The 72,089-nt window shown below is 39.5% G+C and overlaps 2 protein-coding genes and 1 pseudogene across 7 annotated transcripts in view; all 3 read right to left on the bottom strand.

Moving 5' to 3' along the window:
• Positions 1-16,468, bottom strand: part of PRKAB2 (protein kinase AMP-activated non-catalytic subunit beta 2) — a 19,386-nt gene extending 2,918 nt beyond the window's left edge. The window contains exons 1-8 of one of the 6 annotated variants that reach the window (XM_045816637.1): positions 15,881-16,055; positions 15,417-15,597; positions 11,485-11,651; positions 10,328-10,421; positions 9,967-10,087; positions 4,586-4,719; positions 2,838-2,906; positions 956-992 (exon numbers count right to left, since the gene is read on the bottom strand). In XM_045816637.1, the coding sequence (XP_045672593.1) occupies positions 956-992; positions 2,838-2,906; positions 4,586-4,719; positions 9,967-10,087; positions 10,328-10,421; positions 11,485-11,651; positions 15,417-15,572 (778 nt within the window). In that variant the 5' untranslated portion in view covers positions 15,573-15,597; positions 15,881-16,055. The other 5 variants (XM_045816636.1, XM_045816635.1, XM_045816632.1 and 2 more) reach the window with 5 other exon arrangements.
• Positions 16,469-33,628: 17,160 nt separating this feature from the next.
• Positions 33,629-35,569, bottom strand: LOC123804575 (annotated as a pseudogene).
• Positions 35,570-39,886: 4,317 nt separating this feature from the next.
• On the bottom strand, positions 39,887-69,145 carry FMO5 (flavin containing dimethylaniline monoxygenase 5). Its single transcript, XM_045816698.1, has 9 exons — positions 69,023-69,145; positions 68,622-68,794; positions 61,528-61,716; positions 57,000-57,162; positions 56,080-56,222; positions 50,732-50,931; positions 47,437-47,789; positions 44,174-44,246; positions 39,887-41,593 (listed from the first exon to the last, which is right to left on the bottom strand). Exons 2-9 carry the CDS (start codon positions 68,754-68,756, stop codon positions 41,248-41,250), a joined length of 1,602 nt encoding a protein of 533 aa, XP_045672654.1. The 5' UTR covers positions 68,757-68,794; positions 69,023-69,145; the 3' UTR covers positions 39,887-41,247.
• Between the last annotated feature and the right edge of the window lie 2,944 nt (positions 69,146-72,089).

Below are 72,089 nucleotides of genomic sequence, written 5' to 3'. Positions count from 1 at the left end.
GAAGGAGGATGGTTTTGGCATCAAATCAACTTAAGCAGATTCTGATTCCTACTATTTGTGGCCTTGAATATCTATAAAACGTCTTTTTTCTCATGATTAAAGGATAACACCTACCATTAAGGTAGCTCTGATGATTACATCCAAATATCTGGCATAGTACCTGACAAAATATGTGCTGAAATAATATTAGTCTCCCATTTCACTCCATCCCCAATTTTAAATTTGAATATTGGGTTTAAAACTGGCAAAGCAAAAAGGAAGAAACATCCTGGCAAACACTTCTAGAAGGAAGTCTTAAATACAATGGTAACAGGGCAGTGATCCTTTTAAAAAAACCATTTCCAAGTCCTGAAGCAGGTCTGATTTCCATTTAAAACCAAGAATGAACTTAAAAAGTCTTCTCTGATCAAGAGGGGACTCAGGAATCCTCTTCTATCCTTGAATACAGTGGACCCCAAAATCTTCCTAGGAAAACAGCCTAAACAATCTGGTTCAAGGACAAGGTGAATTACAATAATCAAGATCAGCATGAAAAATATAAGGTACGATTTCCCAGGTTTGTTACAGGTCACATGTATACCATAGGAGAAGACAGCAGGCCTGTGCACATCCCTTGATAGCCAAGGAGCAGTTACAGAAGGCAAAATTAAGTGAGATGCCAAAGAACCCAAGAATATCCAGTTGAGAAACCAGTGCATCTTCCTACTTTCCCCAATATTGTTTATCCACAATGAATGCTTCCCAGATTAACGTTCTGTGATCAGAGTATAGTGATCATAGCCTAAATATGACAGAATGAAGGCAGGTAAAAAGTTAAACTCCAGGAAGGGTTTGGTAGAAATGAGAAGCAGGCAAGAGAAAGATGTACTTTGAAAGACCTGGCATAGTAATCTCTAGGAAAGAGCATGGAATAAGGACAGGAGGAATGGACTTCAGTCCTCTCTCTGGTACTTACTGGCAATCTGAACTTCTCTGAGCCTTAGTTTCTTTATCTATAAAACAGGGTTAAAATAATACTTACCACACAAGGTTATTATAAAAAATAAATTCAGTAATATATATTTTGAAAGTACTCTTAGTGATTTCCCTTATCTGATGCACACCTAAGAAATACAAGCAGCTTAAAAAGATGACTAGGGCCCATCCTAGAGGCACTTATTCAGAATCCCTGAGGATGCAGTCTCTGAATCTGTACGTTTACAAACTTTCCAGGTGATTCTGGTGATGATCAGCTTAGTCAGGTAACTGTAGAGCAATATAAAAATTTATGCCAACAGCCAAGCCACAAAGACATTACTAGATTGAACAAATACTTTCCGCCTAGATTCTGAAGCATAGGGAAACCAAGGACTCTAGGAGGGGACATGGCAAATCTGGTTATGTTTCTCCCAGATGTAGTACATATAGAAGAGATACATTCACTCAGGTATATGTGACTGAGGCACCTGTGAGCAGCTGTGTCCTCCTTTAAAAAAGTGGAAGCCTTAATATCACATTTAAGCATTCTTTGAACTGAAAGCTAAACTTGCTTTTTCTGCAAATGAAATTTTAGTGCTATGAATTCAAAATTAAGTAGATAGTAAAAAGGTTATAGCTACCCATAAAGAAACCAGGGAGCAAAAAAGTTCAATCACAGGGAAATTCAATTAGCCAGAACATAGATACAAAGACTAAGACTTTTTAAAATTAAATTTATTGGGGTGATGCTGGTTAAGATTATGTAGGTTTAAAGAGTACATTTCTATATGATCTGCACTGCATGTGTGCCCACTACCCAAAGTCAAATGATCTCCCTTCACCATATATTTGACCCCCTTTACCCTTTACTACACCCCAATCCCCTTCCCTCTGGTAACCACCATACTGTTGTCTGTGAGTTTCAGTTTTATATCCCATAAATGAGTGATATCATATGGGTTCTTAGCTTTTACTGACATTTCACTTAGCATAATATTCTCAAGGTCCATCCATGTTGTCACAAATGGCAATATTTCATCTTTTCTTATGTCCACTGTATACAGGTACCACATCTTCTTTATCCAATCATCCACTGAAGGACACTTTGGTTGTTTCCATATCTTGGCCACTGTGAATAATGCTGCAATGAACATAGGGGTGCATATATCTTTGCAAATAAATGTTTTCACATTTTGGGGGGTAGATACCCAGAAGAGGGATTGCTGGGTCATATGGTAATTCTATTCTTAATTTTTTGAAGAGCCTCCATACTGTTTTCCACAATGGCTGTATCAGTTTGCATTCCCACAAACAGTGAATAAGGGTTCCTTTTTTCCCACAGCCACTCCAATACTTGTTATTACTCATCTTGTTGGTAACAGCCATTCTAAAGGGTGTGAGATGGTATCTTTCTGTAGCTTTGATTTGCATTTCCCTAACAGCTAGTGAAGTTGAACACACTTTCATGTATCTGTTGTCCATTTGTATGTCTTCTTGGAAGAGGTATCTGTTCAGGTCCTTTGCCCATTTTCTAATTGGATTGCTTGTTTGTTTAGTGTTGAGTTGCATGAGTTCTTTACATATTTTGGATATTAACACCTTATCAGAAGCTGTTGTTGGCAAATATTTTCTCCCACTGGGTTGGTAGCCATTTTTTTTGCTGTTGGTTTCTTTTGTTGTGCAGAAGCTTTTTGAGACTAAGATTTAAAAAAAATAAATAAAAATAAAAACACCCACTAGTTAAAAAAAGCTCTCCATAATTTGACCATTACTACCAGACTCAGCTTCAGTGAAGTAGCAGAACAAGTAACCACTGGAGAACATGCTACCTTTCCCTCCCATTTAGAGGAGCTCTGTGAAGAGCCAGCCCCACCACTTACCTTAATGGACAACGCATAGAGATGGTTTAGCATAACATGATTGGGCTCAGGGAGCAAGGCTGGGTCACACTAAGAGAGAACAAAAAATCATGAATGGAGTGAATGCACAGTCTTAAACCAAGCACTTTACTCTTCTTCCAAGCCCTTTGGGATTGATGAGAAACTAAACTAGTACATATTATTTCTTTTAAATACTGAACTTACCCTTGTATATATCTATAATACATTCTCATTACAGGAAATCAGGAAAATTCTGGGGAATTTTCAGGGAAGAAACTCTAAGCCTCAGCATCTGTTCATCTTCCTTAATATAGCTAAGACAAAAATCTTTCCCATAACACACAGAAGATTCAGGTTAAGAGATAAAAGTAATCTTAATAGGAATCAAATGAACTGACTATAGACACAGATTATTTTTTTTTAAAGAAAAAACCCTTATACTTCTTTTCTATACCTTCAAATGATAAACATTCCTTATCTTGTGTTGGAATACAAATCCCCACAACCGGTTCTCATAATCCATAGCTCTGGGCCTGAATTATTTGGACCAGAAAGAAACTATGAATTTTGACATCAGTACCTGGAAAACTCACAACTCAGACTTCATAATGATCACACCACACACACACACACACACACGATCTGTCCAGAAGGTACCCAGCCATGTACTATGAAAAATGGAGACATTCATTGAAGCAGATACAAGATACAAGAAACATTGTACACAGAACAATGACGCCTCAGTCCCCTTCAAAGTAGGCACCTTGGGACCTCACACAGTTCTCCCAGTCACCATCAGCTGCCCCATCATGTTATCTCAACAACAGTCTGAAATCTTTTCCCTTTCAAAGATGATTTTAGTTTTGGGAAAAGCTAGAAGTCACAGGGTGCCAAATTTGGGCTGTAGGTAGGCTGAGTCACCTGAGTGATTGTATGTTTCACCAAAAAACTCTGCACAAGATGTGATACATGAGTGGGTATGTTGTGATGAAACAGCCAATTGCCAGTTGCCCATAGCTGTGGCCTTCTGAATTATCCAAATAGTTTCCACAGAGTTTCCAAATTTAATGCAAAATCTGATGCAGAGTCGTTGCTCTATTCAGTCATTTTGAATGCAATGGCCACATAGTATATATGCTCACTCAAGAGCATCTACTGCCCCCACTAATATAGTTGTCATTGTTCATGCATGTCCATTCCAGTCCACACTCCTTGGCTGCCAGGTTACATCCATGTTGTGCAAACCATTCTTATTATATTAATGCCTTGACTTTTTCCATATGTAAATGGTATAGATATAGGTATAGATATAGACAGTTTGTCCAGAAAAAGTCCAGCATTGTTAATGATGACTCAGCCCCCTTACAGCCCAGATTTGGTATCCTGTGACTCCTGGCTTTTCCCAAAAGTAAAATGACCTTTGAAGGGAAGAGATTTGAAACTATCACTGAGATTCAGGAAAATATGATGGGCAGCTGATGCTGACTGGGAGAACTGTGTGAGGTCCCAAGGTGCCTACTTTGAAGGGGACTGAGGTGTCACTGTTCTATGTACAGTGTTTCTTGTATCTTGTATCATCTTCAATGAATGTCTCTCTTTTTCATATTACATGGCTGGTACCTTCTGGACAGACCATATACACATATGCACACACTTGTAATAATCCAAACCTCTAGGACTACTAAACTTTTAATTCAAATGGTCCTAGTGACCCCAAGATGCCCCAGCAATGCTCTCAGGATACTCACAGAAATATTAGTGTCCTTGTTAAGAATAACTTGAAGAAGGTGAGGAGGCAAGATGGGTGGGGATTTTAATCTCTCCTCAGATCGAAATACATACATTTCTTGCCCATAAGGCCCTGGGGGTGAGCTAGAAAGATCTGGAAGACAGTTATCCAAATATAAGGGAAAGTTGGAGAACAAGTAAAAATGCATGAAAAAAAAATGTCATTACTATGGCAGCTAATAATAAATATACAAAAGTTACAAGAGTCATGGATCATAAAGTTGTGACATGTTGGGTCTACAACTGTAAGGCAACCAAAAAAAAAATGTCTGAGTCACCCTGAACATAAACCAAGAAGCTCCTCAACATGGCAACATGACATGGAGGATAGAGGAGATGAGAGGTGAAAGATGTAGCTTTGGGAAGTACTCCATTATAGCTGTGTGAGGCAGGACAAACCCTGGCACTGCAGTCAGTTTCCCCATTCATAAAATAAAAGTAATCTCTGCCCTATTTCACAATATTTTTAAAGGAATCAAATAAGAGAATAAATGTGAGCCTTGGCCAGGTGGTTCAGTTAGTTGGAGCATCATCCTGTACACCAAAAGTTTGTGGGTTCAATTCCCAGTCAGAGCATATACCTAGGCTGTGGGTTCAATCCCCAGCCAGGGTGTGTGCAGGAAACAACCAATCCATGTTTCTCTCTCTCTCCCTACCCCTAACCCCTTCCTCTCTCTCTAAATCAATTAAAAAAAAAAAAAACATATCCCCTGGTGAGGATTAAGGAAAAAAAAGATAATAGATGTGACAATGCCTGGTAAACTGTCAAACAATATGAAAAGATTAGATTTCTTCTTTTTTCTACCCAAGCAACAGACAACAAGGTTATAAACTCTAAGACTACTGATACTACCATGATTTTAACAAGGACAAAATTATTAACAATGTAGTGGTCATTAGGGAAATGCAAATAAAAATGACAATAAGATACTACTTAACATTCAGTAAGATGGCTATAATAAGAAAGACTGACAATAATAATAATTGTTGGCAAGTATGCGGAGAAACTGGAACCTTTGTGCTATTCCCATTGCTGGTGAGTATGTAAAATGGTGCAGCTGCTTTGAACAACAGTTTGGCAGTTCCTCCAAAAATTAAACATAAAGTTACAATATGACCCAGAGATTACATTTCTGGGTATATGCCCAAAAGAAATGAGAATATATGTCCACATAAAACCTTGAACACAAACATCCATAACAGCATTATTCATTACAGACAAAAAGCGGTAACAATCCAAATGTCCATCAACTAATGAATGGGGAAACAAAATAGTATATCCTTATAGCAGAATTTTATTCAGCTATAAAAAGCAATACAGTACTAGTACATGTTACATACAGGATGAACATACTAAGTGAAATAAATCAGATACAAAAGACCACAGAGTGTATAATCCCATTTACATGAAATGTCCCAAATAGGAAAAAACCATAGAGGCACAAAGTATTTACGTATGTGGTTTCCAGGGGATATGGGGGGAGGAAATGAGAAGTGACTGCTCATAGGCACAGGGTTTCTTTCTGGGGTGATAAAAATTCTCTAGAATTAAGACAGAGGTGATGGTTACATAACTCTATGAATACATGAAAATTACTGAATTGTTCACTTCAAAAGGATGAATTTTATGGTATGTGAATTATACCTTAAAAATTGAAAAATGTATACAGACAAAAAAGGAAGAAATATACAAAAATGAAAAGAACTATAACCTTTCGCTTAATAAATTTTAAGTATTTTATAATCCCTAGTAAAAAAGATTTTGATAACCAGATCAGTATAAGAACTCAGATTTCAGTTGAATATGAGAGGCAAAAGAAAAGAGTAGCAATAATACCGTTATATTAAACAACATCTTAAAAATACACAGAACTTTAAACTTTTCAAAACAGTGTTATTTTGTCATGTGATCCACAAAACACCCCTAAGAAATACCACTGAGAAATTTTTTGTTTCCTTTTCATCCAAAGAAAAGAAAATTGGTTAAGTGATTTGCCTAAAGTCACATCCACAGTTAAGATGGTTATTGAGTGAAGATTAAAACCCATTGTCTCAGATTCCTAATAAAACATATTCTAAACCTTACTTCAGTGGATCAGGAAATTGGGTGAAGATGGAAGAAAGATCAAAAGTATGCTAGTCCTCTCTCTATATTATTATGATTGTATGTCTACTATTTACTGGTTGCTTTGCCAGAATCATGTAATGCAAAAATTTAGTCGTATGTGGCCTCATGATTTAACTCAGTATTTCTGAAGCATTTTTAATCACTGCCCCACCATCCAAGAAGAATATTTAGCTTTACTTTCTGAGCTTATATAATGAAAACAATAGTTTTACAATTTTTCTAAACAAACAAAAATACTATTGATTATTCTTTTGGAAACTGCCCTGAGATTCTAATATGCCCCATTTAAGGTACTTTGTATTGTCAGCTGAGAATCACTGAGAATATAAGTCTCCAGTTTTACTCATAAGGAACTGAGAACCAAAAAAGTTAAAGGACTTGTCTGCAATGATGAAGCTAGTAAGGAGCAGAGGCAGGCTCTGAACCCAAAAGGGAGAAGCATGTTCACTAGAAACACAGTGCACACAGTTCTCACCTTTACTGTAAAGTAACAAAATAGTAACTGTGAGTGTGGTTAGCAAACCACTCTTCTGGTGTGGCAGCAAATGCAAATAGAGATGAAGGCCTTGGAAAAACTAATATTGGGAGAAACAAAAGGATACAGATCTTTTACTCTCCCAAGGAATATTTTCAAAATCAAAATACAAAATTTCAGTTAACATACACACAAAAGACTTGTGGGATTTTTATTACCCCCCTTTCCCGAAAGACTACCACAGCTGTGGGGTCCTATAGCACTGCAGAACTGCCAACTGAGCTAGCATCTGGCAGGGTGAAGCTGACGCAGCTAAACAGGGCAAACCAGACAATACCCAGCCTCTGCTGGATGATACCACCATCAAGGTCAATGAAAACTTTGAAATATTCGAAATAGCTTTCTAAACTGTAGGACATAAGCCATTAGTAACCTAAACAAAGAAGGATAAAATAGAAAATAGAGTGCATCACATGTAATCAAGGCAAACACTGTTCTATAAGACTTGTGTTACAACTGTGTGTGTGTGTGTGTGTGTGTGTGTGTGTGTGTGTGCTGGGTTGCAATGTAAAACAAAAATCTTCCCGTATATCCTGGTTAAAAAATTTGAAATCAAATACTCTAAACTGAGATTTTTTTTGTCTCAGAGAAAGAGACCTAAGTGTTTACTGAATTATACAGTATGAGGCAAAAAGCAAGTTTACAAGTGTTTGTACAGAAAACAATACAATAATTAATTAATAATAATACAAGAATAGACTTCCGGCAAGATGGAGGAATAGGTGGACGCACCATACCTCCTCACACAACCAAGATTAGAACAACAATAAATTACGGTCAGCATAACACACAGAACTGATAGAGGATTTATCTGAATGGAAGTCGGACAGCCAAGAAGTTGAAGTAGACCCGTACATCCAGACTGGTAGGAGACGACAAGCCGAGCGGGCACTGGGCTGCCGCGGGTCGGCGGCGTGCGGAGGTCAGGGAAAGTTTGGCATGGAATCGGCGTGACAGCCATCCGGGGCGCAAGAACGCAGCGGTGATCCCTGAGTACGCAAGCTGCGGCTGCCGGATCCAGTGGGGCAGCGATTGTGGACCAGGGCAGAGCTCGCAGCCCAGGAGCCCGGGAAAGGGTCTGGGCCCAGGAGAACTGAACTGCGGCCATTGATTCCCTCCCATCCCCGCTCCCTCCCCCGCCCCCACATATAACATCACAATCTAGCGACTGGGGCACCCAGCCCCCGTGAACACCTAAGGCTCCGCCCCCCACCCTAACAAGAGCAACCAGACCGGAAAAAAAAAATAGAGACAGGGAAAGACATAAGACATGTGTACAACAGAGCAGATCAGTCCCCCAGGACTCATCCTTTTGAGCGACCAAGAAATAGCCAATCTATCAGATGCACAGTTCAAAACGCTGGTGATCAGAAAGCTCACGGAATTGGTTGATTTTGGGCGCAATTTAGATGAAAGGATGCAGGTTACCATAAAAGAGATGCAGGAAGATACGCGGAGGAGAGCCAATAGAGACAGGAAGGTATCTGAGTCTCAAAACAATACAATGGACCAGAAGGAAGATAGAATCAATCAAGCAGGAAAGCATGATGAAATAAGAATTCAAAAAATCGAGGAGAGCCTTGGGAACATCCAGGACACCTTTAAATGTTCCAACATTCGAATTATAGGGGGTACCAGAAGGGGAGGAGCAACAAGTGGAAAAGTTATTTGAACAAATAATAAAGGAGAACTTCCCCAATCTGGCAAAGGGAACAGTCTTCCAAGAAATCCAAGAAGCTCAGAGATCCCCAAAGAAGTTGGACCCAAGAAGAAACATACCAAGGCACATCATCATTACATTAGCCAAGGTAAAAATGAAGGAGAGAATCCTAGAAGCAGCAAGAGATAAGGGGACAGTAACCTACAAAGGAGTTCCCATCAGACTGTCAGCTGATTTCTCCAAAGAGACCTTACAGGCAAGAAGGGGCTGGAAAGAAATATTCCAAGTCATGAAAGGCAAGGACCTACATCCCAGATTGCTTTATCCAGCAAAGCTCTCATTTAGAATGGAAGGGAAGATAAAGTGCTTTTCAGATAAGGTCAAGTTAAAGGAGTTCATCATCACCAAGCCCTTATTTTATGAAATGCTAAAGGGACTTATCTAAGAAAAGAAGATAAAGAAAAGACATGGATAGTAAAAGGACAGCAAACTCACAATTATTAACAACCACACCTAAAGCAAAACCAAAAGAAACTAAGTAAACAACTAGAACAGGAACGGAACCACAGAAATGGAGGGCTAGCAGCAGGGGGGTGGGAGGAGGGGAGGGGGGGAAAAGGTATAGAGAATAAGTAGCATAGAATGTAGGTTGAAAATAGATAGGGGGAGGGCAAGAATAGTATGGGAAAGGTAGAAGCTAAAGAACTCATAAGAATGACACATGGACGTGAACTAAAGGGGGGGAACGTGGGTGGGAGAGGGGGTACAGGGTGGAGGGGAGGGAAGGGGGAAATGGGACAAATGTAATAGCACAATCAATAAAATATATTAAAAAAAGAAAAAATAATATAAGAATAAACTCTGTTTCATGTACTCACAACTGTAAACCTACTTTTAACCTATCCTGTATATAATTTAGAAGATTCTTCAGGAGAAAATTAAAAAAACAACCACTCTTGAGAAGGAACATGCATTATTAGAGAAATACATCAAGAAAGAGCAAATACTACAAACTTACCTCGACAAGATGTCTCCGAGCTTTCCATTGAATCTAGTTTTAAAGCATCAAATACCTCAAAATCAGATTTTTTGACATGGATCAAATTGTTAATTGTGCCAAGCTGACTGGTAACAACAGGCTGAAACAGTGAATGGGAAAAATTTATGAGTCCCTGTTTCATATCCATCTCTTCCACTCAACTCTCCTCTTTTCAAATATGATCATATTCACTGCCTCTTTTATCAAGAGAAATCCTCCAGTGCAGGAGAGTTGCTGCCTATGGATGGATCCCGACAGCAATGAAGTTTGATACGAAGGGGAATAATAGCTAAGATGAGACTGTGAAGTCGGTGATTACCCTCAGAGATCTAGGCCTTACCTCTGATGGATCATGAACCCACTGTCCATCCACAAAGAACTTGTACTGGTGCTCTCCCTCAGGGAGGTCTAGGATGGCCACAAAGTCATTATGGCTACAGAAGAAAACAGAAAATTAAACAGGCCAAATTCCTATCAGAAGACAGAATGTAAATGTAGAAACCATGAGGCTATCAAAATATACCAGTTATCTCTCACATTGCTAAGCAATTGTACCCCCTGGAGTAAAAAAGTAATGTATAAGCCCAGTTTCCTTTCCTATATCACGTTCAGCATGTATTTGCCAGCCCCTCCCAATAATTTTAGTCCTTAACTAACATCTAGAAAAGAATAAAGATTTTACTCTCCCCAAATGGTTCACCTTAATACAACTATTTTGCTATCAGCAGAACAGATCCCTCACAAGTGTAAATAAGAAAGATACCAGTAGGTTCAGGATACTGAAGTGGCTCCAGGTACCCTTCCATATCTTGATGAGCATCTTCTGGAAAATTACATACTGATAGGCAGGACTTTCTGATTACCAGTTAAATAATTTATTACTGTTCTGCAGGCAACAAATAATACTATGACCTAGAACTTCATAATATGTTTTGTTTTAGTGTAGAAATCAGAGCAACTAGATTCAGCTATTTATAGAATACTTGCTACAAGGATAGAAAGGACTTGAATTAAGAGTCCTAAAAAATGTACCCACAAAGCTGTAAATGCCTCTGAGTGGTAAAATACCTCAGTGGTAAAATAACCCTCACTCACTATGAGATTAAAAAAAAAGTTGAAGATATAGTCACTGGTCACAGAAAATACTCGCGTGTTTGTTCTGGCCTGGATGGAGGTGGATCTAGCTGGCGGGTCAGACAGAGGTTATGTCTGGAATAGTCTCTATACCACAAACCATTCTTTACAAGAAGAATTAGCAAGCTATAGCTACTGAGCCAGATACTTACATAAAGTTTTATTGGAAAATAGCAGTTATTTATTTACTTAGTATCTACAGCTACTTTCATGCTACAGTGGCACAATTGGGTACTTTTAAGAAACTCTTTGGTCCATAAAGTTTAAAACATTTAGTATCTGGCCCTAGCAGATGGAGAGGAGTGGTTCAGCCACATTTCTACTCCTGGACTCTGCAGACTCAATCAAGATGCTTGCCTTCACCTCTTAATCAGTGGAATCTTGGTGCTCCAATTGTTGAAGGACCCAGAGATGAAGACCTCCTTGCCTCCTTCAGACCAGCGGATAACAGTGGGCCGGGCCTGCTGTGTGGGCTTTACGGAGTCCTCCAAATCCTGCTGCCATGACACAAACTCTTTGTCCCCAGGGAGCTGTAAGAAGGATTAGGTCATCCCTAAATTGTGACCCATGAATTCTTAAAAGGTCACTCTCCTCCTTAGGGCAGAGAGGGGTGCTAGGTTTCTGCTAAGGATCAATGAGCCCTGAAATTAGCAACTAAATAAAGTTATGAACAGACTAGAGAAAAACAACTCATCTAGAACCAAAGTGGTCAAATGGCTTATGTTCAAGGGCTGCCCAAATCACGTCCTAACTTCCAAGTCTATTTCCTGTTATCACATTCACTCACAGGCAGGCGACTATGATATGCTTCTGATTGCCTAAGAGGAAAAAATGTAAAAACAAAGTATGGCTCTATAAAACTAATTAAGTTAGCCAAATATTTTTCACATGCAGGCATGAAAAGCTCTTAATTATCATTGTAATGGAAGTTAGAGATACTGAAATTCATAACTCAATTTTAGCTAATAGGTTATAAAGGACATTAAAAATATAAAAACCAAATCATTGGTTTCTTAAATTTTCAGTAGTGATTATGAAACCTTATCTGCTCACCTATGTCAGATTTATACTAATTATTTCAAGAGTATGAATGAAATTTCTGGAGCCTAAAGGAACATCAGATCAAAAACACAACTTCCTTCAACAAAAGCAGTTCTAATATTAAGTGAGGTCTGCAGGATTCTAAAAACTGACTCCTTACATAGTTTCTTTTCATTACCATGTTGGGGTAATTTCCTGGCGCTGAGAGACTGAAGACGCCGACAATGCCATCACTACATCAAGAGTTTATTAAGGGAACTTAACATGAGGCTCATATCTTGGGCATCAGCAAGATACAGTAATGTGGATATATTCAAACCTGGTAGAGCAGACACTAAAGACTTATGCAGAACAGAGCAGAATGGACAGAGGTATTGGGGCAAGAGCTGCCCCAGATAAGGGGAAACAGCCTTAGTGCCTGCCCAGGGCAGGACAATGGCCTGTTCCAGGGACCAGCACATCTGGGGCATAGGGCAGGTGTCGATCAGAAAGCGTCTGAGGGGATTTATAGGAAGCAATCTTTGTTCTGGCCTGGATGGAGGTGGATCTAGCTGGCGGGTCAGACAGAGGTTATGTCTGGAATAGTCTCTATACCACAAACCATTCTTTACAAGAAGAATTAGCAAGCTATAGCTACTGAGCCAGATACTTACATAAAGTTTTATTGGAAAATGGCAGTTATTTATTTACTTAGTATCTACAGCTACTTTCATGCTACAGTGGCACAATTGGGTAGTTTTAAGAAACTCTTTGGTCCATAAAGTTTAAAACATTTAGTATCTGGCCCCTTACAGAAAAAGTTTGCTGATATCCACTTTGCATTGGCTTAAATGATGTTGGTAAATACATAAAAAAGACTGTACAGTATCAAGTCAAAATATTACCAAATAAAATAAACTGGGTTTAAACATAGGAATGGCTTATTCATTTGGGCTTTATTTTCAAAATGGCTGGGGTATTCTACCTTCCACACTGCCACTCACTATTCCTTGAAACTGCACTCAGACACCAGTAGCAACACAATCCGAGGTAAACACAGAAAGAGAACTGAAGGGACTTTCTCATTGTATTAGTGGCTTAAGAGAAAACCTGATCTCCATATTCTTAAAGCAATGCACTCTTGTTGGACAGGCTACATTACAGCATTACAAAAATTTCAACATATGCCTAAGAATCCTCAGATTATAATTAGATATAGGGCCTGGGAATCTCTTTAAGTTTCCCATATAATAATGCTATGACATATTAAACAAAGAAAAAACCCTCATCTTTAGAGATATACTCTAAAATATTTAGATAAAATAATATTTAGTAAGTCTAGAATTTGCTTCAAAATAATTCATGGGAGTGAATTGGGTATAAATGAAATAAATTCATTCATGAATTGATCATTGTTTAAACTGGGTGACAGGTATTCAGGAATTCATTAGACTTTTCTCGCTATACTTTGAAACATGAAAAATGTTTCAAATTTTCCATAAAGTGTTTAAACAAATCTCAGGTGATTTTAACATGCAAACAGAATTGAGAACTGAAGAAGGCAAGCACTGGAAGCAACACAGGCCTCACTACCACTGTTTCTATCAGTTACTCTTATGATATAGGATTTCCGATTTAAAATTTGAAAGCTACAAACTACTGATATGCCTAAGCTTCGGAAGGAAGCCCTTCCAGGTATGACATACACTCCTGTGTTAGCAGGAGTACAGCTAACTAGCAGAAAGACTGTTTATTCCAAGTTAAATAGTCAGCAAAGTCATCAGGAAAAGAGACAAAACAATTAGAATTACAGTTTGAAATGTTTAAGTAAAACATTGAGAGAAAAAGTAGAGACAATAGTTTGAGAACTATAAAATCTTAGATTTGGAAGAGACTTTAGGAATTACCTGAACCAATTTTATTATTTCACAAATGGCAAGACTGAGATAAAGGAAAGAATGATCCAAAATAGGCTCCATTTCAGAAAAGCAATCTGGCTTTTATTCAGGACACGGAATACGGCAGTCACGGTTTGACAACTGCACTGTACTTAAGTCCTGAGTCATCAATGTAAGAAAAGGGTAAAAATACAGTGAGGTAGATCACCTTGACAAAGTAAATTCAGATGGCTGGGTGGACAGTCCAAATGATGAGAAAGAAGTCCTGAAGTGGGAGAAGAAAGGAACAGAGAAGAAATCCCCCAAAAGGGTCATTTTATCATCCTCACTCCCCCTCTCTCTGGTTACATTCTCAGCTGGGATCCAAGAAAATAACCAAATTCCATGTGCTACCAACTTGGAAAATCATTCTCTATTTACTTTGTGAAAGACATAAGAAACATCAAACACATTCCAACCTCCTCAATCCCTCCATTTTTCTACTTCATTCCAGTTGGCCTTAATGCATTTAATTTAATGCTAACAGCTGTAAAAGTGATTAGAAATATTTGAATGGTAATCACATTGTCAGATCCTTTTAGCCTTTCTGTAGACTGAACACAAGGTGCTGTTTTCCTGAAAGTCCTTGGAACTGAGACCAAGGTCTCAGTTCTACAGCGGTCTTCTGAGCGGCTATGGGTGGTCGTTTTCAGCCATGGTAACATTATCAAGTACTACTGGGAAATGGAGAAATCCTGGAATTACTTGCTCTGCCACTGCGAAAGAAGCACAGCCTTAGCCACCACTGCTATAGAATATGAGACAAAAACTGAGCAGCGATGTCCTTTATTGATCTCTGAGGCTAAGAGAAAGTATTCAAATAAGCAAGTGGTTGTTGCTTACAGTCAAGCCAAAGGGGAAAAGGATCAGAAGTGCTGAGCTCTAAAAAGGTCAAAAAAAGATACTGACACGTGCAAGTTGTCAGGGAAAAAAACTTTCATTTGCCCACCTCAGGGCAAATGTGAGAAACTGAAGTTTTCCACCAGTGCTTACAACCTATATATCCATCAATACTCTAGAAGAGGACACTCTGCCTGTTAGGGAAACCAAGATCGGGGCGGGGCCGGGCGGGGCGAGGCGGGGGGGGGGGGGGTCCTACTGTCCTCATCCTGAAAATGTGGGTAACAGATTAGTCGGAAAAAAAAAAACCTTTTACTTCTATTTTGAGGCAGTACTGCAAGAGGAATTGCCATCCAACATCCTCGTTCCCGAAAAATCCCTTTAATTCAAGAAGCCGTAACCCCAGGTCAGTGTGATAAGAACTAAAAAAGGGAGGAGGAACCCTGACACTCAGGCTGCTGCAGAACCGCCACCAACTAGGGGCGTGAGGACGCTCACCTTGGAGTCCGGTAGGCTGAAGAGGCTGGGGTCATCTGTGCTGCCCACCATGATCTTATGCTCCCTGTCCAGGCCATGGCCGCTGGCGCCCTCAGCGCGTGCAGCCTTAGTGCCATGGCGTTCCCCTGCCACCCGGTCGCTCGCGGTGTTTCCCATGGCTGCAGCTCCAGTCGGAGACCACCTGCCGTGGGGAACAACAAGCATCAAAAAAACAACAACAACAAAAAAAAACCCCGGGGGCGGAGTCAGAGGCACCCCTGTCCCCGCCCCGTCGTCTGGAGACCCAGTTAAGGGAATCCCCGCCGCCGGGAAGCCGTGCCCCGTCTCCTCTCCCTCCTGAGCCTCCAGGAACGCCAGGAACGCGGGGAACCCCGAAACCCGTCCGCTACCCGCTGCTCAGGAAACCCGCTTTCGGGGACTCCCCTGCATGCCCATGCTCACGCCCACGCCCACGCTCAAATCACCTTCTGCAATGAGCTCCCTCCTCCCCCGGCTGCCGGTGCGTTGGGTGTTCTGATGATAAGGCCACCAATAAAGTTATTGAAATTGAAACCGCGCCCAAGGCTAGCAAGCCCGGTTTCCTCCTAAAATGGCTACACGGCCAGCCTTGCAGACCGACTCCCGCTTGTTAGGGGCGCTGCGCAGCGCTGCGCCTGCGCCTGCGCCTGCACCGTCAGCCTCCCTAGCCGCGCCCTCCCACCCCCCCCACCCCCCCCACCCCCCCACCCCCCCCACCCCCCCACCCCCCCCACCCCCCCCACCCCCCCCACCCCCCCCACCCCGTGACGGACAGCCCACCGCAGGCTCCCCGGCCTGGCTAGGGCGCTCGCCTGTAGTCAGTTACAGGCTGGACTGGAGCCACCAGCTTGCGAGACTGCTCCGGGGAATGGTTCGCTGAGTCCCCAGGCCTGCCGTGTAGAGGACACGAATGACAGCTCCGAATGACACTTGAGGCTGCCACCCTGGCTCTGGTGTTCAGTAACAGAAGGAGTGGCGCTGCTTTCTTCCTGGTCTCCTCACCAGTTTCCTTGTAGTGGGCGATCCTGAAAGGTGGGCTTCTGGAGAGAATAAGAAACCGGACTTCCCACTTAAGGCTGGATTGCTCATGGTTAACACTTGACGTGCTCTAGGGAACCTTCAGCCCAACTGCGGGCCCAGGGAAGGAGTGATCAGGAGATAAACCTTAATTTAGTAAAATGTCAGTCTAAAAAGAACGAGAAAGCTATTCCAAGCTAAGAAATAATATATGCAATGAGCAACCCTCAAAGAAACTAAATTCAAGAAGGAGAGCAACAACAAAAACAACAGAAGGAATACTAGGCAGAAAAGGGCAAAGACAGCCCTGGGTTTGATACAAATTCAGGCCTTTACTGATAATTAGTGGCATTTAATAAGTCCTACTCTGTATTATAGTTATATGAGTGTTTCATTCCCTACTTGCAACCATTGTGCTCAACATGTGTTACACAGACCATCATCACTGGCTCACTTAGGAGCTCGTTCCAAATGCAAAATTTGGGTCTCATCCTATAGAACTGAAATCTGCATTTTAACAGTATCCCTAGGGGAAAGTGTGTACACATTGAAGTGTAAGGAACACAGCTTTAACAAGTGGCAGAGAGAATATCTCAATTTGATTCCTCTTCTTATTCAGCACATGTTTTGTACAGAGTAAGCTTTAATAACAATTTTCAAACTGAAGGATATGTTTACTACTTTTCTCACAAGATAATGCCACTTGGGCTTAAACACAGCCAGTGTTGGGGAACCACAAGTCACACAAGCCCACCCTTTCTGAATGAGCTGCTCTATTAATAGAAAAGTTCATTTTTATGTTAAGTTGAAAACCCACCCTCATATGTCCAACAAATCCACTGTTCTGTGCTCTGCCCTTAAACTCAGTTGTTTTCTGGCTCTTAATCAAAGACAGTTTGCATTAAAAGGCACAATTATCCAGTAATGTTTTGCTTACCCCTCCCAAATCTTGACTGCTTACTTCCTATTTGGTTACATCTCCTCCTTTCCCCCCTTTCTTTCATCCTTTCCATAGGACTCTGAAACAGCACCCTTGAAGGGATAACACATTTAAACTATTCAGAACTCCAGGGTGGTTTCTTCATGCCAAATATTATGTCTCCGGTAGGTATTTCCTTACAGTGGTCAATCAGCATAAGAGAAGCAAGCAGTATTATATTAGCCAATGCAAAACTTATTAAGAAGATAAACTGTTTTTGTAAAGCTAAATAGAAATGATTTTGGATTATCTGATTTGGGAGTGTTAAATGAGAAACTTTCACAGCCAAAAGCTTTTCTGAAAGAGAGGGCTTATTGAGCCAAATACTAGCCAGAATAGGACCAGGTCCTGGGGTATGCCATCTGAATCACCAGCAGCAGGAATAGGTGGAAAAGACAAACATGTTTGTGATACTGGAGTTGCTGGTCTCCTTTATACTGCAAGTTTGGGGAAGAAAGATGTAAGTTGCTTTGAAAGAATTTATACTACTATAGATAAATGGGGTAGTGTGGGGTTAATGCTGGACATGGCCCATACCCCTGGCCAGAAGGAATGTATATTGTCCTGAGGAATGGAATGTAGTTCCCTCATCTTCCTTGAGGATGGGTTTCCTGCCCAGTGACTGCTTCTTGTGACCTTTCCCTCCTGCATGTACACACTGATGTACTGTGGTTATAGACCACATGCAGGTTTGTGCAACTTGGACCCATGACACCTTTGTCTAGAGCCCCTTATAATGAGCCTTAGACGGGGGTCGGGGGGTTAGGGGGTTGTCCTGCTTTGCCAATTTGTTGCCATAGGTGCTCCCTGTAATGTGGGTAATAAAGGCTATGTCTGCTCTATGAGGTCCTCCTTGTGGTTTTTCAGTTTATCCAAACAAGTGGTTGAGATCCCCAGGCTTGACCTGTATTACATTTGGTGTAGGCAGCAGGATTCGGATACTCCAAAAAATCCCCAAGTTTAGTCGACCGTGGACAACACTATGCTGATTTGGGGGTTGCTGGGGTCGGGGGGAATCCTGGGCTGGCCAGAAAATTCTGTGTAGTTTGAGGTGGCAGACCTTCTTGGAATGGGGATCACTGCAGGACTAGGGGTCACCTCTGAAACCCCCATTGGCATCCTATAGGCCTTGCAGTGTGCAGGAGTGTATTGCACCCTAGGGAAAAATTAAAACCTCTGCCATGTTACCACTGCCTTTGTTTGGCTGATGCGGCCAGTGCTGCAGAATGTGAATGAGAAGCAGATAGAGGCAGAGGCACACACTGTGCATTTAGAAGAGAGACTGGAACTAGAAAGGGCTATGTGTCTTTTACCGGCAGAGAATATGGACATCCTAGCGAGAGAGTTAGAAAAGACCATTGAGCAATTGCAGGACCTAGCATACAGCTTGCCAGGGTATGGGAGGGTGGGTGGGGGCTAACTAGCACCCACCCATATACAAGTAATTGTGGCACAGTATGATTGGAATTCCCGCAAGTGGGATCCTAACACTGAAAGTGAAAGTGACTAGATGGAGAGATCATTGTGGATGAGGACGGGAAGGATATGAAAGTAGGAGAAGGAAAGTTTGTGGCTCATCCTATTATGACCCAGAAGATTAAGACCCAACAGCCAGGAGTGCCACAGGATGTTTAAGTGCCACCTTCCCAGCAGACCTTGCTTACCACGGTGTACCCACATACCCCCACCAAAATAGTAGAGCTGGCTGCAAACTTCAGACAGGGATGTTTGAATCAATTGCATGGTGGCTAGTGTGGCTGTGGGAAACAGGGGCTGATGGCACTTTGCTTACTGGGGATGATTTGAAATATATGTCTTCTGTCACCACCCATCCCTCTTTAGGATCCATGGGGCAGGAACTCAAGATACCTTTCTCTTGTGGCCAATGGCTGACTGCAGAGCAGTGTGGCCTAATGAGGAAGCTCTACCCTCTTCTAATCCACGCTGGACCAGTTTATTGGAGCTCTAGCAGTTCATCCGGGAACTAGGCATGGGACACACCATCTATAACCCACAGTCTAATGGGCCAGATATGGAGAGGTTTACTACAGGAATGAGGGATCAGGTTTTGCAGACAACGCCTCTGAGTTACTTTGGCACCCTGATACCTATTTTGTCCACCAAGGTGGGTGATTATGTACAGGAAGTAGCACAGACAGTTGGTGACTTAAGGAAGGTAGCATTACTGAGACACAGAAAAGAATAAGACCTGTAGAAAAAAAGGACAAAGAAGGAAAAAAAGGAGAGAATTTAACTGTGAAACATAAGCAGAAAGGCCCATGTGAAGCTAATCCGCAAACAGCTATGGAATGACCTGGTAAAGGATGGGGCAGGCAGAGACAAAATAACCAAAAAGCCCAACTGTGTCCTTGTAAGCCTATCGCAGCAACTGAAACTTGAGCAACAGTTCCAGCCTATAGTGATATCTGTGCAAATGGTGGAATGGACATCGTCCAACAAGACAGTCCCATCGGCACCCCCAGAGCCAACACCCTGTTTCGTTAACTTTATGGTTGCTCCACTTGTAGAGTTGTTACTGGGTCCCTTTGTAACAACCCTTGTAGAGTTGTTACAAAGGTCCCTCCCCATGGGCCACCCAGAGGATGGCCCATGGGGAGGGACCTTTGCACAGGGGGTTCGCCTAGGGACCTGCTTACAGGGATCCAGTGGGGACTGGAGGCCACATGTACAACTTGCTATTTATTGGTCCCCAATGATTGTACAAAGAGTGTTGGCTTTAGTTGATACTGGTACAAAATGTACTCTTAGTTATGGTAATTCAGAAAGGTTTAGAGGACCCAGAATGTCACTGATGGCTGTGGAGGACAATCTATTCATGGGAACTGTGACATTAACCCTTGAGATAGAGCATTTACCACCATGCCTCTATAAGGCATATGTTTCCCCTATTCCAGAGTATGTCCTAGGAATTGACATTCTAGCCAGCATGTACTTATAGACCACCATGGGTGAGTTTCGCCTCTGAATACGGGTTGTGAAGGCTGTTTTTTAGGGAGGGGGCATGCCAAACACCGCCATGTGTCACCTCCCACTCCCCATAGAGTAGTGGCCACCAAACAATACCTCCTCCCAGATGGCCGTAAGGAAATTGGGGAGACCACAGAAGAGTTGGCTAGGGAGAATATCATTAGACTGGCACACAGCCCTTACAACTCACCTGTGTGGCCAGTCCAAAAACCAGATAGAGCATGGCATATGACTGTAGATGTAGGGAACGAAATAAGGTAATTTCCTTCTATCTTTGGAGCCATGCCTAACATAGCTAGCCTCCTAGACCAACTTATCCATGAGCTGGGCACATACCACTATGTATTAGATTTAGCCAATGCCTTCGCAATAGGCTTACATCCCAATAGCCAGGATGAGTTTGCCTTCACCTTGGAAGGCCACCAGTGGACATTTATTGTTTTGCCCCAGGATTACTTGCATAGCCCTACTGTTTGTCATGGACTTGTGGCTGCATGGACTACACCATCCTCTATGAAACTGCATCATTACACTGATGACATCATGCTAACCTCTGATTCTCTTACAGAGTTAGAACACTCTGTTCCTCTGTTGTTGGCTGAGGATGGGCAGCAGATTCCAACAAAATCCAGGGACCTGGATGGTCTGTGAAATTCTTGGGTGTTGTTTGGTAGGGTAAGACAAAGGTGATGCCTGCTGCCATTATAGATAAGATTCAACATTCCCCATTCCCCAAAAGCCAAAGCTATTACAGGAATTTTTAGGGTTGTTAGGATATCAGCAGGTTTTTATACCACACTTAGCTCAGCCAATGTGCCCTCTATATCGCCTAACCCACAAAGGAGCCACCTGGGATTGGCGGGGAGAAACTGACCAGGCCTTTAAGGCTGCTAAACAAACAGTAAAGATTGTGCAAGCACTGGGGTCATAGATCAATCTCAGGCATGTCATTTGGATATACATGTTACCTCTGAGGGCTATGCATGGGGCCTCTGGCAACAGCAGCGAAGCACCAGAGTGCTAATTGGCTTCTGGTCCCACTAGAAGGGAGCAGAGGCTCCATAGAACAAGTGAATACTGTTTGTGAAGCTCTCCTGGCTACTGAAGCCATCATGGGATCTGCTGAGGTTTGAGTACATACGACCTGCTCCATCGCTCATTGGGTACAGTATCTGGTAAGTTGACCCAAGAGCTCAGTAGCACAGACAGCCACTCTCACAAAGTAAAGTGAATGTCTCCAGCAGAGAAGCAAACTGGCGATGAGCTCTCTGATCAAAGAATTGCGGAAGCTCCTGGGCCCGGTTACTTAATAAGATGCAAACACAGAGGTCCCTGCTCCCCTTCCCATGCCTCTACCTACTATTAAGGAGGGATGAGACCCTGTACTGGAGGATGCCTGGTACACTGATGGCTCTTGCTAGGGCCAGCCACCCAGCTGGAGGAAAGTAGCCTATGAGCCCAGCATGGACCACATATGGATGGAAGATAGGTTAGGACAAAGTAGCCAGTGGGCCAAGATGAGAGCCATCTGGATAGTTATAACCCGAGAACCAGGGCCGGTAGCAATTTGCACAGACAGCTGGGCAGTGTACAGAGGACTGACTCTATGGTTGCCCTGTTGGCAACAAGATGACTGACAAGTGGTTTGGCAACTCATAGGGACAGGGCCTATGGAAGGACGTTTATGAACATAGTCTGGAAAAGGTAATAACCCTTTACCACATCAATGGACATCAACATCTCTGCAGCCCAGGCAATGCTGAGGCCAATGACCTGCCCCACATATGCTGGCTAGGAGAGGCATAGGAGACTGTTCTGTGTGGTGTGGGCCCAGCTCCCACTTGGAGATGCACAGGACCCATACCCACGGATAGGTTCTCCCAGGGGGAATCAGGCCTGCACTGTACCTAGACTGCTATGAGACTTGCTTTTGCTAAAATTCCCTCACCCTGAATTGAGGCAGCAAACATTTGTTGCAAAGTAGCTTCCTAAAGTCCATGCTAAATCTTCCAAGGACAGGTGTAACTGGTTCAACCACTTTTCCCTTTGCATTTGCAAATGTCCCTCTTCTGTGATGTGATTAGTGGCATCCTCTCCTTTGTTTTCTGTGAAAGGTACCACCTAAAGTGAATCTGTGCATAGTAAATGAGGACCTTCATGTAATGTGCCCAGAAAAGCAATGAAAGCTCATTGAGGCAAGGGCCGAGGTTTTTGCTCCTGGAGAGAGAGAAGCCGCCTGCCCTTTTTCTCCACAGGATTCGGTAGGCTGTGTGAATTTCTTTTGTTTCAGCTACAACTCTGTGGACCCCACAAGCCAGGGTCTGCAACAAGGCTCCAGCAGAAGACATGGCTGAATGGATCTACAGAAAGATGCATCATGCAGAGCAAAAGACTTTGTGGGAAGTGGTAAAGGCTTGGGGCCTTTATCGCTTCATTACTGCAATGTAGTCACTGCCTGTCAGCAATGCACCATCTGTGCAGAGAAGCACCTTCACCAGCTACCCTAAGGTACTGGCAGGCAACTACATTGGCCCCCTAACACTATTCAAAGGCTCATGCTATGCCCTGACATGTGTGGACATGACTACTAGCTTGCTGCAGCACACCCGTGCAAGTGGGCCACACAGCAAGCCACCATTGACACCTAAAACAGCTATATGCTGCCTATGGGACCATGGACATCATTGAAAGCAACCAAAGCACCCATTTTATGGGATATCAAGTACAAGAATGAGCAGTTGCCCTCAATTCAGATTGGAGATTCCATCTGCCATACAAACCTACCGGAGCTGGCCTCATGGAGAGATATAATGGCTCTTGAAAGATGCTCTGAAGACTGACTCTGGCTCTTTCCAGGAGTGGATAACCCATCTTTCCAACTGCCTACGAGCTTTAAACAAACAGCTTGGCATAGAACAACCATCTCCTGTCAACCTCAGTAGACCTTGGGTGGCACCTATCTGCCTACAATTAAGCACCCAGGAGGCTCTGCTGTGCCCTGGCCTGGGCAACAAAATAACATGCTCCTGCTAGTGCCCCAAGACATACCCACTGGAAAAAGTACCATCACTTGGCCTTGGCAGGCACAGGTAGAGTCCCATTGGTGTTCCTTGATGGCTCCTTGGGGAGAGGGACTTTAATGGGGTTATGACTAGCACCCATGGTAACAGCCTCATGGCCCCTTTCCCTTGTTTGTTATAACCCACAGCAGACCTCACTTCCTAAAGGAACTTACATAGCCTCAGTGTGTCAGGTACACACACCTTCCTTGGCCCTTGGAATACATGAGGCCCTTAGTCTAGGTCCATATAGGGCATGGTACCAAGGGCCAGGGTGGCATCCACTGGTTAGTGTAATGATATTAACCAAAGACCAGATTATTGCTTGTGTGCTACCAGACCACCAAGATCTGCTTCCACTAGTTCCTATTAAACATCTCTCTTATCACCCCTACATTCCGCTCTGAAAACTCCTTTCTACAGTGGGCTGATATGCTAGCAGCCATCAGCCAATTGCTCCAATTGTTGAGTCTGCACTGAATTTTCCACTGCTGCCTCAGCCAACCTACCATGGTGGATGAACCCTGTGAACCAAACACACTGGTACTGGCTGCAAGGCTGGAAGGCACCCAACCCCCTCTTCAAGCAGATGTGCAACAAGGTATTTTCCCTTGTGAGAGAACAGGCTAAATGCACCAAGCCGTGGCTCATGTACACAATTTGAGATGGTATGGGATGGCTGTAAGCTTTATAGGGAGAAGTATGACAGCCCATACCCATATGTATTGAACACAAAAATATGATGGCAAATTAAACTGTTCAGCTCATGGGGTGGATGCTGGCAGCCCTATGCAAGGATATTACAATACTGACTGCTACAGACTTCTGGGGACAGTTTACTAATGGGACACAGGCCCATCCCATCCCATGGTGAGCCCTGTGGGCCTCTGGCCAATATGGTTGACCTTATCTGCCATTTAATTGGACTGGATGTTGCACCTTGGGAGAACCATATATCCCAGGACAGGTATTGAATACTCATCCAGGTGTCCCTCAGAATTGGGACTTATTTCAGGCACACTATTGAGTAAAGCATTCTGACTGATGGTTCTACACACTAGCCCTTTTTGTGCCCCCTGTAGACATTATTTTTACCCTGAAGACATTAAGTTCCTAACAAATCCCACTGCAATAGCCCTTATTCATACCAAGCATGCTATAGCCCTTATTTCTGATGAAATAACTTAAATGAGGAAAGTTGTGCTGTAGAATAGAATGGCATTAGACTTACTGCTGCCCAGGTGTGTACCTGTGCCATTCTGCACACAGTGTTGTGTATATATTCCTGATAACATCTACAATGTGTCCCAAGCATTAACTGCCTTAGGAGCTGAAATCAATCACATAGGCCATAGCTTCTGATCCCTTTATGATCCCTTTTATGACTTGGTAGAATTCTTTAGGTTCTTGGTGGTGTACCCTCCTCCTAAGTCTCTGGTTTCTATCTTGGGGTATACCCTTTACTGTATCTGTGGTATATGGGTGCAGTCAACATGCTCACCACACAAGTCCCTGTTCAGAAGAATTAGAGCAAAGAATGTGAAGTGGAAGAGCAGTGTTGGGGTGGAATGTGGAGTTAATGCTGGATATGGCCCTTCCACCACCTGTGACAGAAAGCTGGCCAGAGGACTCTGGTCAGAAGGAATGTGTATTGTGCTGTGGAACAGAATGTTGTTCCCTCTTTATCTCCCCTGGGGATCAGTTTCTTGCCTAATGACTGCTTCTTGCCCTTTCCTTCCTGTACACACACATCAACATAGTGTGGCTCTAGGCTACACACAGCTTTGTGCAACTTGGACCCATGCCACTTTTCTCCAGAGCCCCTTATAATGAGCCTCAGACTGGGCGAGGTGTGGACCTGCTTTGCCAATCTGCCACCATCAATGCTCTCTGTAATGTGTGTAATAAGGGTTATGTCTGCTCCATCAGGCCCTCCTTGTGGTTTTTTTTAGTTTATCTGAATGAATGGTTGAGATCTCCAGGCTCAATCTCCTGCATTACAGGTGGGAAAAGGTGAAGGGGGCTAGTTCTGAGATAGGTGTATAGTCTGTAAGAAAGAAGTGTTTGCTTTTTAGGTATGGTCATGGGCAACAGTCCAGAAAGATTATGCATAGAAAGATGTGGAGATGTAGGTGGTCAGTTATACTAGATGTTCATCTACTGGCCATTCTCTTTAAATAATTGTGGAAATAGCCACTTAGAAGTTAATTCAAAGTTTCAACATTCATTCAGGAACATAGACAGTTTTTTAATGTTTTTTTTTCCCTGCAATTGCTAACTAGTTAACCTCTCTTGTCTCTTCTTTCCACCCTCCAGCATGTTATAATTTAATTTGGGTATCTCAGAATTTTTTTTCTTATGATGGAGTTGTCCATGACACTGTTCTACTCTAATAGCACTTGTCAGTCAGTCCACAGTTAATAACAAAAGTCAACTCTGCATTTTGCATGTTTTGGGCATAGAACAAAAATACTTTGTCACTGTGGGGAGGATTAATCATTTCTCCCTAGTCTCAAGTTGTTTTTGTCCTTAGACACAGAAATTACTATGTATGGAAGCAATATCTCTTAACCAATACCAGTATAATGGTTTTCTTTGCTATGTAAAAGCTTTTCATTGTAATTTGATGTAGTCCCACTGGTTTATTTTTGCTTTTGTTGCCTTTGCTTTTGATGTCAAATATAAAAAATCATCACCAAGACCAATGTCAAGGACTTTATCCTCCGTGTTTTTTTCTATGAGTTTTATGGTTTTGGGTCTTATGTTCAAGTCTTTAATCCATCTTGAGTTAGTTTTTGTGAGTGGTATAAGATAGGCGTTCAGTTTCATTTTTTGCAGATGGATATTCATTTTTCCAATACCACTTATTGAAGACATTCTCCTTTCCCCATTTTGTGTTCTTGGCACCCTTGTCAAAGATTAGTTGACTGTGTATATCTGGGTTTATTTCTGAGCTCTCTGCTCTCTTCCATTGGCCCATGCATCTGTTTTTATGGTGGCACCATACTCTTTTGATTCCTATAGCTTTGTCCTATAGCTTGAGAACAGGATGTTTAATTGTCTCAGCTTTTTTGTCCTTTCTCTTGATTTATTTATTTGGCTCTTTGAGGTCTTTTGTGGTTTCTTATTTTTAATTTTAAATAGCTTTTATATATGCTGAGAAATGATAGTGAAGTTCTTATAACCTGCCTACCCAAAGGAAGAGGGACTGAATTCAGCATTCAGAATTTTCCCCACATGTTATCATAATTCTGTTTTTCAGATTCCAAAGGATTTGCTTATAAGTTGAATTATGCAATCTCTAAAACTGGTCTGTAGGGATAGACAGATGATCATATCTCATTTTATAAATGAGTTTCAGGTTAAATATTTAGCCAGGATTTTTGAAATAACATGTATAGTTCATTTATATTAACAAACTTTGATGGAAGGCCTAGTACTTGCTGGGCCTATGCTAAGTAGCCTCTGCTACGGAGTTGTTCACAATCTGGAAATCTCCAAGGACCCTACTGTGACTCCAATTAGGTATGCCCTCAAACCAGATAATTATAGACACATAAATATTTATAGGTGACTAAACATGAATTGTAAATTTCCTCCAAAATTACACACTTACATTATTGGAAGAATTAGTATATCAATTAGCACCTCAATTAATATGTATTAATTGAGCACATAGTATGTATACATCATCATCACATTAGTATTGATTTTGTGCAAATAGGCAGATATCTATACATTGTATGCCTTAGGGCAAATATCTTTATCTTTCTAGCTATAAATTTTCTCGTATATAAAATGGGGATTATGAATGTGATCAGTAAATCCAGGATTAAAATTGAAGACATCAGTATGAATTCATGTTTAATTTAATGTAGATACAGATGGATAAGTGAGAATAATTATAAAGGTACATATTTATGGGTTAGTATAGACATGTACATTTATAAGATCTGTCCTTTGAAGTGCATAGGAGCAATGACAACTCAGTAGCATTAAGCACACTTAGCACCTACTTTTTAGTTTCCCATCCTATTATGTAATCAAAGGAACCAGGAGAAATGGGAGAAATGGCTGCTTCTAGGACTGGACAGGGAATATACAAGATAGTCAGGAGGATCTGATAGTGCCAAGAAAGTAAAGAAATATTTTAAAACAAACAAGCAAAAAATCCAATGGGGGTATGTCAAAAGGACACAGGAGTCAATGAAACAGTTTCTAATGGCTAAAGCTAGAATAATTTGATAAATAAAGTAATTCAATATTGGATTATAACCCAAGTTATAAAATAAATATCTGTGAGTCCATACTATTATAAATATATGATTAAGTAAGTGAATGGGGGAGAATTCTTCCCATACAGAAGAATTATAAAAACTTTATGTAGATCCCTTGGCTGAGCATAGTAACTTCCCTCCAAAGAGTACAGTACGGAAATGGGGAAAGAAGAATGACTGTGTCATGGAGAAACCTGACAAGCACTACTTTAAGGATATCAAGGTTAACATCATTAGTGATAAATATAATAGTAGGTACCCTTGATGTGAGGGAAATAGCACTTTGCCTCTGAGGTCTTTCTCCCCAAAAAACCATAATCCCAGCTTACTCAGACAATCACAAGTATCAGAGGAAATTATCAGACAATCACAAATTAAGGGGTATTCAACAAAACATGTAACCAGTTCTTTTCAAAATCATAAGTGTCATCAAAAACAAGGGAAGTCTGACACACTGTCACAGTCTACAGGAACCTAATGATGAGAAGTAATGTAGTATCCTGAATGAGATCTTGTGACAGAAAAAGAACATTAGGTATAAACTAAATAAGTCAGGATAAAGTATGGAGTTTAGTTCTTTTAAAAAGTGTCAAGGTCCTGAAATACAACTAAAGACTCTTCAAAAGTTAGAGGAGATTAAGGATACAACAACTAAATGTGGTATGGGATCCTGGAGTTGATCCTAGAGGAAATTAGTGGGAAAAGCAGTGAAATTTGAATAAGGTCTGTGGTTTAGTTAGTTAATAGTATTGTATCAGTGTTAATTTCCTTATTTTGATAATTGTGGTAATGTGAAATGTTATCTCTAGGGATCATGGATACAGGGTATAAGGAAACCTTCTGTACTATTTTTGCAACTTTTCTGAAAGACTGAAATCAGACTAAAATAAAGTGCTTTTAAACATTACTAAAGTAATAAAAATAATAAAGTACATGAGGAAGTCCAGTGGTATGATTTACAGTCAGAAGATGCTTCAAATGAGAGAATTTTTACCCAAGGAATGGAGGGGAAAAAAGAGCTTTAAAATAAGTTTATTTAAAATCCTCAAGGAAGGGAAAACACTAGTGTGAGTATCCTAGCTTCAGCCCACTTCTCACCCCAACCCAATTTTCCTGTCTGGCAGAGAGTGGAGCACAATAAAGACCTCAGATCGGGTTAAGAACTGACAAAGAAAAACAGGATAGGTCTTTCTCACTTTTTGGTTAGTCAATGGTTCTCAATCTTTACCATGCACCAGAATTACCTGGAGGGTTTATTTAAACACGGATGTCTAGGTCACACGCCCAGATCTTCTGATTCAGTATGTCTGGGGTGGGAGTCTGAGAATGTTTATCATGTTCCAGATGGTGCTAATGGTTCTGGTTCAAGGACCACAATTTGAGAAATGCTGGGCTAAAGAATCTGGAGATGTGTTGGAGACCCATGATAAAAGGCAGTGTTCAGAAAAGAGTTAGCTAACTCTGGCATGGTTCATTTGGTTGGAGCATTGTCCCATATACCAAAAGGTTGCAAGTTTGATACCTGATCTGGGCTCATACCTAGGTTGAGGGTTCAGTCCCTGGTCTGGGCATATATGGGAGGCAATCAATGTTTGTCACATTGGTATCTCTCTCTCTGTCTCTCTCCTTCTTTCTCCCCCTTCCTCTCTTCCTCTCTCTATAAATATCAATGAACATGTCCTCAAATGAGAATTTAAAAATAAATAAATAAAGTGTGTTTTTTTAAAAAAAGAGCTAGCTAACTTTGAGAACCATAATAGTGCTTTCCATATCCTGAAAATAAAATAAGGAATCAAAACCAATGAAGATGTAGGGGAACAAATCTCCTATACAGAAGAATTCCAAATAACTTATTTAGATACTATCCCCTCAAGGAAGTAGAGCAAAACTCTAGGCCTGAGACAGTTTATCCTTAGGAAGGCCAGCTTCCAAGTTTGGCCTATGGCTGGTGTCTAGGAACTTGGATTTTGGGAGGATTGTTACCATCCTAACTAATAGAGAGGCTCACTGTGCCTAATCTGTTCATATACAACCATATGGTTTATGCTCAACACCTGCTTTCCTTCTGATATGTGCAAGTTAGAGGGCGCCTAAGTGACTAGCCCCCATTAAAAACCTTGGACACTGAGTGGAAAGAGGTGAAAATCTTTTGATTGCTTTTGTTTTCTTAGATGAAAAAAGAAGCAAGATGATTAGCTGAGTATGAGAGGGGACAGGTTTAGGGTTTAAGCAGGTAGAATTTGCGGAATAATCAACTAGAAGAGTAGAAGAGAGAACTGAGTAGAAAAATGAAGTGGGATTGGCAAATAGCACTGAAGGTTCATTTTGGTGGTGATGAATTTAAGGTAAGTCATTATAGTGGTATTCTTTTGTTGCCATATTTAGCTGTTTTAGTGCAGGCACATTAACTAAAGGTAATGTTTAGCCAAGCAGGTTTGGGGAAGAGGGGCAAGGAACTGACAGTACATGGTAGGGTATGATTATGTTAGACTATGGATTTTAAACCTGGTTGACTGGGAAGTGAACAGGCACATTGACGGAGGACCCAGTGGAGTCTAAGAACTATTGGGGTTGGAATAAGAGAGGTTTTGAAGAGTGGGATGCTGGAAATTGAGATTTTGGTAGTGTTAGAGTTATTGCTAATGACAATGTCTTAAATATGACCATGGGTGTAGGTAGCTAAGGCGAGGTAGATTATGAAGTCATTGGAGTGAGAAGGTCACTAAATTGAGAGGCCAGGTGGCAGAGTGTTAGAGGTCTGCTTCACATTCAGACTCATTCTCTCTTCCTCTTTAATAACACGACCTTGAATTTTACCTGGACACACTGCCTCTCTTTAAAAAGGCATATTTGTTAGCCTCCCTTGTAGCTAGGTGTATGTAACTAAGTTCTAATGAGATTTAAGTAGAAATGTTATACAGAACTCCTAATAAGTCTCCCTGAAAGAAAAGGGATGTGTTTTACATTTCTTTCTTCTGTTTAATGTTCATATAACAGCAAGAGCTCCAGCAACCATCTTGGACCATGAGGTAGAAACCACATACTGATAGTAAAGTGGAAAGAGGAGCAATGGAGCTGTTATGACATCTCAGGACTATCTTTTTTATAGGAAAGGAAAATAAATTTCAATCTTGTCTAAGCAGTTGTTACTTTCAATTTTTTATATTATATGAGATGAACCTAATCCTAATACACTGAATTGATGAAAGTAATACTAACATAGGTATTAATGTCAACTATAGAAGTAATTATATACAGAGGCAGAGAGTTTGGTACTAAAACCTTCACTGAATGAAGGGAAGTCAAGGGAGGTCCGTAAATAACTTCAAACAGGAGAGGTAGTAGGGTGCTTCAAAAAGGTGGGAATTTAAGGAAGCAGGGAGAAACAGCCATGAGGATCAAAGCAGCAGTGAGAACCAAGGAAGACATTTACCATGCCTTTTTGCCTGTGTTAAGACACTGACTTTTTAAATCCTGTGTTTGGTTGAGGAAATACAGTATACCTCATTTTATTGTGCTTCAATTTTGTTCTGCCTAACAGGTATTGCATTTTTCACAAATTGAAGGCAAGACCCTCCTCCAACAAAATGATTACAACTCACTTTATTGCAGTATTTGTTTTATTATGGTGGTCTGGAACTGAAATCACAATATTTCTAAGGTATGTCTGTAAGTTATATGCAGGAAATATCACTTGTGTCTCAAACCAAACTGGACATTAGAGATGACATGCTGACTCAGATCAGTGACCTATCCCGGAATATTTTCTAGAACAGGCTTGCCCCACAGCCATTTCAAAATGTTAAGCACACCTTAATCTCCTTGATCATTTTTTATAAAAGTATTCACACTTATGTATGTATGTATTTATAGGTGTACTCACTATTTTATTTAATCCTTTAAAAATGCATCCAGCCTTGACTGATGTGGTGCAGTTGATTGGAGCGTTGGCCCATAACTGAGAGGTTGCAGGTTTGATTCCCAGTCAGAGCATGTACTAAGGCTGCAGGTTTAATCCCTGGCCGTGGTGCCTAAGGGAGGCAACAGATCGATATTTCTCTTGCACATAGATGTTTGTCTTTCCCCCTTCCTCTCTCCCCTCCTCTCTTTCTAAAAGCAATGAAAAAATGTCCTCACTTGAGGATAAAAAAAATCACATTCATACTTTTACCTCCCATATTGAATTTATTCATTCAGTTAATTAATCATTAATTTACTCAATTCATATTATGTTTTAGGTGGCATTAGCAATATACAGATTAATTACAAAGTATCTTCCTCCAAGGAATTTACTAGTTCAGGGAGGAAACAGGAGAGAGAACCAAGTGATATTATATAGTATGACAAAGATATTCACCACATATAATTGAGCAATATACCAGGTGCAATGAACTGTCAAAGAAGGTCACCTATTTTATATTGGGTATCAGGAAGGGATTCCTGGAAGATAAAAGATGAAGTAAATCTTGAGGGTGAAATGAACGCTAGTCCCGCTTGGCAAGTGAAGATTTTACCAAAGTGGGGTTCAGCATGAGAATGTGTATAGAAGTGTGGAAAAACATAGCACTTGGAAAATTTCAAATAGGCAGTCTGGAAGATATTTACATACTGCTATATATTAAATTACTATTGACAAAAGTAACAGGGCACAGAGCTGCCAGCCTGTTCTCTATTAATCTGTCTCTATTTTGCTCGTTAGTTCATTTTGTTCATTAGATTCCACATATGAGTGAAATCATATAGTACTTGTCTTTCTCTGACCGGCTTATTTCACTTAGCATAATGCTCTCCAGGTCCATCATGCTATTGCAGAGGTTAAGATTTCCTTCTTTTTTGTGGCCAAGTAGTATTCCTTTGTGGAACTGTACCACAGTTTTTTTTATCAACTCATCTACTGATGGACACTTGGCTATTATAAAAAACACTGCAATGAACATAGGGGTGCATATATTTTTCAAATTAGTATTTCAGATTTCTTTGGATAATCCAAAAGTGGAATCACTGGGTCATAAGGCAGTTCCATTTCTAACTTTTTGAGGTAGTTCCATACTGTTTTCCACATTGGCTGTACCACTCCATATTACCACCAATGGTGCACAAAGGTTCTCTTTTCTCCACATCCTTGCCAACACTTGTTGTTTGTTCATTTATTGATGATGGCCATTATGACAGGTGTGAGGTGATACCTCATAGTAGTGTTCTTCAAAAAAATTTTTTTGTGGTTGAGATGTTTTATTGCATCTTTGGTGACTGCTTTGGGGGAGCAGTCCCTGCACCTGGTGTAGTGCTCTGCAGAGGAGACCATCTCAGGCCTAGCCCCTGTAGCCCAGACTGGACTGAGCTCCCGGGGCCTCCTATGGAAAAATGGCACAGTACCTGTCCCTTTTAGCCTGTGATTACCAATAAAATAATCATAATAAAAATAAAAAGTCTTTGTCTGCTGTGGTGGCTCCTGGTTGGCAGGATCTGTGTATATTGTGGCTGCTTGTGAACAAATACACATGGACAACAGAAGTCCTGTGGAGAAAAAGGGATGGCATGGCCACTCTTTGAGAGTGAGAGAGGGCAAGAGGGCCAGAGAGCTCAGTCCCTGCCTGGACAAGCTTTTATTGCTTCTCTGGAGACATTAGATGGAGAGTAGTTCTCATTTACTATGCACAGGTTCACTGCGGGGATTACCTTTTACAGATAACAAAGGAAAGAATGTTGCTAATTACTTCAAAGAGAAGGATGTTGCAGGCCAAAGGGAAAAGTGGTAGAATCCATCACACTCCATACTTGGGAGGTTTAGCTCAGATTTTAGGAAGTTGCAGTAAACCCTTGCTGCCTCAATTCAGGGTGAGGGAGTTTTAGCAAAAGCAAATCTCATAGCAGTCTAGGTACGATGCAAACCTGATTCCCTACGGGAAAACCTCTCCGTGGGTGTGGTCCTGGTCCTGTGTGCCACACGCACCCCACTGGGTTTCCACGTGAGGGCTGAGCTACATTTCCATACCATGAGAAGCGGTTCTTTACAGTTCAGACGACACTTCAGGTTTTCCTATAGGAACAGAAGTATATGAAGCTGTGTAAGTACGTATGCAGAGTTTTATCTGAGCCCTAATAGTCTGTCCCACTTTCCTTGGATAGTTAATTCAGCAGATGCAAAGGGGCTGGCTTGTTCTCCTTTTGATTTCCTTCACAAGGTCTTCTCTTCGGACGTCCACCTCTTCTCTGCTAGCCACCAAATGGAACTTGATGACACTGTCCTTGAGCTCCTGCTTACCAATGATGGCCATCAGTGGGATACCTGCCTCCTTCACAGCACTGCAGCTGGTTCAGTAACTTTGGATTTTTCTTGTAAAGCAGCTCAGCCTTGATTCCAGCAGCCCACAGTCAGGAGATGAGCTTCAATCTCTCCTCCAGCAGCTTCTATGCAGATGCCACAAGCACCTGCGTTTATGTGGTTCCCACCTTTTCCTCTGAAGCCTCCAACCTCTGCTCCATGGTGGAGAAGATCTGCTCCACTCCAATGCTGAGCCCCACGTATGGAACATTGAGCCCTTTGGGGTTGAACATGCCCACCAGCCCATTAGCACCCACCAGTGGCCACACTGCCCACACCAGAGGCTCCTCCCCAGCCTTGGTTGGGGTCTATAGCAGCACTGACTCATAAATCATCCCAATATAGTAATTCAGCCCTCGAGCAAGGCTCAAGTCAAAGGAGATCTTGTCAGTGATGCCAAACATGGTCAAATACTCAAACAGCAGCTTCGGGTCTCCCAGGTCCTCTAAGGCCTCTTGTTTTGGGATAGTTTAGGGTACTGGACCAGGGATACTCCACCATGCTGCTGAACATAGTCCCTAGTGTGGTCAGCCACCTTCGGTGCAAGTCCCTTCTCTCCTACCATCTCGTTTTTTACTTCTTCCCAGGACACCTTGTCTGGCTTGTCCACTGAGGAGCAGATGGTGCAGAACTTGCTATCAGGAGCTCCACAGATTGCAAACATCCCATCTAGGATGCACTGATCATTCACATTGACCAAGAAGTCACCTATCTGAAGTGAATTCAGGATCTCACACATGATCTTCAGGCACTCTGCATCAGGGATCATGGGGTCAAATTGCCTAGCAATGTCAGAATCACACTGATAGAATTCCCAATATGATGGAAATCCCAATATCAACCACAGGCCATGGTTGGGTTATCCCGTCCGTATACTTTTGCTATGTGGTAATGTTTAATGTTGGTGAGTTTATTCATTGCCAAATATCGAGCAAAAGGAACAGTGAGGTCATAGTGAAGAGACATCAGCTCCCTACCCTGGTCCTTCAGGCCATGGCTAAGCTTAGAGTCTTCTCTGTACTTGCCAGTCAGTGTTTCCTTTAGTTCAAACACAGGCATATCAATTACTTCTGCACCATGGCACTTGAAGCAGCTGATGATTATATCAAACACCTTCTCCCCAAACTGCCATTTGCCAGGGATTGTAGTCTCTTGTGCCCTAAGGAGTTTTGAACATAAACTTCTGTCTCCTTTCATCATGGCCCAGCTGTGCCTTCGGTTGCAGTAGTTTTGCCACCTCCTCCTTGATCTCCTTGGTGCTAGCCTTTTGTTGTTTCAGTCCCCCTACAAGCTGTCCCTGAAGTCACAGTAGCTCCTCCAGCACCACACGCTCTGCCATAGTGGCTGCTAACTGGACAAGGACTGATGTCATGCTTGGTGGTGGTGGCCACAGCTTCCTAAAATATTTTTTTACTTATAAAAAAGAGAGAGGGGAAGGGAGGGAGAGAAAGGGGGGAGAGAAACATCGATGATGTGTGAGAGAAACATCAATTGGCTGCCCCTTGCACACCCCCCAAACAGGGACCTGGCCCACCACCCAGGCATGTGCCCTGACCAGGAATCAAACCAGCAACATTTCACCCTGGAGGACACCCAACCAACTGAACTATGTCCATCAGGGCTGAATTGTATAAGTTCTTTATAAATTTTAAATATTAACCCCTTATCAGATATATCAGTGAATATGTTCTCCCATTCAGTAGGTTGTCTTTTCATTTTGTTGATGGTTTCCTTTGCTGTGCAAAAATTTTTAGTTTGATGTGGTCTTGTTTATTTTTTCTTTTCTTTCCTTTGCCTGAGGAGATATATCCAAAAAATGAGATGTTTAAGATTTTACTGTTTCCTTCTAAGATTTTTATGATTTTGAGTCTAACATTTCAGTCTTTAATCCATTTTGAGTTTATTCTTGTGTATAGCATAAGAAGATGGTCTAGTTTCAATTTTTTGCACATATCTTTCCCATTTTCCCAACACCATTTATCGAATAGACTGTCTTTACCCCATTCTATCCTGTGTCAAATACTAATCGACTCTAAAGGTATGGGTTTATTTCTGGGCTCTCTATTCTATTCCATTAATCTATATGTCTGTTTTTATATTAGTACCATGTTGTTTTGATTGCTGTGGCCTTGTAGTATATTTTGATATCAGGTAGTGTGCTTCCTTCAACTTTGTTCTTCTTTCTCAAAATTGCTGTGGCTCTTTGGGATCATTTATGGTCCCATATGAATTATTGGAGTATTTGTTCTAGTTCTGTGAAATATGCCATTGGTATCTTGATAGAAATTGTGTTAAATCTATAGATTGCTTTGGGTAGTATGGATGTTTTAATGACGTTAATTCTTCCTACCCATGAACATGGTATATGTTTCCACTTATTTGTATCTTCTTAAATCTCTTTCTTCAGTGTCTTATAATTTTCTGAGTACATGTCTAGTGAAATTGAAGCAGAATTAAAAAAAAACTCCTGGACTGGATGTCTTCACAGGTGAATTTTACCAATCATTCAGAGAAGAACTAATACCTATCCTCAAACTGTTCAAAAAAATTCAAGAAGAGGGAAGATTCCCAAGCTCAATTTACCAGGCCAGCATTATCCTAATTCTAAAACTAGATAAAGACACTACAAAGAAAGAAAATTATAGGCTGATAAACCTGATGAACACAGATGCTATCATCCTCAACAAAATATTAGCAAACTGGATCCAGCAATACATAAAAAAGATCTGCCCTTATCTGCTGGCTCAGTTGGTTGGAGCATCATTCTGTACACCAAAACTCCAGTGAGAGCACATACCTAGGCTGTGAGTTCAATCCTCAGTCAGGGCATGTACATGAGGTAAACAATCGATGTTTTTCTCTCACATCTATCTCTCTCTCTCCCTCTCTCTCTCTTCCTTCTTCTCTCTCTAAAATCAATTAATATATACTCAGGTGAGGATTTTTTTTTAAAAAAGATCTTATACCATGTTCAAGTGGGATTTAGTCCAGAAAGGCATGGTTTGAATAATATCTGTAAATCAATAAATGTGATATACCACATAAGCAAAATGAAGGATAAAAACCACATGATCATACCAATAGATGCAGAAAAAGTATCAGATAAAATCCAGCATCCATTTATGATAAAAACTCTCAGCAAAGTGGGAATAGAGAACATATCTCAATGTAGTAAAGGTATATGGCAAACCCACAGCCAACATACTCAATTGGCAAAAACTACAAGTGTTTCCCTTAAGATCAGGAGCAAGACATGGATGTTCACTTTCAATATAGTACTGGAAGTTCCAGTCACAGCATCAGACAAGAAGGAATAAGACCATCCAAATTAGAAAGGAAGAAGTAAAACTGTCATTATTTGTAGGTGACACAATACTGTATATAGAGACCCCTAAGGATTCCATAAAAACACTACTAGCATTGATAAATGAATTCAGTAAAGTAGTAAGATACAAAATAAATTCCAGAAATCTGCCCTGGCTGGTGTAGCTCAGTGGATTGAACACAGGCTGTGAACCAGAGGGTCACCAGTTCAATTCCCAATCAGGGCACATGCCTGGGTTGTGGGTCAGGTCCCTAGTAGAGGGTGTGCAAGAGGCAACCACACATTGGTGCTCCTCTCCTTCTCTTTCTCCTTCCCTTCCTCTCTCTCTAAAAATAAATAAATAAAATCTTTTTAAAAATATCCAAAAATCAATTGCATTTTTATACACTAACAATGAACTATCATAAAGGGAAACTAAGAAAGCAGCCCCACTCATAATTTCTTCCAAAAGAATAAAATGACTAGGAACAAACTTAACCAAGGATGTAAAAGACCTATACTTGGAAAATTATTAGTATTTCTTTAATTTTTATTTAATGTCCTTTTTATGTTCCATGATGCCATCCAGGATACATTACATTTAGATGTCAGGTGTTCTTAGACTCCTCTAGACTATGACAGTTTCTCAGACTTATCTTAATTTTGATGATCTTGACCATTTTTAATGATTAGATATTCTATAAAATATTACTGAACTTGGGTTTACCTGATATTTTTCTCATGGTTAGCCTGGTTTATGGATTTTAAGAGGAAGACCACAAAAGTAAAGTACCCTTCTCATCACATCATATCAAGGGTGTAACTGAACAAACAGGGGTTCAGCTGCATGCCCCAAAGAAAGCCAGACTTGTGAGGCAGGTGCTAGTGCAAAAAGCAAGAGGTTTTATTAAGTTGTCACCTGTGACCTGGGAGAATGGTAGACTCCCATCTAAAGGCCATCTCCTTTTCCTGCTCAAGGCTGCTATTCTTACATGGATAGGGAGGGGAGAACTTTTTCTATTCATTCATATCTCTAGCTTTTGGCAGCACTCAGTGTAAGAACCCCCTGCTGCCATCTTAGTCAGTGGGGGAGACTCCTCAGCACTCAGGCTGACTGTCTGTGGTTACAAGGGTACATACTATCAACATGACTTCATTGTGAATGTTAATCACCCAGCTGAGGCAATATGTGTCAGATTTCTCCATTGTGAAGTTATTATCCCCTCTTTCCATACTGCTGTCTTTGGAAGGATGTCACTATGTACTTTATACTTAAAACAGAGTGTCTACATAAATTATTTGGAATTGTGTGTGGGAGATTTGTGTTCTTCCCCTCTTATTAATTTATTCAATCATTTATATCAGTATGGACTTGTGGGTATTTTTAATATTTAATGTTATAATCTAATATTAAGTAATTTATTGCTCAAATTGTTACATCTTTGACCATTGGGTCCACTTTCAGTTTGCTCCTGTGTCCCTTTGACATACTGTATCAGTTTGCTTTTGAGAATGTCCGTACTGTTTGGCACTATACAGATGTATTCTACTGTCTAATCTAATTGGAAAAAATGATATAACCTTTTAATATAATTACAAAAGCAAGATATGATAAATTGATGAATATTAGCACATATTCAGCAGTTACAAGTTTGTACCTTGAATTGTTTTGAGTTCAATTTCCTATTCATATCTTACTTTTAGCTCATTTTAGAAGTTAATCAATTATTTTTTATAACCTTGCACATTATAAGGAGAAAGAGAGTCAATGAATTTAGAGTAAAAATTTTTGTAAAGAAAACTGGGGTACTTGTTGCTGATGATTAGGAATTGTATTATGAAAGGACCATTCATGCACAAACTGATCTGCTAAAAGAGGCAAATTTATATGTTAAAAGAAATGAAAAAAAATAGCAAGTGACCCTCAATTTACTTTTGAATTAACCTGCAGATTAAAAGATACTAGGTCCATTTTATTGGTTATAAACACCCAACACCATAAAGATTAGGGAAGGAAAAAGACCTAGGAAGTAATATTGGTTGTCAATTCTTTAATTCCCAAAAGACATTTCCACAGGTAAATTAGGCCAAAGGTCAGGAAATTGTCCAAATAATTATGATTAGGAGGAAGTTGCAGTTCTCACATTTCTGGTTCTCTTATGTGCATTATTAAGAAAGATAATACTTTCTAATGTTCTTTCAGTTTTTCAAGTTTATCCTTTTACTGACTAATAGGCATCAATTCCAAAGTATATTGCACAACAGCTACTTATGAACATATACCTGGCTAGTAGATATAGTACCTTCATTCATGAAATTCAGTGTGCCTGATAGCTAACACTTAGTTAACTTCTCTGTGAGATAAGAACAGAGCAAAAACTTCTACAGATGAGAAAACAGAATCAACAGTGGCACTGGAACATAAGCCAGAATACTTGCTTTTCATTTCATTTACTTTATTTTTCAGAACTATACTGTATGATATAGAGAATTGTCATAAGCAGAATGCCCTTATATTTATTTATTTTTAAATAAATGTATTTGAGTGACATTAGTTAATAAAATCATATAGTTTCAAGTGTGTAATTCTATGATACATCATCTTTATATTGCATTGTATATCCACAAACCAAAGCAAATCTTCTTCCCTCTCCATATATTTGACCCCCTTTACCTTTTCCTTTACTACCTCCCCATCCCCTTCCCTCTGAATGCCCCTATATTTAGTTAATATCAATTCTAATTTAATACAGAAATGACCTCTTCAAATACTACTTAAACTTTGTGTGGGAAGGATTGGAGTGGAGAAAACAGGAGTAGGGGGAGACAAATCAAATCACATTTGTAGGCCACATGACAACAATAGGCAGCTACTTATATTTCATAAGGTAAAGTCTTGTTAGATTCTAACATGCAAACTAAAAGATCAGAAAAGATAGGACAACTAATTTGAAGTCTCAAGTTTTTCAACAAAGTTGAACCTTCTGACAAATGCTAGATTACCAGAATGACCCATAAGCTTAGATAATTAAAGGTAGTTTCTTCATTAAGATAATAAAGACCTTTAGCTGAGAGGAAAAGAGTCAAAATGACCAGGTATCAGATACACTAGTGAATAGCTAGTGAGACAAAATGTTTAATTATCTACATATCTTAGGTATATACAACTGTTATAAGACTATTCCTTAGGAAACATACATTTAATTACAATATTAAAAACGAATATAAGATTGAGTTTCTAACAGAAAAACAAACCCTATCAGAGGCAGAGTTACATGGAGTTACCCATTTCTTATACAGATGCTGACTTATGCTCCCCACCATAATATTTGATAACAAACATTTTATTTCAAAGATTTTATTTATTTACTTTTAGAGAAAAGGAGAGAAACATCAATGTGTGGTTGCCTCTCATGCATGCCCCCCTGTTGACCTGGCCCACAACCAGGCATGTGCTGTGACTGGGAATCGAACTGGCAACCCTTCAGGTCGAAGGTTGGCACTCAATCCACTGAACCATACTAGCCAGGGCTGATAACAACAAACACTTTATTAAGCATCTATCATGTATCAAGAACTCTGTTAAGGACATGAAAAGATGACTAAGAAAGTAACTGAGCTCACAGTCTAGGGATGGCTGAAAGGAAAACATAATGGGCCATAAGAAGGAAGACAAGTTCATATGAATGAAAAGCTGGAATTCCATTGTGGGGAAAAGAGGAAAGAGGATAGATGCTTTGGAAAGGGATATAAAAGTAGATTTCTGCACCATGGGAAACTGGGTGTTGTTCAATCTTATCAGATTCTGAAGACATCTCTAAATCCAGCTCCCCAAAGAAAACTGACGCAAGGACAATGGAACAGCTAAAAGTAAGTTATAATTACAGCAAAGAAAACAACAGCCAGCACACATCTGGCCATTGTTATTGTTGAAGTTGTGGAATTACTGCTTGCAATTGCTCTTGTCATCAGAGGCTTCCTGATACGATCTTCTGTGGTAAGGAGAGCTTTTCGAGCCCCATTCCACTTTCCTGGGCCCTGTAGACGATATTGGATTGGAGTACAGGGTCCCAATAATAACTGTAATGCCAATTTGGGGTCAGTGAAGGCCAGATACAGCAGATTGGGCTTGACGCCCACCAGATCAGCAAGCTCTTCCATGGTATCTATAAAATCTCCCTGAATGGTATGGCGTTGGCTCTCCACATACCTGAAGCAGAGAAGACAAAAGCCATGGTCTAATCACAATTTAATCAATTAATCAATCAGTGAATTAATCAGTGCTTTCTAAATGTGTGCTATTGGCTCAATATTGTTCTGGGAGCTGTGAAAAATAGGGAAGAGAGATAAGACATTGTCTCTATCCTTAAGACTTTATCATCTGCTGAAAAAGATAAGATAGATACACACATACGAAATATAGAAGAATATAAGACTTTTGGCAAATCACTTATGCTAAATAGAAATACAGAAGAGGGTAGTTAAAATAGGGCTATAACAAATCTTTGAAGGATGTGGAAATACAGATAAGCTGAGAACAAAGAGGAAAGTATTACAAGTCAAGGGGACAGCAGGGTGAAGGAATAAGGCAAGAATGAGTGAAGAATGTGAGTATGAAAGATCTGTAGGCACTACCTACAGTGGAGGAGGAATGTTGTAATAAACAAGGATGGATATAGAGAGGCAAGTATCCAGATACAGAAGAGTGATGTTAACAGAAAGAACACACAAAACTTCAGTTTGGGACCCCTAACTGATAGCAGTGGTGGTGGGTTCCACAGAGCAGGACTTCTGAGAGCCAATGTTAATTCAGAATCTTGAAAGAAGGGGGAAGGATGACATATTCCATAATAGGAAGTGACTCTCCAAATGGAGTCAGATGGAATGATTATACCAAGTGCAGATTTGAAGAGCTAAAAGGGCCTTTTAGAGGGAAATGTGGTAATAAAGATGCCTGTGTGGAAGGAGTAGGATTTAGAGAGCTAACTGGTAACTTTCTTGTTTTACTTACTACAGTAAAAATAAAAGAAAGAACAGTGGGACAGACAGGAAGAGAAAAGCCAAGTCAAATTAATTAAGATTAGATGGGCTTATTAAAAGAATCCAAAAACAAGGACAGGAAACAAAATAGAAAATAAATTTAAGGTAGAATTGGTGAAATGGAATCCCACAGGAACTGACATATTCTAAAGTTCAGAAGAGAAGGTAAGACAGGACAGAATCTGGGAGTCCTCCCTTAAGGATGTTACATTGGCTCAAGTGTTTATAGACATGTATTTATCCTACAGTACTGGATCACAAGCTGTAGTATTCATGAATTTTTCACAAAGAGATTCACTAGCACCTGCCTTGTAGGGTTTTTATGAGGAATAAATAAACTCATACATACAAACCATTTAGTGTATGTACATAGTTGACCCTCAGTAAAGGTAAATTATATCCTTAGGGACTGCTCAGTCAGAAGGCAGCCAGACAAAAATAAGTAAATAAGTAAAGGAAAGGGTAGAGTTGAACTTGGATATTTAGTACCAGAAAAACAAAGAAAGAAAGTACTCCAAGAAGGAAGAGAAAGATGAAATGTTTAAAAGTGTCAAACTGAGAGAGGAAGGAAAATGAAGTTGATCATGGATGCCCTTTAAGAACACAGTAGCAGAAATTACAATGCAGGGAGCTTAGGAGAAAAAAGGGTGAGAATTTAGAGCATATAGTGCCCAATATTTATTACAGAAGTTTGACAGTGAAAACAAGGAGAAAGTAGAGTATCTGGAAAAGGCATAAGGGTTAAATAAAAACTCTCTCCTCCAAGATAAGGAAGAGCTATGCTAATATAACCATTTAAAGAAAACCACATATTTAGGCCTGGAGTGATTGTGCCTCTGACTTTCACACAAAAGTTTAGGAACTTATCATCAACTTCTACTTTGTCCAAATAAAAATCAACCAGTGAATAAGCTCAGTTCTGAAATTCAGATTGCTGAATTATTGTATCCACCCAAGCACTAAGCAGCACCTTTCCAAATCATGAGCCACTGTGACCTACCTGAGTGTGCTGTCACATGATGACGGCCCACAAAATGGCCTCTGCAGATTTGTAAGTCTTCCTGCAGATTTAGAATTCAACCATATATACTGCTTAATTCATTGTCACTGTTCCTTTCTCTGGCAGCTCTACAAGCACTTCAAGTAAACCTTGCAAAAAGGTTTATACCTGGCCAGGCATATATATGCCTGACTTTCTCTCCATATGCTTTTTACTACTCAACTTTTCTTTTAGGTCCTACATGTATAATTTTATTTTATTTTATTTTTTTATTTTATTTTTTTTATATTTTATTCATTTTTAGATTTTATTCATTTTTATTTTTTTTTAGAGAGGGAAGGGAGGGAGGGAGGGAGAGAGAGAGAGAGAGAGAGAGAGAGAGAGAGAGAGAGAGAGAGAGAGAGAGAGAAACATCCATGTGCGGTTGCTGGGGGTCATGGCCTGCAACCCAGGTATGTGCCCTGGCTGGGAATCGAACCTGTGACACTTTGGTTCGCAGCCTGCACTCAATCCACTGAGCTACGCCAGCCAGGGCTTAATTTTAAATACTTTTCTTAAGCTTCTTCTTCTCCAGCCATATCCAAATCACTTGGTGCTATTTTTCCATTCTATTGTCAGAAACCATTATTTCCTTTTCCTTCCAAATACAATCTAAATCCTTAAACTAACATGATAAAGATAAATATGGTACAATTCTGTTCTTATTATGTAGAAAAATTTAGCACATACTTTCCTGGGAGAATTTCTCACCTTTTTTCAATTTGCTCTTGAGCCTTAGTTATTTCTATTTTCATTTCACTTTGTGAAGGTAATGCTTTGAGCCCTAAAGAGAAAAATCAAAAATTTATGTGTAAAGTTACCTCAGTAGGAACAATAATCCTATTAACAATTACTATGTTCTAAAGAATTCAAAAAAATACAGCATAGTTTTCTGTACTCAAGGAGGCTACACCTTACCTTAATCACCTTACCCTACTACTACCATAATATAATGATATTATGATATATGATAATATGATATAATACTACCATAATACTAACCTCAGTAGCTTTCTGTATTCTACTCTGTCTCTAAGAGATATTTCTCTTAACTCTGTCTTCTAACTGATACCTGCTTCCTCCTTAGCATAGTCTTTCAACTGGGAAATGAAATATGGACACAAGGAAATGATAAATGGCCTTAAAGTACATGGAAATGAAGTACAAAGTAAAAGGGCAGGGAGAACACATGTACAGTTGTACTCTTAATGACAAAGAGGCCTCATACCACAGGGAGAAGAAAGTAAAAATTAACTTTTAATCCCATTTCATGCCTAAAGTCCTATGGAAGATAAGCCTCATCTTCTAAACTTTTTTACTTGGTCAGAATGGGGGTAAGACCAAGGGCAACTCATAATACCCAATTTTTACAGTTGAACTTAAGCACTAATGAACAAACAGTTCCAATAGTAGGAATTTAACATCATGGACCTGGCCAGAGAAAGGTTGAATTAGTATTTAAGTCAACATAAACAACTCTAACCTAAGGATTAGTTTTATGCCAAGATTTATAAGCACTATGCCATGTAGATAATTTTAGCCACACCCAGCCAGAAGGTTTTACTCTAGAATATTCTAAATGGTATAATTTTAAAATGGTAACACATCATACCTAATACACGCCTTCCCTGTGCAAATACTTTAATCAAATGGTTATCTCTTTTCTCCTTAAACATTTCTGCTGATGGGGGTCTCATTACCTTCTGAAAAGATGGTTTTTAATTGGCTGCTCTAGCTGCTAGAAACATATTCCTTTTATTGACCCTAAAATCTACTTCCACGCAACTTGCTCCATTGGACTTCGCTCTGTCTTTTGAAACCAAGGAATCTAATCTTAAATGACAGGCCTTGAAACATCTGAAAATGAATATCATAATTTCTTCAAGTCTTATCATCAACAGCAGTGTACTAGTTCCTCACATAACAGGTTTTACATGCCCTGCCATGTTGGTTGCCCTTCTCTGTGCACAAGCTAGTTACTATCCTAGCATGTCTCTCTTAAAATGTGAGACTCAGAAATTCAATACTCAAGAAATAGCCTTCACGCCTTGCCATGTGTTTTCTCATTTTACCCTTGGGAATTATTACTTATATTCATATGTCAGTGAGGAAACATTGAAATGCTTCATTTGAGATTAAGCACATGTCCCTTGCAATGCTCATGAAACATATTTTGAGAGTAGACTTCTAAATTACTTATAGTACCATAACTTTTACTTCTATTTACTAGAAACATCATGGGGAAGGGGGTATGTTTCTTGCCTGGGAGAGGCAAGCAATTCATAGAAAACAACAAAGGAAAAACTTCTATAGATTAGATAGGAATACACACACACACACACACACACACACACACACATATGCACATATCCTGTGGTACAGTTCTCTCTCAATTCATTAATACTGTTCTTGTAGTGTTTCCTTGTTCAGACACATAATATACTTTTACCATATTTTTTTTTAATTTCCCATCTTCTTATCTTGCTCCCCCTCTTAGGTTACCAGTTTAAATTAAAGACCATAGCACCTGAGCCTATTCTTTTCTTGCTTTCATCTCCAACCTATATTCCATCAGCAAACCTTTTAAATTCACTAATGATAGAACTAAGGGGAATTAAGAAATGATAGAACTTTGGAAAGTTCTTTGGAAAGGTTTTTGATTTATCAACTCTAATACCATTGTTTCTGTTTTTTTCTCTGCTACCATAAAGATAGGCACTAGGGAAGAGGAAACTGTAATTCCAGCAAGAACTCTGGATAGTTTTAATTAAACATTAGTAATGATAGTATGTTTTATTATAACCACTATAGAATCAAATAATTTCTTTGTTATATTTCTCCCTGTTCTGGGATTTGAATCTACTTCATATTGGCCTAGCCAAATGGCCATCCAGACTTTTTTGTTCTCTTCCTATTTTGTTTGGATTCCTCACAATTTCAGAGGCAGCCCATTCCATCTTGAAATGGCACCAGCTGATAGAAAAAAGTTTGTTTTTAATGTTAAGCTGATATCGTGCAATCCTCAAAGTTTCACTACTTGGGCCTTGTGCAACCCTTTGAAGTGATACTGAGCAAATTAAATCCTTCTACCATGGGATATCTCTTCAGATATCTGAAGGGAACTCTCATATCTCCCCTGGATCTTATCTGCTCTAGGCTAAATCTCTCCAGCTTCTTCAGTTATACTTCAAGTGGCATATTTTCAAATCTCTTAACCACTCTTGCCTCTCCTATTAATGCACTCTAATTGCACTTTTAAAACATGCCTGTGGGTTTACTCTGACTAGAGAAGAACAACTGTAAATTCTAATTTTCTAGAATTTACAAGAATAATTGTAATTCTAATTATAATGTTATAATTTTTTGATGATGCTAGATATAATTAAGCCCTTTGAAAGACATATTCTCCTCACTCACATTAAGCCTAGTATCTCAAACCCCAAAGTTTTTATTTTTTTCTCTTGGCTAAATTCTCCTAGCCAAGACTGAAAAAGAAGATATAAAGAGGGGAAAGTGAGAATTTGAGAGGCTGAATCTTCTCATTCTGGACTAGTCTTTAACCAGATCTTAACTTTTGGCTAAAATCAAATAATCAAATCATGCCATTTCTGTTCACAAATATGTATCAGTCGTCTAAAATCTAGATGAGTAGATTCTGATCTAAAGTGCACATTGGAATCACCCAAGTAACATTTTCTCAATGATCTCAAAGTCTCCCTGACCCCAAACTTACAAAATAAATACCACCAGGCAAAGCATGCCTATTTTGGGACAATTTCCCAGGAGATTACGATATATGTCCATGGTTATAAATAACTGCTTTATATTCACTCAAAAATTGATTATTGAACACTAATTTTGTGTCAGGCACTATAACGTTTATACATACTGTGTCAGCTATTTAAAAGCAAGAACATAAATATAACTAAACATACTACCAATTAATTAAGTAGTCAACTTGCATGGTTACTTACCTTTAAATACTTGAGTGACCCAGCGTCCTTGGAGCTCTGAAATGGGCATAATGGCACCCAAGGGCTGGATCAACCCTATGATTGCAAGAGTTGGCTTTTCCAGGTTAGGAGGGAAGACCTTTTTATACAGAGATATCTTGTTTTTTACTACTTTGACAGAATCTTCGAGAAAAGGAAAAGCAAAACTATAGCCCGTGGCAAAGATAACAGCATCAATGTCATCCTCCCTGGAACCATCTTCAAATATGGCAGCTGTCTCTGTGAATTCCTTCACATTTCCTTTCACCTTCACCGAGCCAGAAATTATACGATTTGGCAGGTCATCATTGACTGTTGGATGTTGACTCAGAGCTCTGTGAGTGGTGATAAAGACCAAAAAGAAGGAAAAATGAAAGTGATCATGGGGTCATGGAGGTAGAGAGGAATCAGTAACATGTAAGTAAAATTTTACTTTGCTGGAAGTGGTTAAACAATATGCCAATGGTCTCCCTTTTGGTCTACCCATGGGATTTGGGAAAGGTTTAATGCATTTTGGCACAGATCAAGATCTCAGAGCAGAAGTTGGACACTGGATGGCATTGGAAGGAAAGATGTTGAAGTGAAGTGAAAGATGTTGGAGGGTGCATGTATAGTACTCAAGGAATAGTAGTGTTCTCAGTTATGTAATAGAGCTACAGGCAATAATTTTTATCTGTATGAAAAGAATACAGAAGTGGACTATCAGCATTCTGTTGAGTCTCATTTCTAGTTTCAAAGGCCCAGAGCTAGACTTAGAATATTATTTTTTAAACTGTAGAATGAATTACATGTGCATAGTAATTTATAGTTATAAACTGTTTTTACGTACACTAACTTATTTGAGTCCCACACAAATCCAATAAAGAAAGCAGGACAGGTGTCATTATCCAGGTTTTATAGATGAGAAAACTGAGGCGTAAAGAAGTGGCTTGCCCAAGGTCACACAGCCTAAAATTTTAAAATTTGTATCAACATAGTTTTCTATGAACTTCCTTGTGTTTCCTATAGGATAAGGATGCCAAAAAATAACGCAGGGTTTCCCGTATGTTGGACCTTTCTAAAAAGCAGTCTGTGTCCTTGGATCCTAAGTTAACAGGCTCTGAGAATCCTCAGCCCATCATGTTCAGACAGAGCTGGCCTAGCCTCAGGAACATGGTATGTTTAAATAACTATTACTGGTTTGTTGCATTTAGTTATGCTTTGACTCTAAGTGTTTACATACAGGATCTGTTCTCATTCTGACATCATGATTTCATCTTTTTCTCCAAACTTACTCCTTTTGACTAATACTACCACCATCCATCCACATAGTTGCCTAAGCCACAAAATAGTCTTACATCTGGTTACCAAGTCTTTTTCTTTTCTCCTCTAAACATCCCCAGGATAATTTTATCTATTTTCTATCTTACTGGACTATTAAAATTGTCTTTAGAGCCTCCTGCTCCATCCCCCTTTAACTATGTTCTACATAATTTTTGTAGTGGTTGTTCCAAAATTCATTTCCTATTATGTCACCCACTTGATTAAAATCTTACAATGGATCTGGACTATCTTCATTCCAAACTTTTTTTTTAGCAAAGTCTACAGAGGTTTACTTGGACCTGCCCAGTGAGCCTGGAGATGTGCTCAGTCACTCTTCCACCCTTTCCCAGATAGTCTAGTCAAACCAGACTACATGCAGGCACCAGAGCATATTTTTTGCTATTTCAAGATCTTGTACTTACAAGTAGAATGCTACTTCTTTACCCTATTTGCTTAACTATTTCCTATTATCCAATAAAGTCTCAATTTATTTTGTAATCACTGAAGTTACAGATGCTACAGTTTCCATAATTTGGGTGAAATAAATGGGTGAAAGGTGTTGGGGAACAGAGCCTCAAAATATCACCCCACTCAAAGGAAAAAATCTTTGCAGAGGAAAAACCTGGTTGATATCACCTTATCCAAGTGATTAAATTTGACAACATTAATATGGAATAAACTGCAATCATGTGGCCCCTGATGTGACCTACCAAGGCACAACATAACCTATGAGCATTTGTGCCCAAAAGGTTTAACTTGAATATAATAAAGGAAGTCCAAACATACAGACTTTTGGCAAAACAATTTAGCTTGGATTTTTTTAAAGAATTATTTCAGATTAAGAGAAATTAAAGAGACATGACAGCTAAATGAAATGGTGTAATACCTGACAATATCCTGAATTTAAAAATCAAAAAGCTATAAATATGTATTATTTGGGTAACTTGGTAAATTTGAATACATTATATAATGGTATTTTGTCAATGTTAAATTTTCTAAGTGTGATTATAGTATTATGTTTATGTAGGAGAATGCCTTTTTTCTAAGGCAATATATGCTGAATAATTTAGGGTATAGTGTCTTAGTAATTGCAAGTTACTATTAAATGGTTCAGAAAAAACATGTGTACATGTATGCAGTATATATGATATATATGTATGAATCTATCTTCAAAGAGAGGGAGAGAGAAAGCCAATATAGTGAACTATTAATAATAGGTGAATCTAAGTGAAGAATATATGGGTGCTCATTGTATTTACCATTTTGTATGTGAATATTTAAAAAATAAAAAGTTGGTAGGGGAAAAATCATTTAAAAGCTGTCCCTAGAAATGCTTTCACAGCCTCCATTTGTGGCTGTGAGGACTCCCACCTTTCATGCTCTCACGGCATGCATACATTTCTTTATCTTCTTCTATCATCTGTCTTCCCATTAGAGTAAGGCAAAATCCATTTCTCGAATCTGCCATTTACTTCCTTTTTAATATTGGGCTAATTAGTTTCTTAGTGTTAATTTTTTTGTATCTGTAAAATGGAAAGTGCCAATGTATTAAGTCCTCAGAAAGGTAAGATGTTATTATTTGTATTAGTATTGCTATTAGGTTTTTAATCTCTGTTCATGCCCAATATAATGCGTGGCTCATAAGAGGTGCTCAATGTTTGTAGGATGAATGAATGAATGAGTGAATTATGCACTGCCCACTACTACCATTTTGTTGTTGTTAGACATCATGTATTAAAAAAACCCCCAAAACTAGTACCTAAGGGAATGATCAGATGGCTAATGTGGAGGAAGATCACAGATCAAAGATTACAGACCAATAGATGTTGGGCGTCTGTGGGGCAAGACAGAAATATGATCTCAGATTCTATGGATTTTCTTAATGTGTAGAGGTAGCTCTACTGTTAGCCTATTTGAACAGTCCTTATTTTTGTGGTTTGGTTATTACTGCCCCAATCCCATCCTGAGAACATACCTGTGTTTAGGCTTTAGGCCATACATTTCATGGTTAAACCTTTGGTTCATCTTTTTTTCCAAGTATGTGTTTGTAAGTGATTGACCACAAATCTTTACCAAAAAATGTTTAAGTCGAGAAAAGAACAACACATCAAAAGGATATCCATGGTCTGCCACACGATTCAGGATCCAAGCCCCTCTCCTGGTGCTGAGGAAAACCTAGGGCATGGGAAAAGCTTGTTTGCTTTGACCATTCTCTGGTTCATAATCCTTTAAAAGTACCCCATTTTCTTCCAAGTACATTTAACTCAGTAGTCTGGCTTTTCATTGCCTGCTGAATCCTTTTCAGACACTAAGCTTACAATTAAATTGGTGTATTCACTGACAAAGAATATATCTTGCTCTAAACCACCACTGCATTTCTGTTTAATGTCATTATGCCTCCCTGAAAAGCCCACTACCCTCTTAATTCTGCAAAGCCTATTCATTTTTAAGATCCAGGTCAAATCTGCCTCGTCCATGAAGACACTGCAGATTGTTCTGGCTGACAGTTTTCTCTCCATCCTTTGAACTCTCTAGCACTTACCACCTGTTCAACTCATTTAAAATCATGGAACAACAAAGCTGAAAGCAACTGTAGATCATTTAATTCAAAACCTTCAGTTTTATTAGCAGGTGAGTGGGAGGGGGAGAAAGGGGAAAAGGTATAGAGAATAAGTAGCATAAATAGTAGGTAGAAAATAGACCGGGGGAGGTTAAGAATAGTATAGGAAATATAGAAGCCAAAGAACTTATATGTATGACCCATGGACATGAATTAAAGGGGGGGGGGGATGTGGGTGGGAGGAGGTGTGCAGGGTGGAGGGGAGTTAAGGGGGGAAAATGGGACAATTGTAATAGCATAATCAATAAAATATATTTTTAAAAACCCTCAGTCTCTTTTGCCTTTGACATTGTATTATTGCAAAAAAATTGTTATTTATCATTTATATTGATATTATTAAACTTTTTTCTTTCAACTGTGTGAAAATGTTTAATTATGCTGACACTTAAGGTCACCATCAGTGAGAATATATACGTGAAGTTAAACACTCTTATTTTCTGTCCCTCCAAATGTTTTCTTCAGGGTGGAAGGTACAGCATACAAATCTTTCAATCTTGCCAACACACATCATCATATCACTTCCATTTATTGGGATTTGTGACCTATAAGTCATTATGTTAGGTACTTTATCTGCATTTTAATCAACACAACAACCTCTTGAGGTAGGTATCATTATCCACATTTTATGGGTGAGAGGCATGGAGAAGATGCATAACTTGCCTCAAATCATATAGCTAGTAAGTGGCAAAGCTGAATTTCTAATGCCAAGTCTGTACTTAAGAAATATTTCATTGATTATTTAATTGAAAAACTGAAGACTGCTAGTACAATAACACGAAACTAGTCAGTGGTTTTATGACCTTTGCTGGCTAAAGTCCATGTTCAGAGCTGATAAAAGTTTGACTCAGTAGTCTTGCTTTTCAGTGCCTGCACAATTCTTCTCAGACACTAAGCTTCAATTAAATTCGTGTATTCACTGACCAAGAATATATCTTGTTCTTAATCACCACTGTATTTCTGTTTAATGTCATTATTCCTCCCTGAAAAGCCCTAGCAAAAGTATCACTACATTACAAAACTTCTAGAGATAGTTTTGAGTATTAAGGAATGTAAGTGCATTGATTTACAGTATTTAGTCTCAGATCTCAGTAAAAAAGTAACCTGTCTACAGTTGGGGATAATCATGCACTTCACACATGTATCATCACTGACAGTGACCTTACTTTGATGCTATCAAAATTAGGCACTTTTACACATCACAGGTAAAAGAACAATCATAGTCTTAGGAATTAAATGGTTTTGTGTGCAGTATATATAGCTTTTGTTATGTATGAGTAATCTAAATGTGCTCAGAGCCTCAATTAAAAGTTTCCTATGTATAAAACAGTGACAATAATACATATAAACACAAGGCTGTTGTGAGAAATAGTGTACAAAAATACTACATAGTAAACACTCTAAATGCTTAATGGCTATCATCACTTTTACTTCAGTTTTCCATCTATACCTTATCTTAAGAAAACATATTTACAAGTTTGGATTTGTAAGAAACAAATGTAAGGAAAATTGTTTTACAAGAAAGGGAAATTTTCTCTTCACAAGAGCAATATAGCACAAGAATTCTTATACCAAAATGTCCCAGATATACTGAAATTTATAGGTTCACTTAAAATGATTTACAAACCACCTCTCATGTATACAACTTAATATGTAAAGCAAAAAGTCAGAATCCAGCAACTGAGTTTCTTCAGCTTATTTTGCTGTCTTTGCCCAAGCTCTCTCAGTCACAGCTATCTTACCTCTACCCACTCTGGATGCTTTGTTCCTTGGCAGCATAAAATTTTTCAGTGCATGTAAGGCCCAGCTCCCTTATAACTGGACATTAGATGAGTCAATGATATTAAAAAAGGTTCATACCTTAGGTCCCCACCACAAATCTTGTACATTCTTTTTTAAAAATATATTTCATTGATTATGCTATTACAGTTGTCCCATTTTCCCCCTTCACTTCCCTCTGCCCTGAACATACCCTCCTACCCACATTCCCCCCCCTTTAGTTCATGTCCATGGGTCATACATATAAGTTCTTTGGCTTCTACATTTCTTATACTATTCTGAACCAAACCCCCCGCCCCGTCTATTTTCTACCTAGCATTTATACTACTTATTCTCTCTAACTTTTCCCCTCTCTCTCCCTCCCACTCCCCTGTTAACCCTCCATGTGATCTCCATTTCTGTGGTTCTGTTCCTGTTCTAGTTGTTTGCTTAGTTTGTTTTTGTTTTTGTTTTAGGTGTGGTTGTTAATCATTGTGAGTTTGCTGTCACGTTACTGTTTTTGTTTTTTTTAGATAAGTCCCTTTAACATTTCATAAAATAAGGGCTTGGTGATGATGAACTCCTTTAACTTGACCTTATCTGAGAAGCACTTTATCTGCCCTTCCATTCTAAATGAAGGCTTTGCTGGATAGAGTAATCTTGAATGTAGGTCCTTGCCTTTCATGACTTGGAATACTTCTTTTCAGCCCCTTCTTGCCTGTAAGGTCTCTTTTGAGAAATCAGCTGACAGTCTTATGGGAACTCCTTTGTAGGTAACTGTCTCCTTTTCTCTTGCTGCTTCTAGGATTCTCTCCTTCAATTTAATCTTGGGTAATGTAATTATAATGTGCCTTGGGATGTTCCTCCTTGGGTCCAACTTCTTTGGGACTCTGAGCTTCCTGGACTTCCTGGAAGTCTATTTCCTTTGTCAGATTGGGGAAGTTCTCCTTCATTATTTGTTCAAATAAGTTTTCAATTTGTTGCTCTTCCTCTTCTTCTGGTACCCTGTGATTCAGATATTGGGACATTTAAAGATGTCCTGGAGGTTCCTAAGCCTCTCCTCATTTTTTCAAGTTCTTGTTTCTTCGTTTTTTTCTGGTTGGATGTTTCTTTCTTCCTTTTGGTCCACACTGTTGATTTGAGTCCCAGTTTCCTTCCCATCACTAATGGTTCCCTGTACATTTTCCTTTATTTCACTTAGCATAGCCTTCATTTTTTCATCTAATTTGCAACCAAATTCAACCAGTTCTATGAGCATCCTGATTACCAGTGTTTTGAACTGTGCATCTAATAGGTTGGCTATCTCTTTGTCACTTAGTTGTATTTTTTCTGGAGCTTTGATCTCTTCTTTCATTTCCCCTTCTTTCATTTGATCACTTCCTGTACTCCTCACAACCAAAGTGCGCCCTTCTGGTGCTGATTCCAGGTGGGTGGTCTTGTGTACATTCTAACATTCTGTGAGTCTCTCCAACAAACTCTCCTGTGAGGCTGGGAGTTTCTCCCACTGCCTCCTCAACCCCTACAGGTGTTTTCAATCAGTGGTTTGAGGCTTTATTTCCCCAAGCTGGAGCCCTGGGCTGCATGACCTATCTTGCTCCCCAGTTGTTCTTCCCAATTGTTCTTTCTGGTTTATCCGCATGCTAATGTGGGACTGCTTACTCCAGCAGCTGCCACCTCACCAGCTCCACCAGCTGCTGCCTTGTTGGCCAGCTACAGCCTTGCCCACCTGCTCTCAATCTGCCGCCTTGCAGTGAGTCCTCTCCGCCCCTCCTACCAGTCTGGAAGAATGTCTCCTTTAACTCCGTGGTTGCCGGACTTCCATACAGTTCGATTTTCTCTCCGTTCTGGTTGTTTTTTATTTTTAAATTATTGTTGTCCTTCTGTTGGTTGTGGGAGGAGGCACAGTGTGTCCTCCTATGCCTCCATCTTGGCCAGAAGCCTTTGCACATTCTTTTAATCGTAATACCCACACACATTTTTTACCCTTTCTCATTTATACAGTTATTTCCTGAAAAATGCTTGTTGAATTAAACATGGAGCATCTGATATCACTTTTGTGGTGATAGATGGGGATATGACTGAGAAGAAATGTTATTAGATGGAGTTTCTGAATAAAGGCCATTTAACAAAGTTGTGGCACTTCTATTTTTAAAAAATAATTTAAAACATATTTGTAGAGAAGCACAGCATAATTAAAGTTACATGAAGAGCAACTAGACATCTAACTATTGTTGATAGTTATGATTCAATAAAGACATGAATAACAAAATATAAAAATGACATGTCTTTTTCTAGGAATTTATAATGAAGACTCTTTCCAATTCAAAATCTGTGACATGAAACAGACAAAAACCGCTCAAAGACATAGAAATTGCTTTAATGAAAATGTCATTCTATGTTACCTAACTGTATGCAAAGGCTGGTGTGAGCTGCCTACATGTGCTATAATGTGGACACATTCATACTGATAAGTATATTGTCTTTGGAAAAATTAGACTGCTTCTTTTTTTCCAGTTGGGGAGTGAAGAGGAACATTCCCCCACCATCCTATGAGTGAAAAGTTTTCAGTGACCCATTGTGCTTTCCTTCACATAAGAGAACTTCTGCTGGCCAACAAAAGATCCATACTTTTGAGTGCTACATTCTGACAAGCTCTCCCATCAATTATTTGGTCTTATTCAAAACCCAAAAAGAATAGCTGACTGGGATTATGAGCATAGTCTATGGCCATGACCTTATTCCTTAGTGTGAGGCCAATCAAGTGGTGGGAATCTAACTGGCAACCTTGGCTCCCATCATATCATCAATCAGTGTTGCCAAATGAGGCAATGATGCAAGCCATTTGCCATTGGCACTGATGAGGAGCTATGTGCAGGTATTCATACTCTCTGTTGAGTCCACCTGTAGCTTTCTTGGTGAAGCAAAGTAAATAATTTACTGATTCAAACCTGTTTGGCTACATGGCTAATCTCCACAGCCAGATCCCCTCCAGAATTCCCAATGCCAATTACAATGACTCTCTTTCCAGTGAAACTCTCTGGATTTTTATAGTCTCGACTATGGAAATACTGTCCTTTGAACATCTCAATTCCTGCAAGCAAAGGGAAAATAATTATTAGGTGATGGTTTAGCTGACATTATTTGACAAATCATTTTTTTGCAGTGTGTAGAGTTTAAACATATACTCTCCATATGTTCTCCCTTTATTAACTTGCCTTTCTGAGTATTTTTGTCTATTTCTCATAGCCTCAGAGTAGAACCTTATGATTTACTTATAATAAATTGTCTGCTTCACTCAGAATCTGTTTGTGTTCTAGACTTATAGGCTCAGAAATACAAATGGCTTCAGAAAATTTCCATTTACTTATGTCTTTTCATTCTCTTTAAGTACCTACTCCAACTTCAACTGGAGTATGTATTTTTATAAACTCTAGAAAATACAGAGTGCTTTTGTTTTTTCAAAATGAAAATCCAGGCCAAAACCTGTAGTGAATTATTTCCTTAAGCTTTAATTTCTTCCTAATAAACTCAATATTTCTGTTTGTTGCCTTGATTGCTAAAAATACTCATTCAATCTAATGCACATAACTCCATGTTCTTTCTTTTGATCCTTAGAAAAACTAAAGTCATTGTGAAAGTAAATATGGAGCCTTCTAACTTTCCCCTAGTTTCCAAAATTACCATTCTCTCTACCTTCCAAATGCTAATAATTCAAGTTACTCCCACATCTTTCAGGAGAATATGCAGAATTAGGATAAGCCTTATTTCATCCCAAGGAAAGAATCACTAAGACCAAAATTCCCCCCATTCCTTAGGGACCAGGTCATAGGCATGGTTTGAGCATCTTCCTTCCCAGTAGGCTACTCACCAGGGAAGCTTTCCAGCGGTAAGTAAGCATTGGTATGATGACCAGTGCAAACCATGACTCCATCGAAGACATCCACCTTCTTTTTCCCTTCAGATTCTGTGACCACTTCCCATTGGCCTGAAGTGGAGAAATCAGGTTGCTTTTTCACACTGCACACAGTAGTCTGAAAAGAAAAGTGATAGCTATAGGGAATGGTAACCATAGCCTCTACAATGGACATCTTCCCTGACCTGAGTCTCCTGTCAGAATGTGACACGAAGAGCTGACACCATATGAGAGGGCTCATGCAAGAATATCTGATTTCCATACTCCACAAATAACACTTTTGTGAGATATGGTCAGTCAGAGTGAGAAAATTTTCATGAGACAGACTAAATAAAATAGAGTTGGCAGGCTAATGATGCACTCTTCTCTGCTTTTTGAAAAGTGCAAATTACTAGTTCTTTGGAACCATGCCTTAAGGCAATAATTTTCAACTGGTGTGCCACAAGAATTTTTGAAACATGCACTACCTGACTATTTAGTCAGGGGCATTGACCTCTTTTACCTTAGATTGTAAAATTAAAAAATGACAACAGCCAACACAATAGCTGTCTAGTGTGAATAAATCAAAATTATACCTATTTTTTAACTAACAAAAAATGTATCTTTTGATGTACCAAGGAATTTTAGTACTTAGTTTATATGTGCTATGGAATGAAAAAGATTGAAAATTGCTGCCCTAAGGCAATGCCACACTTGAATAAAGCTTAGGTTTCTCCTGTGGTTCTAAGATACCCTGTGCACTAAATGCCTGTTCCTCCTCTGACTCCTAAACACTCTGAGACCCTCTGATGTCTTCTTACCCTAAGTACTTTTCTGTCTACCCTCAAACATGTGACTGAGCTATAGGGTACCCTTTCCTGGTAGAGTAGAAAAATATTTCAGTGGTTTATCTCCATAATAAAGTTTTATGGAAATGAACCTCTCTTTGGCTCCCATAAAAGCCTATTTTACAAGAAACAATCAAAGAAGAAGCTGTGAGAAGGGATAGCCAATGGTATAATTTTTAGTTTTTAAAAATAAAATCATATGGGTTACTCTACCCAGCCTAAGAAAACATTAAGAATGTGCTCCTATGTGCTTCTAGGGTCTGTGACCATAATGTCTTGGTGGACTAATAGAGATACCACACCTTTATACTCTAGCCATCCTGCACTATTTATAGTTCTTCCTTTTACACAGGCTGGTGCTTCTGTCTGGATCATCCTTTTATTTCTTCTTCATTTGACTGATTCCTGCTCACCCTTCAACATTTCCTTTAGATACTATCTCCTCCAAGAAAACTTCGTGGTGCCTGATGTCTCATGGCACCACGAGGATGGGTTAAGCATCCCTCCTCTGAGCTGCAATATATAGAACTCTACAGCACTTCTCACCCTGTAATGCTTGCTTTTAAAAAAGTCAACAAAAATCTCATTTAAAATGAGGTAGGAAGGGGCAGGATCCCCATCCTGCCTCTATGTCATGCCCTATGTCAATTACGAGACACAACATGGATAAGTGTAATAGCCCTCTCAACTTCTTCCCCGCTCTAAAAGAGTTCCCTCTTTGTTTTAGTGGACTTGCATGTGGGCCACCATGGTTGTATGTTCTGGATCACAATTCTTTGTTATACCTGATTAAACCTATTTTGCTGGAGAAATATCTGACTTTTTAAGATCAACATTCTTTATTTTTATTAATTGTATTTATAATAAAATTTTCTTCATTTTTCTATCTCTTTGACTATAAAATCACTGGGCTTGTTTTGTTTTGGTTTTGTCTTTGTACCTTCACTGATTAGAATGATAGCAAACTTGTTCAGTAAGTGTTTAAACAACTGAAGAAAAGTACTACTAGGCTGTAAATGATTTACTTTGGAAGTTGTCATGGGACATTACCATTTTTATTGTAGTTAAACAGAAAAATGCATGATTTAGCAGAATGATCAGAAAGTAGGACGGAGGCCCTGACTGGTGTGGCTTAGCTAGTTGGATCATCGTCCCATACACTGGAAGGTTGCAGGTTCAATTCCCAGGCAGGGCATATTCCTAGATTTTACATTCAATGTCCAGTTGGGGCACATACAGGAGGCAACTGATCAATGTTTCTCTCTCACACTGATGTTTCTCTTTCTCTCCCCCTTTCTCTCACTCTTGAAGCAATGAAAAAATGTCCTTGGGTGAGGAAGGAAGGAAAGGGAAGGGAAGGGAAGGGAAGGAGGAGGGAAGGGAAGGAGGAAGGAAGGAAAGGAGGAAGGAAGGAATGGGTTGGCCAAAAAGTTCATTCATACAGGGTGCTTTTTTTTTTCTGTAACATGGGTCTAGTAGCACTTAGTTGTCTTTAACGTCATTCAAAACAATTTTGTTAGACTGTATTGTGACAGCTGTCATATCAGTGTACATTTGTAAAAATATTAAAATTGGTGAATTTTTGTGTAGCCATTTTAATATTGAAGATGGAAGAAAATAAACATTTTCAGCATATTATGCTTTGTTACTTCAAGAAAGGTAAAAACAAAACTGAAACACACACACAAAAAGATTTGTGCAGTGTATGGAGAAGGTACTATGACTGACTGAATGTGTCAAAAATGGTTTGTGAAGTTTAGTGCTGGAGATTTCTTGCTGGACAATGCTCCATGGTTGGGTAGACCAGTTGAAGTAGACAGAGATCAAATCAAAACATTGATTGAGAACAATGAAGTTGCACACTGAGAACTATCAATGTTATACCACACAGGAAATAGCCAACATACTCAAAATACCCAAATCAAGTGTTGAAAATCATTTGCTTAAGCTTGGTTATGTTAATTGCTTTGATATTTGGGTTCCACATAAGTTAAGTGAAAAAAAAACCTCCTTGACCGTATTCCCACATGTAATTCTCTTCTTAAACATAATGAAAACATTCTGTTTTTAAAACAAATTGCGATGGGTGATGAAAAGTGGATAGGTTACAATAATGTAGAACAGAAGAGAATGTGGGGCAAGTGAAATGCACCACCACCAACCACACCAAAGACCAGTCTTCATCCAGAGAAGGTGATATGTAAATGGTGGGATTGGAAGGGAGCCCTTTATTATGAACTCCTTCCAGAAAACCAAATGATTAATTCCAACAAGCACTGCTCCCAGTTAGACCAACTGGAAGCAACACTTGAAAAAATGTGTCTGGAATTAGTCAACAGAAAACACATAATCTTCCATCACAATAACACAAAACTGCATGTTTCTTTGATAACCAGACAAAAATTGTTACAGCTTGTCTGAGAAGTTATGATTCATTCACTGTATTCACCAGACATTTTCCCTTTGGATTTCCATTTATTTTGGTCTTTACAAAATTCTCCTAATGGAAAAAAGTTCAATTCCCTGGAAGGCTGCAAAAGGCACCTGTAACAGTTCTTTGCTCAGAAATATAAAATTTTGGGGAAGATGGAATTATGAAGTTGCCTGAAAGATGGCAGAAGGTAGTGGAACAAAATGATGAATACACTGTTCAATAAAGTTATCGGTGAAAATGAAAAAGGGTGTGTATTTTACTTTTACTTCAAAACTAAATGAACATTTTGGCCAACCCATTACAAAGGAGATGGGGGTTGGAGAATTGAATTAAGGTGGTCAAAAGATACAAAATTCCAGTTATAAGATAAATTAGTACTGGGGATATAATGCACTATATATAACTACAGTTAACACTGCTGCATGGTATGTTTGAAAGTTGTTGAGAGAGTATGTCCTAAGAGTTTTCATCACAAAGGAAAAAAAGGTAGAAGATTCAGGCTTTTTGCCAGCTGTCAGAAATATCTACTCTTTTATGGCCATAGCTAAAATGATAGAAAAGTCATGGAAGACATTACAGCAGGAAGAAACCATTGAATGATCTAGTACAATCATCTTGCTTTACGGAAAAGAAAATTGAGACACATGGAAATTGAGGAACTTACTTGTCTGAGGTCACAAGTTGCTTAGTAGTACAAAAATAGAGTAGAATTCAAGTTTTTGTTGCTCGATTCACTGTTCTTCCCTTTTCACCAGTGTTAACTTCTTTGCTTTCTCAGTAACTTCCCAATATCTACTTCACTGGGTTGTTGTGATCACATAAAATAATGCATTGGAAAATATTTCAGGAAGTATAAGAGGGCTAAGCACTAGTGGATGAATTGTGGAACCAAAGAGTTTTTAAAGTTCCTATGCCTGTCAGTTCCCCTCTCTAATTAGGAAAACATTCCCCCTTATTTATTTTATTACAACGTAATAGTATACAATGAAAACATTCTGGCCTGTGGCTTCCTACAGCTGCGGCCAAAATATATAAAAGAAGGACTTTTCTCTGAATATTTTTCAGACACACAGAAGACAAAGAGTGCACTCTTTGTCTAGATAGGATAGATACCTGTGGTATCAAACCAATATTTATATGAAAGCACTGGTAAATGAAGCCACATTAATTCATTTACTTGACAAACAACTTCAAACACAAAGATATCCACAAAATTTCCTACCTTCAACTGGATATACTTTAGAAGGTCAAATTCTTTGGCATACATCCTGATATATTCCAGGACCTGGGAGTTGTGCATGAAGTTAGGAAAATGGTCTGGGATGAGATAGTCACTGAAGCACATCATCTCCTTAGAAGTGTTGATGATCACTGATTTGTAAATACTGGCCCTTCCTTCTTCAGGATTTTCCTGCAGTAAATAAGATGTATTCAGAGGCACTACAGAATTAACTTCATGTTTTATAAACAGCCAATAAACAGTTGAAAAAGTCTCTGAAAGAAATGTCATTAAAAAAGTTACATACGCACACACCTTGAATCTGAGTTGCCTTTATGACTTGCTTTTGACCAACAGCATGCAGTTGGAATGATACTGAATGGCTTCCAAGATTGCCATAAGTAGTCTTACAGCCTCTGCCTAGGTCTCTTAGAAAGCTTGCTCTGGTGGAAGTCAGCAGCCATGTAAAAAGTCCAGCTACCCTGAGACTACCATACTGTGAGGAAATACATGTTAGTCACATGAAAAGAATGTATGAGACAGAGAGATGTGGAACCAGCTCCCAGAAATTCTTTTATCCCAGTTGAAGCTCTAAATGTGTGAGCAAAGAGATTATAGCAGATGTCCAGTCGCAGTTGTCAGCTCATTGCGATGACATGAAATTCCAAGTAAGAACTGCCCATCTGAATAATAATCTTTTTTTTTAAAGATTTTATTCATTTTGTTTTTAGAGAGGGAAGGGAGGGAGAGAGAGAGAGAAACATCAATGTGCGGTTGCTGGGGGTCATGGCCTGCAACCCAGGCGTGTGCCCTGACTGGGAATTGAATCTGCGACACTTTGGTTTGCAGCCCGCGCTCAATCCACTGAGCTATGCCAGCCAGGGCTTTGAATAATAATCTTAACTATCTTATGTATCTCAAAGCCTAGGTGAGTTTTTGAGGGTTTTCATATACTTATGAGATTGCTGTCCAGGAATCACTGTACTAACTTAAATTCTGTCCAGTATATGTTCCTGTTTTACCTCATTTTTACTAATTTAAGAGACAATTACAGAACTTCTAGTCAAGATGGCAGCACAGGTAAACATGGCTTCCTCCTCACGCAACCACATCAAAATAAAATTACAACTAAACTACAGAATGACCATTCAGAACCATCAGATAATGAGCTGAATGAAAGAGGAACTATTTAAAGAAGAAACCAAATACAGAATTAAAGAAGAAACTGCATGAAGACTGGTAGGAGGGGTGGACATGGAACAGGCTGGTCCCTCACCCACATGTGGCAGATAAAAATCAGAAGGATTATCTCAGGAGAAAGGGGTCCCAGCCTCATACTAGGCTCCCCAGCCCAGGGTTCCAGTGCCAGGAATGTAAGTCCCCATAACTTCTGGCAAAAACTAGTGGGGAATGAGGCTGTGGGAGACAGAAACTGTGGGATTCTCAGGCAGTTCCTCTTAAAGGGCCCATGCACAGACTTACTTGGACTCACTGCCTCTGAGCTCCAGCATGGGACAGCAGACTGAAAGGCATCAGAACATACAGGAAGGAACTGAATTGTCTAGTATCAGGGCAAGAGCTGAAGGGCAGCATTTCTCCCAGACAGAACTGCTGGCAGAGGCCACTGTTCATTTTCGGAGGCTTCCTGGACAAAGCCACAGAGCCCCCATACCCCTCACTAAGTTGCCTCAGGCCCAGCACTAGCAGAAACCAGCCTTGGTTTATGACTTGGCCTTACCTGGGCACCTCCAAGCCCAGCACAAGTAGCAGCCATCTGCAGATCACTTTGCAGCTTATGCCGTGTGATCTTAGAGAGAACACAGGTGGTGCCCGACCTTGGATGTGCCAACAGCAATCAAGGCTCACCTATAACAGGAGGGATATACACAAGACACATAGTGGGCATAACTTGAGTATCCAGCTTGGGTAATAGGGGAGGCTGTGCTCTGGACTCTACAGGACACCTACTACACTAGGCCACTCTACCAAGCTTGGGAGTTGTAGTAGCTCTACCTAATATACAGAAACAATTGCAAGGAGGCTGTCAACATGAGGAGACAAAGAAACATGTCCAAAATGAAAGAATAAAACAAAACTAAAAAAAAACCCCCACACACACACTAAACTAAATGGAGACAAGCAATCTACTAGGTGTAGAGTTCAAAAAACTGTAATAACAATACTCAAGGAACTTAGCAAGTACCTCAACAGCATAAAAAAATCCAGTCAGAAACAAAGGATACACTAATGAAAATAAATAACAATTTACAGGGAATCAACAGTAAAGTATATGAAGCGATAATCAAATCAGTGCTTTGGAACATAAGGAAGAAAAAACAACCAATCATAACATCAAGAAAAAAATAATCCAAAAAAATGAGGATAATGTGAGGAGCCTTTAGGACAACTTTAAGCATACCAACATTCTCCTTCCAGCACCCCCCAACATTTGCATCATTGGGGTGCTGGAAAAAGAATAGAGAGCAAGAAATTAGAAACTTATCTGAAAAAAATAATGACAGAAAACTTCCCCTAACTTGGTAAAGGAAATAGATGTACAAGTCCAGAAAGCACAGAGTCCCAAACAAGATAAACCCAAAGATGTCTACACCAAGAGACACATCATAATTGAAATGCCAAAGATTAAAGACAAAGAGAGAACCTTAAAAGTGGCAAGAGGAAAAGTTAGTTGTCTACAAGGGGAGCTCCCATAAGACTGTCAGCTGATTTCTCAATGGAAACTTTGCAGGCTGAAACAAAGCAGTATGGAGATACCTCAAAAAAATTAAAAATAAATCTGCCTTTTGATGCAGCAATCCCACTTCTGGGAATATATCTGAAGGAACCCAAAACACTAACTTGAAAGAACATAAGCACCCCTATGTTCATTGCAGCATTATTTGCAATTGCCAAGATATGGAAGCAGCCCAAGTGTCCATCAGTAGATGAGTAGACTAAATAACTATGGGACATTTACACAATGGAATACTACTCAACCATAAAAAAGAAAATTTTACCCTTTGTGATGGTATGGATGGACCTGGAGAACATTATGCTAAGTGAAATATGCCAGTCAGAGGAAGACAAATACCATATGATTTCACTCATATGTGGAATCTAACGAACAAACCAAACTAAAAAGGAAAATGGGGACAGACTCATAGATGGAGAGAAGGATGACAGCTAGTTGGTGGGGGAGGTTAGGGGATAGAGGAACTGAGTGAAAAGGAAAAAGGACTTATGAACATGGACAACAGTGTGGTGATTGCTGGGGAGAGGAGGGTATAAAGGGACTAAATGGTAATGGAAAAAATACAATAAAGATTTAAAAAGTAATAACAATAATAAAAAGAAGGAATTGGCAAGAAATAGTCAAAGTGATAAAAATCAAGGACCTACAGCCAAGATTACTCTACCCAGTAAAGCTATCATTTAGAATTGAAGGACAGATAAAGATTTTCCCAGATAAGAAAAAGCAAAAGGAGTTCATCATCATCAAACCAGTATTATATGAAATGTTAAAGGTCTTCTTTAAGAAGAAGATAACAAACAATAAAATGGTAATAAATACATATCTATCAACAGTTGATTCTAAAGGACAAAATTAATGAACAAGCAGATCAAAAAACAGAATCATAGATACAGAGAATGTTGTGATGATTGACAGATGGGAGGGGGGTCAAGGGGATGGGTGAAAAAGATAAAGGGATTAAGAAGTACAAATTGGTTGTTTCAGAATAGTCGTGGGAGTGTAAAGTACAGTATAGGCAATAAAGTAGCCAAAGAACATATATACATGACCCATGGACATGTATGATGGTGTGGGGATTGCCTGAGGGAGTGTGTGGGTAGGAGCTGGGTGGAGGAAACCAAAGGAGGGAAAACTGGGATAACTGTAATAACATAAACAATATAATATAACTTAAAAAAAGTCACCCTGGCTGGTGTAGCTCAGTGGTTTGAGTGAGAGCCTGTGAACCAAAGGGTTGCCGGTTTGATTCCCAGTCTAGGGCACATGCCTGGGTTGCAGGCCAGGTCCCCAGTAGTGGGTATGTGAGAGGCAACTGCACATTGATGTTTCTCTCTCTCTCCTTTTTCCTTTCTCCTCTCTCTAAAAGTAAATAAATAAAATCTTTTTAAAAATGTCAATTACTCAGTGTCAGCAAAAATGAAGTAAAATTGAAACTTATGCTGGACAGAGTGTATGTAAGTTAACACAATGTGCTTTTCCACCACCAGTCATACTAACATTAGGATGAGATCAAGAATTGATGGAAACTAATGTCTTGAGAACTTATATACATGGCAGTCCCTCCTTATCAGCTTTTTTGCGGTTTCAGTTACCTGCAGTTACCTTTGGTCTGAAAATAGTAAATAGTAAAGATGAACAGTAAATGGTGAATAGTAAATAGTAAAGATAAAGTTCCAAAAATAAACAATTCCTAAGTTTTAAATTTTTGTGCTATTCTGAGCAGCATGATGAAATCTCATTCTGTCCTTCTTTGACCTGCCTCAAAGAGATGAATCATCTCTTTGTCTATTATATCTACACTGCATATGCTCCCTAGTCATTTATAGCCATCCTGGTTATCATATTGACTACCAGAAGTATTGCAGTGGTTGTGTTCAAGGATCACTATTTTACTTAGTAATGGCTCCAAAGTGAAAGAGTAGTTTTGCTGACAGTTCAAATATGCCAAAGAGAAGCCATAAGTGATTTAAGTGAAAACTTGAGTATAATATAGTAAGATATTTTGAGAGAGACCACATTCATATAATTTTTTACAGTATATTATAATTGCTCTACTTTATTAATTATTATTGTTAATCTCTTCTGTGCCTAATTTATAAATTAAACTTTATTATAGGCATGTATGTATAGGAAAAACCATAGTTTCTATAGGGTTTGGTATTATCTGTGGTTTCAGGCATCCACTGGGGATCCTGAAACATAACCCTCATAGGCATGGGGGGATAATTATTACTAGGACTTTTCAGCAATAACAAGAAGGAGGCAAGTGGTGAATCCTACTCCTGTTTGGCGGGTGGAATAGAGAAAAAGAAATAGAGATAAGAAAAGAAAATGCAAGTGATCGTATTTGAGAAGAAAAAAATACATGCTGTATCTCTGGGATCTCTCTCAAAAGAACAGATATTTCTGACATATATATACACATATACATAATATAATATCTCATATATATTAAAATACATGTAAAATATGATGTATAATATAATAGACACAGATGTGCTCTGTCTTAACATAAGTCAGAGATTTATGATAAAATATAGCTTATTTATTTTCAAGGAAGTAGTTTATAACGTGTTGAAATTTTGCCAAGAGGATAATTAGAAAAAAAACTTCAAGTTAAGACTATCAGAGAACAAGGGTAAACCACTTTGGAGATAAAAGACAAGTACCTGATGATTAGGTAGGGTGGTGGACCCTGGGATGGTGATTTCATACCTGGTCAGTAGCTGCCACATCTGGCTAGGATGTTTACCAGAGACACCAAATACATGGGCCCCACTCCAGGTCTACTGAATAATAATAACTGACACATAACACTTACTTGGTAGGTACCACAGTTGTTAATAATTGACACAATTATTCATGCACTTAATCTCCACAATAACTCTATGAAGTGCGTAGGTACTGTTTGTTATTTTCTCCTTCTTAGAGATGAAGAAACAGAAGTACAGAGAGGTTTACTGATTTTCTCCAACATGACACTGCTAATAGGTACAGACATAGAATCTGAACCCAGACTATGCTATTAAGTTCTACACTACGTTGTGGCTAGATTTCAAAAATAGAATTTTCTATTGACTACTAAATACTAATTAACAACTTTTTCGGCCAATGCCCAAGACTGATGATGAAGACTGACTGATAGGGGAGGTGTGTGATTTGCTAAAGGATATCTACTTTAGAACTAAATAAGGACTATTGTTAAATAGAGTTAGTCCTCCAGAACAGAGCCAAGATGCAAAAGGACTGTACTGCTCAACTAAGGAATGCTATGAAGCCACTTTTAAGGAGCTGGTCAACACTGTGTCAGTTTTTATGAAATGTGAAACATATATGGATATCCCAATACCATTCACTGGTTTAGAAAGTGAGTTTAAAAGCAAACTCAATGCATGTCACTTTGGAGATCAGGAAAGGAAGTTACTATTATTTGTCATATGATAAGCTTGACTATCATTGAAGTAGATAATACCTGAACTGCTAGTAACAAGTTACAGGTCTGGATATGCATGCTAAAGCAACTCGACTTTAAAACTGAATATTTGCAAAGACAAGAAAACCCAGGTGCAGGTGTTTTTCACCTTCTTCTGAAGACAGGGCTTTGACCTACTGATTTGATTTCTCAAGTGAAGGAAAAGTTCAAAGAAAAGAAGGCAGCCAGACTTTATATTCTACCAAAGGACAAGGATTATGAGAGAATTATGTAAAGTGAACCAGAATTCAAAGAAAGAAAGGAAAGAAAAGAAAAGGAAGAAAGAAAAAGAAAGAGAGGAAGGAAAGAAGGAAGGAAGGAAGGAAGGAAGGAAGGAAGGAAGGAAGGAAGGGAGGGAGGGAGGAAGGGAGGGAGGGAGGGAGGGAGGGAGGGAGGGAGGGAGGAAAGGAAAGAAAGGTAACAAGGTTAGAGAAGATTAAAAGGGGAGATTCCTGGAAGGAGTTGTAAGCAGGTGCTTTACATCACTTACCTACTAATGCAGACCAGGAACAACCACTCTAAATTTTCTAACCACTTTACATTTTTCTGTTTGTTATTTTGTTTTCCCCTTACTACCACCCAGTGTTCCCCTCTTCTGGATAGCAGCAAGACTCGGTAAGTGAAATGATCTCTGTGCCATTTTTCAGGACGTCGGTAAAAGAAAAACAAATGATACCTGTATTTCATTTTGCTGCCAGCCTAGGGAAAGAGGAAATCTGTACAGAAGTGATGGCTGCAGAGAAAAGGTCAGCAGACTGAATTCTAGCACATTTAACCACTGTCAAGGCCATCATATTTCCTGACACAAGATAAAATGTCACATGCTCCTACTTGCAACGAGGGTTCCAAGTATCAATAAACCAGGAGATTTACCTGGAACCTCCAGAGCCCTCCGATGTCATCAGTCCTTTCAAAGCAGATGGGCTCCAAGCCTTCTTCTAGGCAGCACTTGATAGATGTGAGCCCGCTCACACCTCCCCCAATCACAGCAATTCTTTTGTTGGTCATGGTCTCCAGAGATCTTCGGCTGAATCTACGCAACCTACCTAGAGAAAAAATGACAAAAGACAGCACACGTAAGTTAACACCTTTCAAGAGAAGAACATGGCCCTGGCATCCAAATAAATCCTGCAACAACAGTTGTCTTCGGGGAAGCCAGATTCTGCTGTCTTCTTAGCCATTGGGAATTGCTACGCTTGGGACAGGGGAGTCCCGTGCCTCCAAGCTGAGGCTCAGAACTGAGAGCTCTGCTGTCTCATACTGGATCTCACTACCTTTCTTAACAACACCAGGCAGATCTTTCAGCTGAAACCTGGAGGCTGCTTTGCAGTTTCGGCTGTTTTCAACAACGCAAGTAGCAACAAAGTGCAAACTGCGACAGCCAATGAAACAAGCCGCTCCGCCCCACCTCTTTCAGCCAACACCCCGCCCCCTCAGCCGCACAGCTCCCGGAGGGGCGGGGGAGGGGTGGGAGAGAGGGATAAAATCCGGAACTTGGGCACAAAAAATTAATCCTACAATTTATCTTTCAGCTGACATTTCCCGCACTCTCAACCACTCTCTCTGGAGATGTAGAGGCCTTCTATCTCCTTTGCTCCCCACCTCCGCATCCGCTGTGAGCTTCCTAGTGCTGCCTTAAAGGGATAAACTCTTCTTTCTTTCTTTTTAAAAAATTACTTTATTGTTGTTCAGTTACAGTTGCCTGCATTTTCTCCCCACCACTACCCCCACCCCAGCCAAACCCACCTCCCTCCCTTGCTTCCACCCTCCTCCTCGGTTTTGTCCATGTGTCCTTCATAGTAGTTCCTGAAAACCCTTCCCCCCACTGTCCCCTCCCCGATCCCCTGTTAGATTGTTCTTCATTTCAGTGTCTCTGGTTATTTTGTTTGCTTTTTTCTTTTGTTGGCTATGTTTCAGTTAAAGGTGAGATCATACGGTATTTGGGACAAACTCTTCTTACTGGTGAAGGAGAGTTGGTCAACAACCCTAAAGCAAGTCTTGCTGCAATAGCTTAAGTGGAGAGCCTCAATCTCTTAGGAGATCGGTTAAAACAGGTCTGGTCCCTCATCCACCCCAAACTCTTAACCCACCTCACACGTTGGATCTTTGGTTCTATGCTACTGGTGAAAATTTCCCTTAAAATACCCACGCACTGAAATGGGTGCTGGCCTACAGTGAAGAATGGATTACAGTTCCTACTTAGAGGAGCTTATAGTTTAATGAAGACCAAAACACAGACCAATAATGTCAATAAAATAAAAATACGTTTACAAGTGTCTTCTCTTATGCCATTACATGTAGAATTAAAACAACAAAATACCCACTTTTAAAATGTAACTTAAAATTTTCAAACATAAAATCATGCAGAAAAGGTCAATATAACAGATACAGTATTTTACTCACTGGGTCACGGGGCACACCCAACCCAGGAATCTATTCTAACAGGGGGTGTTGAAGAGGCAGGCTGTGTCTTGTGCATCCATCGTCACTCAACTTTGCTCAAGATGGTTGAATTCCAATAATGTCAGCCCTGGATTTTCACTTACTGGTCTCACCTCAAAAGTATTGTTCATGGAGTGAGTAGTTAACATTTCTCAAGAGCTTACATTGTATGGTTCTCAAAGGCTTAATGGGAATGGATACTTAATCCTGTAAGCAACCTGTATGAGGCAAATACTATTATCACTCCCATTTTGCAAGTGAGTGGAGGGATGCAAGCCACACACTCCAGGGTTAGGCCTGGACTTCTGGTCACTGTGCCTACTGCTCCCTCAGGAGGGCATTTTTACTTCTTACTTAGTCACGAGTGCCTCTTTTATTTCTCATTTCCTTTTTGCCTAACTTCTGCCTTTGTAACACTCTCATTGAATTGCTTTTAGCTGAGCTACAGTGTGCGTTATTTTAGCTACTTCAACATGTGTTTAAAAATAGAACTTTGCTTTGGGGAGTCATTTGGTTCCATTAGGAAGATTCCTGCTCAATGTATGGTCTAAATCATATTAAAAATATATAGCAAAGACACATACACATACTGGAACACATAACATCAACATAGTCTAATGGGAGAATGAAGGACAAGAGGCTCAAGACTCGACTTTAGGATGGAGATTTATATATTTTTTCAGGAATTAAAAGAAATATTTTTGCTTTTTGATGTAGTCCTGTCTTTTGGCTCTTATTTAGGAAAACCTTTTAGTAGTCACATAGAGTTGACCTAATCTAAAAGTATTTTTATTTAGAAAATTTTTTATTGTTTATGCTATTAAAGTTGTCCCGCTTTCTCCCTCTTTGCACCCCCTCCACCCAGCCCACGCCCTACTTCCATAATCAGTTCCCTCACCATTGTCTATGTCCGTGGGTCTTCATACATGTTTTTTGACTAATCCCTTCACCTTATTTCAAATAGTCTCCAACTCCCTCCTACCCTCTTACAACTGTCAGTCTGTTCCATAATTTTTTGTGCCTTTGGTTCTCTTTTGTTTATCATTTTGTTCATTAGATTCCTCCAATAAGTGAGATCATATAGTATTTGTCTTTCACTGACTGGCTTATTTCACATAGCTTAATAGTCTCCAGTTCCATCTGTGCTGTATACAAAGGTAGGACTTCCTTCTTTCTTTCTGCTGCACAGAGTTCCACTGTGTAGATGTGACACAGTTTTTTTTATCCACTCATCTAATGATGGGCATTTAGGCTATTTCTAAATCTTGGCTATTGTAAACAGTGATGCTATGAATATGGGGGTGCATAAATTCTTTTGAATTGGTGTTTCAGGATTCTTAGGGTATATTCCCAGTAGTGGAATCACTGGGTCAAAAGGCAGTTCCATTTTTAGTTTTTTGAGGAAATTCATGCTGTTTTCCATAGTGGCTACACCAGTCTGCATTCTCACCAACAGTATACTAAGATTCCCTTTTCTCCACAACCTTGCCAGTGCTTGTTTGTTGATTTATTAATGATAGCCATTTTGGCAGATATGAGGTGATATCTCATTTGGTTTTAATTGACATCTCTCTGATGGCTAGTGATGTTGAGCATTTTTTTCATATGTCTATGGGCCATCTGTATGTCCTCCTTGGAGAAGTATATATTCAAGTCTTTCGCTCATTTTTTAATTAGATTACTGGTCTTCCTAGTGTTGAGTCATATAAGTTCTTTATATATTTGGAGACTAAACCCTTTGTCCAATGTCACTGGCAAATGTGTTCTCCCATACAGCTGGTTCGCTTTTCATTACGATGATGATTTCTTTAGCTATGAAGAAGTTTTTTTTTAACTTGATGTAGTTCCATTTGTTTGTTTGTTTTCTTTTATTTCCCTTGCCTAGGAGATATATCAGGA

Source organism: Phyllostomus hastatus, unplaced genomic scaffold (assembly GCF_019186645.2).
Source record: "Phyllostomus hastatus isolate PE091 unplaced genomic scaffold, TTU_PhHast_1.1 phas_scaffold_216, whole genome shotgun sequence".
Classification (NCBI taxonomy): Eukaryota; Metazoa; Chordata; class Mammalia; order Chiroptera; family Phyllostomidae; genus Phyllostomus; species Phyllostomus hastatus.
Note: the sequence above shows the minus strand (reverse complement) of the source record. Positions and strands in the feature narration are given on the sequence as shown.

What these genes read in the sequence shown, in the direction of transcription:
- FMO5 (XM_045816698.1), bottom strand. Translation starts at nt 68,756, where the DNA reads ATGACCAACAAAAGAATTGCTGTGATTGGGGGAGGTGTGAGCGGGCTC. An exon ending in GGTCACTCAAGTATTTAAAG is followed by an intron (nt 44,247 to 47,436) that starts GTAAGTAACCAT and finishes TTTTCTCTTTAG; the next exon opens with GGCTCAAAGCATTACCTTCA. An exon ending in CAAGAGCAAATTGAAAAAAG is followed by an intron (nt 41,594 to 44,173) that starts GTGAGAAATTCT and finishes TCTCTGCTTCAG; the next exon opens with GTATGTGGAGAGCCAACGCC.